Source organism: Thamnophis elegans, chromosome 1, assembly GCF_009769535.1.
Source record: "Thamnophis elegans isolate rThaEle1 chromosome 1, rThaEle1.pri, whole genome shotgun sequence".
Classification (NCBI taxonomy): Eukaryota; Metazoa; Chordata; class Lepidosauria; order Squamata; family Colubridae; genus Thamnophis; species Thamnophis elegans.
Genome location: NC_045541.1, coordinates 151,227,447 through 151,299,535, shown reverse-complemented (window position 1 = coordinate 151,299,535; position 72,089 = coordinate 151,227,447). Strand labels below are relative to the sequence as shown.

The 72,089-nt window shown below is 39.6% G+C and overlaps 2 protein-coding genes across 9 annotated transcripts; one reads left to right on the top strand and one right to left on the bottom strand.

Moving 5' to 3' along the window:
• Window positions 1–13,865: 13,865 nt before the first annotated feature.
• On the top strand, window positions 13,866–56,283 carry LOC116520772 (SERTA domain-containing protein 2-like). 8 transcript variants are annotated; one of them, XM_032235142.1, is made up of 3 exons: window positions 13,866–14,052; window positions 34,202–34,340; window positions 36,036–38,496. In XM_032235142.1, exon 3 carries the CDS (start codon window positions 36,040–36,042, stop codon window positions 36,892–36,894), a length of 855 nt encoding a protein of 284 aa, XP_032091033.1. In that variant the 5' UTR covers window positions 13,866–14,052; window positions 34,202–34,340; window positions 36,036–36,039; the 3' UTR covers window positions 36,895–38,496. The 8 variants fall into 8 exon arrangements, 7 of the variants coding, with proteins under 7 accessions (XP_032091033.1, XP_032091013.1, XP_032091005.1 ...); XM_032235122.1 differs by having other exon boundaries at window positions 13,866–14,172; XM_032235114.1 differs by having other exon boundaries at window positions 13,866–14,225.
• Window positions 41,829–62,154, bottom strand: CLBA1 (clathrin binding box of aftiphilin containing 1). Its single transcript, XM_032235095.1, is given in 13 exon segments — window positions 41,829–44,215; window positions 44,217–44,330; window positions 44,999–45,109; window positions 48,804–48,933; window positions 53,808–53,956; window positions 56,076–56,107; window positions 56,110–56,167; window positions 56,170–56,331; window positions 56,333–56,371; window positions 56,373–56,409; window positions 56,411–56,505; window positions 56,507–56,767; window positions 62,074–62,154. Coding segments are annotated over 12 exon segments (1,029 nt in total). The 5' UTR covers window positions 56,555–56,767; window positions 62,074–62,154; the 3' UTR covers window positions 41,829–44,161.
• Between the last annotated feature and the right edge of the window lie 9,935 nt (window positions 62,155–72,089).

The window sequence follows — 72,089 nt, the reverse complement described above, 5'->3', positions numbered from 1 at the left end:
AGCGTCTAGAATCTTCCTCCAGCACAGCATGATTCCCCTCCCAATACCATGCCCCCCCTTCCCGTTTCAATGGCAGCTGAAGCAGCAGCAAGCGGAGGCTGACAACCTCAGCAGTGTCACAGGCTGATAGCTTCCATGCCATGCTGCATTGAGGCAGTAATTGCTGCAAAAGGGGCCCAAACCAAGTACTGAGTACATATGCATGCTTATACTTTTCAGAGGACCTTGATTTAAGAGACTAAATTTGAAGAAACTAATTAATCTGAGCACGGATACGTAAGTGGGTGCATTGAGTTGAAGCGGCGAATAAAGACGGACAGGGAAAGATTTAAGAGAGCTGAACGGCAGATCGGATAGAGAAGGACTGAGTTTTGAATATTTAATTTGGGAGGATTAACAGTGGGCGAGGACGGTGAAGAGAAAGAAAGACGGTTGGATTTGCCCTCCTCGTGGGGAAAAATGGGGAAGAAGATCTTCGAGTCACGAGGGTTTGAACTATCTTTAAAACTCTGGTGAGGCGGGGTGCCGAGACATACTGATAGAGACAACAGAGGGGCGATATCTTGAAAGCGAAAACTGAGCTACTTTAAATCTTTCTCATAACTGTAGACAAGAAAACTCCGTCATGTACAGTATATCCTTCTACTCTCAACACTTCTTATCTTTATTTTACATTCTCCTTGACCAAATTCTAAAATGTCTTTGGAAGTCTACTATTTATCTTTAATTTTCTGATTTCACAAACATCATTTGGCTATTGTAAAATGCTTCGTGATCTGAAAATACCAAGGTATTTTTTGAAAACCTAGTTTTATATTTGTTCCATATTCTCAATATGGCAGGTTTGACCATTTTTAAAATCTACATTTACCTTGGTTTTATCATACCATAGATATCCATGCCTCCTAAATTTAAGGTCATACATTTCTAACTCCAAAAGCATTCTGTTCTCAGCACATTTATTCTTTATTCCAGATCAAATAAATTGCTAAGTATAATTTTAGTGCAAAATATAATTTCAAATTACATAAACCCAATCCTCTTTCTTATGTACATTTGCAAATATATATACAAAGGTATTATGTCACCTTTTTGAAGATTATTCTTTTTAAAGACCAAATATAAGTGATGCATGTAAGTGGAGTCTGGAAAACCTTTAAAAAAATAAGTCACTGTTTAGGAACATATATATGAGAAAGAAGAATTGTTAGTGTTGCAAATGGGATAAATATGGGGCGGTTCAAGTTCCAGAAACAATACAAAAGAAATGAACATGGCACAAAAGTCATTGAATAAGATAGAATTCACAGGCTTCATAAAAGCCATAAGCCATATTCTACAAATCACTGTAGCTGACTTCCCACAATCCTTTAATCCAACCTCATACAAAACACTTTACATATGGCGTACAGATTTAAACTTTTAGCAGAAATAAACAGTAAAGTTTTACTGGTCTGCATTTTTTGCTGAATAGACTGAGGCAAGGAGATAAGGCTGTAAAGTTTTTCAGCACAATATCCTTGAGATGCTATTTTATTGTGTCTAGAAATGAATGCAATGGGAAACTATTTTTTTTATCATTGCAAGGACAAGTCATCAGGAACTGAGTTCATCTCAAAGGAGATTTTCACAGCAGAATTTATAATTTCTTCTTAAAACATATCAATATACAAAAGCATACTAATTTCTGCTTTTCTCCCCGAAAAAGTTAGCAATCCTGACTTATGATGCAAAAGCTCAGCAAACTGCCCTTAAAATATTATATACTTCTGTCATATAAGCATACAGATTACAAGGCAAATATTGCATAGTGTTGAGGTTCCTACATCCATTGCAACTTTTTTATTTTGGCTCAGGATGTCCTGAGTAAATGATTGATTAACTGACTGATATGTTTTTTACACAAAATATGGCTATTTGGTTTATTGTGATGTGAATATAAGCATTCATGGGATAGGGAAGAGTTGTCAGAAAAAGACAAGACAGCAGGTTCAGTAGCACTATAAAAAACTCTGGCTCTTGTTAACAATGTTGTTGCATTCATGTTCAAATAGACAGGCTTCAGCTGTGCTACTATACTGTGATTGCTATCTTGTCTTTTTTATCTTCAGTGCCTATGATGATGTGTACAAGTCATAGAGACCCATGCTATATGCAAATATCAAATAGGGTTGTGCAATTTCAAAAAGGATTTAGAAGTGCTTTGGACTTTGCACTAATATGACCATAGAGTCACTACTTACCAATTAGATCAACCATGTGTTTTTCAGTTTCCATGCAAGCTATAAAGAAGATATCTGCTTTGCTGAGTGTCATCAAAGTAAATTGTTAAGCATCCTCATTTGCTTTTAGCCTTATTCACAAACCTGAAAATAGGGTGGAGCTGCTTTAATGAATACAGGAAGGTGCTATGCTCATACTTTGAAGTACTTCTTCCAAATCATTTCTGCACTGCCCTGATATATCACTGTCCACAAAGCCGAACTTGAATAACAGGTAGTCCTCGTTTAGCTATTGCCTTGTACAGGGATCTTTTGCAGATACAAATGTAATGATAAATAACTTTGTGTCCAATTTCCCCATATATGACTTTCACAGGTCTGTAAAGGAAAGCTGAAGGAAGGTCATACACAGTTGCATTTTCACTTAGTGACAGCTTTGCTTAATGACCAAGTTTGCCATGGTTGCTAAACAAGGATTATCTATATTTTTAGCACTTTCCCCCAACAGTTATAAAAATCAGCCAGGTGGGGGGAAAAACCTAGATCTTCAATATTTCATAACTGCATTCATAAAATGAAAGAGGTTGAAAGGATGTTCAGAGGTCACTTACTATAATTCGGTGTTTTCTGTAGGTTAAATATACCCTGAACCTTTAACTGTTCCTCCCAGAACTTGGTTTCCAAACCCTTTACTATCTTGGCAACCGAGTTGGAACTTGCTCCAATTTCTCACTGTTCCTTTGGAACTGTGGTACCCAGAACTGAACAGAGAACACTAAATGGGGTTTGCCCAGTGGCATTCCATTTGATGTTTCCTTCCAGTGTGGTCATAAAACTATAACATAAAAACAGAATCAATGCCTTGTTTTATTGTACCTGCACCTATGTAGTTCAGCAGTCTGTTCTCATCATGGCCAACCAACTGCATAAAGCAATCTGCCAGTCTACCAGCAATCATGCTGCAATATAGGCTAATAAGGGTAGATCATTTATCTCTCTTTGAGCCATCTAACAGTATACTCTAGTCCATATTTTATCATTGTATGAAGGAGATATCATGAAGCACTTTGATGAAAGCTTTATTGAAGTATAGGTATACTATCATAGGAGAAAATTAGGTGTTGATTAGGACAAGCCAAGCGCCCCCCCTCCTTAGTTACCTTTCCAAACAATAGACCATGTCATCTTAACATTTAGAAGGCCAAGCAATGTTGATTAGCTGAGAAAAGATACTAGAAGCAAAGTTTCTGAGAAGCAAGGCCACTATAAGATAAACCCATAAAATTATCTCTTTAGAAACAACTGCACTACTAAAATACTGTTTCTTGTCTAAATACACCGTTATTTTTCTAATTCCAAGGTTACCACATAGAAGCCACTCTATTCCTGATTTTGCCAACCATATGCATTGTTCACATATAGTATGCTTAAACCTGTGTTATTGTAAATCATATGTATTCTAATTTGCATAATTATATGATTTTTGCATTCCCCCTTTTAAAGTTGCTTTTTCTGCCTCTAGTACCACAATAACAATTTGTACTTTGACCAAAATTTGTACTGGTCTCCTTTATAAACAATTCTTGACTGAAATTGTTGAGAGAAAATTCTCCTACAAATTGGTGTTGCAAGTTTTGGCAATATGTCTGTGGCAAATTATTAGACATGTGGTCATTGAGGTATGGATTGTTGGTGGGCAATCAGCAGAGATGAAGCACAGCCTGAATTATTGATCGTTCCCTAAATGTTTCTAGCTATGTGAAAGTCTTGATCATTGGAAACACTGAGTCAAGATTTATATTGAGTACAGGTAGAATAAGCAGGATCAGACTTTTCAACAGGAATCAACCTAAATGCAAGAGGAATTATCATATTTTTCAGAATATAGACGCACTCCCCCCACCACAAAAAAAGTGGGTGCAAATGTCTGTGTCTATCCGGCAGGGGGGTGTTGGTGCAGCACCGATCAGTTGTTCTAGAACGGGTGGTGGTGGCGGCAAACGGGCCACAGCAAATGGGTCAGATGAATACCGGATGGATGCTGAGAGGCAGAGGCAGATTTTTTTCTTGTTTACCTCCCCAAAAGCTACGTATGTCTTATAGTTTGGAGCATCTTAAAATCCCAAAAATACAGTACCTGATTCTTGATTACCTGCTTCCAACATTTCAGGTCCTAGAGTATAGTAGTGTTAGCGTTCCAAATACCATGCAGAATTAAATCAGAGTCGAAGGCAAAACTATGCTTAAAGTTCCAATTTAATAAGACAGGCATGTTGGCACATAGCTGTGGGGATTCCAACTCTGGAAGTTACATCAGAATCCCACCCAGTTAAAAGTTCATGATCTTGTCCCCACACCCACAGTCCATCACATGGTCCAATCTTCTTCTTCCACGCTGGCGTCCATGCCCAGCTTCTTCCGGTCAGGTGTACTGGTGTGGAGACAAAGGATGACCTTGGCTTCTAGCAAAGAATGAAAAACAATATATTTCAAAATCCTACTCCTTCTAATCCCCCCTCCCATTGACTATACTTAAAGAAACAGCATAATGAAATAAGAGAAAGTGTGGCAGGCCCAAATTCTAAAAGGAATATAAATGCAGGCCTGACAGGCGGCCTCTCCTCAGAAGAAAACGTTTCCTGAAAAGAAGTTAACATAAAAAAAATTAACTACCTACTTCCACCCCTAGGGACCCTTTGGCTTATCGGAAACTTCTCGTGGAATTGTTCTACTAACTTTTCCACTTTTAAGTTCCAGCTTTTCACTCAAGTGGCTTCAGACAAAGGGTAACCCTTCCATTGCACTAAATACTGCAAGCGACCCCTATTCAACCTAGAGTCTACAATCTTTTCCACCTCATATTGTGATTCCCCTCCTATCACTATAGATGGTGTTTCCCCTTCTATCTCTAAAGGAGGAAAGCTTGGGTGGATGCTAGACCCATTTACTGGTTTCAACAAGCTACAATGAAATTCTGGGCAAAATTTCCCTAGACTTGCGGGTAGACTGAGTTGAACTGTAAATGGGTTAACTATCTTCACTATTGGGAATGGACCTATAAATTTGGACCAAATTCCTTGCTAGGCATTCCTAATCTTAAGTATTTGGTAGACACAAAAACTTTGTCCCCCACAAGGAAGGGGTTCTGGAGCAAGCGATGTTTCTCAGCTTGCTTCTGGTAGGCTTCTGCTGCATCTGCTAGAGCCTTCTTCGTATTCTCCCAACTTTCTTTAGCATGTCCATCCATTCATTCAAAGACATGGAGGAGGTTCTCTAGGCAGCTCAGGCATGGGAACAAATTCCATGCCTCTGGTAATCTGGAAAGGAGTAAATCCAGTGCTGCTGTGAACCGCCACTTCGGCAAAGGGTAGCAAGTCTGACCAGTTGTCTTGCTGATAGTCCACAAAACACCGGATGTATTGTTCCACTACCGCATTGGCTCTCTCTGCTGCGAAGTTCATGCTGGATGGACCTCTGAGCTCAATTCTTGTGTGGACCCAATGGATCTCAGGACCTGGCTCCAGAACGTGGCTGTGAACTGGACTCCGCGGAAATGATCCTCTTGGGCAATCCATGCAGGCGATGTGTTTCACAAACATTTTCACTAATTTCTTTGCAGATGGCAACTCTGAGCAAGTGATGAAGTGCGCCTGCTTAGAAACCAAGTCCATAACTGTCCAGATTACTCTGTTTCCACTGCTGTCTGGGAGTTGCACGATGAAGTCCATTGCGACCTCTTTCCATGGTCTGTTAGGGCTGGCCACTCGTTGTAGCAGTCCTGACTGTTTTGTTGGGAGCGCCAATTTCATAGCTGTCATCAGCTTATCCTGGCTTCCATTACTATCATGCTGTGGTTTTCTTGACAAAACATCCCCCAACAAGTTTTTGGGTTCTTGTTGGACAGCGTTTTTTTTTTGTCTCTGCTGCAGGTTCTGGGCTCTTGGATTCAATCATCCCTGGCTGGCCCTTTTCCTCCATCGGTGGTATTGGCTCATCCACAATCATCAATTTCCTACCACCATCTTCCCACTTTATCGTAGGTTTCCACTTGCCAAGCACTGCGAGCCCCAAGATTATTTTCTCCGGCATCTCTGGAGCAACAATGAATCTGAGAAGCTCGCAGTAGCGGCCCACTTGTAACTTCACCAGTTCAGTTAGTAGCGTGGGTTGCCCTCTCCAATTAGCGTTCCATCTACCTGCTCAACCCAAATGGGACAGGCTAGAGGTCTTATGCCTAGTTGCTCGACAATCGACGTGCTGATTAAGCATCGAGCACAACTGGTGCTCACAACTGCTTCAACTTCCCTCTTCAACCCCATCTTAGGCACTTGGGGGTTGACTTGGAAGGCGAAGGGGCGGAAGGGTGCATTCACCATTGGGTCATCTTCAGCAATTTCCTCCTCCGAGGCCTCCCCCTTGGTAGGACTCTTCATCACTCTTCTAGCAGTTGTTGGGCCAGATGACTCTTTTGTGGTGGCATCTGGGGCCTTCTGTTTTCCGCTGTGGTGGTTGGTGCGCACGTTTGTGGCAATGGGGCTGGAGCCAAGCACTCTGATGCTTTGTGGCCAAGTTGACAGCAAAGATGGCATTTTAATTGCCCCCACGAGGAAAGGAACCTAGTTACATCTCTAAACTTAGGAACCGCCTCATCACAATTTTCCACCATCCATTCTGTAGCTTGCCCCTTGGTAATCCCTTCTTCCATTGTTGAGAACCTTTCTCTGTAGGAAGGTTGGGCAAGAACCTTTTGGGGTGTTGCAGGGGAGACTGGAACCGGTGGGGAGGTCAATTTCTCAGTTGGCCACTGCCCAGTTGTCTGCCATGGTGCCATTTGCTGAGGAACGGCAGGTACCAACTGGAAACCCTTCCATCCATGACCTGGGATTAAGACCCATCCCGGGGGTGCCTGATTCACAGGTTGCAGTGCACCCAATGATGGCTGGTTAGGGGGGTTTATTTGCCAAGGGCCTCTCTGCTGGCTTGGAGGATTTCTGGCCCAAGGGCCACTCTGCTGGTTTGGAGGATCTCTGGCCCAAGGGCCCCTCTGCTGGCTTGGGGACTTTCCCATGTTGATGGTCCTGGAGGTGCCTACTGGCATTTTAACCATCCATACTCTGGGAAGAAAATCCAATTTAGTGGTGCTTCATCCACTAGCTGTAGCCCAATTTCTGGTGGCTGGTAAGTGGAGGATGTTTGCCAAATCCCTTCTTGCTGGCTGGGTTGAAAATCCCATCTTGCTAGGATTCTGTCTTCAACTCAGTTGCAGGACATTGGCTCATTTCAAATAACCCCGTTTGGAAGGAGTCAAAATCTCCACTCCAGGGTTTTTTTTCAAGCCTTGGCTGGGGGGAAGGGAGTGGGAGCATGCACTCACGTTTAGTTGTCTGAAATGGTCCGGGATCTCCATTCATCAGATCTTCTGGCCATTCTTCCTCCGTGTTGAGAATAAGCTCCTCCATTCCACTTCTTTGCATCCCCCACAGGCTGGGTTTCTTGCCAGCGGCAATAATTTTTTAAAAGCAAAAACTGCTTCACCTTTGAAGATTTGTAGAGAGACATCTCATCTCAGCTTCTTATCTCAAAAGGCTTTCTCCTAATTGTTCGCTGATGTTTTACGCTGACCGGTGTGGTTCAGCGTTGGAGAAACAGCAAACTTCACCAGCCCCCCCGCGTGAGGAAGGGGTGCTGGTGATTTATTTTGAAGAGTTGGAATGATGTTAGCATTCCAAATACCATGCAGAATTAAATCAGAGTCGAAGGCAAAACTATGCCTAAAGTTCCAATTTAATAGACAGGGATGTTGGCACATAGCTGTGGGGATTCCAACTCTGGAAGTTACATCAGAATCCCACCCAGTTAAACGTTCATGATCTTGTCCCCACACCCACAGTCCATCACATGGTCCAATCTTCTTCTTCCACGCTGGCGTCCATGCCCAGTTTCTTCCGGTCAGGTGTACTGGTGTGGAGACAAAGGATGACCTTGGCTTCTAGCAAAGAATGAAGAACAATACATTCCAAAATCCTACTCCTTCTAATCCTCCCTCTCATTGGCTATACTTAAAAGAAACAGCATAATGAAATAAGAGAAAGTGTGGCAGGCCAAAATTCTAAAAGGAATATAAATGCAGGCCTGACAAATAGGTCATATCCCAGCTACAGATCTTGCCAGTGAAATTCCATTTGAACTTATACAATATATTTATGTTGGCCATTAAATATCTACAAAAATGACAACCTATACAAAATCTGCCAAGGAGTTCTGGTTCCCTCAACAACACTTCTGATCTCAGAATTTTGCAACATCTGTTTCCATTTGGAAGTGTATCCAACTGCATACATTTACACTTTACTCTTTGGAAGGGGAAGGGGATTTATAATCAACAACAGCTTATAACACTGCTCCTTTTCCCCTGGGGGACATTCAATCTCCACTTACTACTCAAATCTAGTTCATCCCAAAAGACCTCAAATGTCTACAAGATGGAGCGTGCGTTCAGGAATACTACTATTAGTTATATGCAATATGTGGAGCAGGCTCCCATGGGATGTGGCAACCTCCAGACTGATGCTCAAGGTTCCACATTTGATTTCTATCATGTAGGAAGAATCTCATGCAAAAAATGGGGGTCAATATTTGTTTGTCTAGTATGCTCCTTGTATCCATCAAGACAATTAGTATCTGTATCCCTCCTGACTTCTGCACAAAGAAGTTATCTTCTCAGTCACTAGACTGAGTGTTGCAGAACACCAAAAAGGAATGTTACATTGATCATCAGGAAAGAATACGTAAGTAGCTTCAACCTTATTAGAAATTTTCAGAGGTCCATAGCCAGATCTTACTCCATGCAGTACAGCTCTTGTTCATGAAAACTATACTTGGGACTACATACAATACACTACGTTTAGCCTCTATCTAGGTTAAAAATAAATTTCATCTCCTTTTCTGGAAGGTGGTACTGGAAGTTGTGTAAAACCTCATATAGTACATGGAGGTACAAGGTAAACTCTTTATCCGTTTCTGAGAGTTTAAGGGAAAGTAGAGCTTATATATCATTCTGATGGGCTTTATTATTTATTGATAACCATCTGTACTTTTGCAGTAAAGCATCTTACCCATCACAGTGTGGATGCCACTGTAGCAAAGAACCTGGTAACTGTTTTTTTTTTGGGGGGGGGGGTTGCTAAATGGGATTTGCTCCTCTCATAAGATTCTAGCATGGATACTCATTTCAGCAGTCAGATGACAATAATATTTACAAAACTATGATTGTAAAGTTACAGATCCACATCCCAAATCCACAAAGTTCTGTCTGTATAGAGGTGGAACCAAGATATTAAAATTCAATTGGCAAAAAAACTGCAATGCTGGTTTCTCATGGCCAGATGTTCCACATATGGAAATTTTCATGGGCAAAACTATTCCTAACTGAAAACATTATCTTTCTCCTTTTGAAACTGTGAATGGTTGACCAATGCTAGGACAAACCAGCTCCAATTGGCTTGTTCAAAAGAAAACCTTGCTAGTCTGGATGAAGATCTAGTAAAACACTTTCTTACTAAATGATTTCTATCTCCACCATGGTGAAACTAGCATCCTCATCTCCTAACTTAGCAGTTTTCTCCTGCATGAAAACTAGGGAAATAATTGTTTGTCATCACAGGGGACAAGACCACACTGTAAAATGTTCGGATAATTCACCTTGCTTTGAAATGCAAGGATTAAACTACCTAGAGTCACACACATCCCATTGCTGGAAAGTAACGTCTTTGGAAAATCTGCTTTTTAACAAGAAGTTTACTACCATTCCTCCAAAAGAGAAGTAAAGAAAGACCAGTTGAAAATATGATCAGGTTAACAATGATCATCATTATTGGACAATATGAACTTTGAGCAGTGTATTCTGAAAGCCTCTGCTCCAGCATTATACTGTTTCTGCCCCGAAATTCTTTCGCATCTACTTGTATTAAACGACTGTTGTCTTTATATTGTTCTTGATCGTTTGCAATCAGCAGGAGATATATTTGGGAGTAAAATCTGATGATTATCATCCTTGCTTACCAACAACCTTGTACAGCAACATTTGAAGTTATGATGGTGCTAAACAAATAGATGTGTGACCAATCCTTGCATTTAAGACCACTACAGCGGTTCCACCACAATACCGCGAAGCCCTTATCCGCAGAGACATAAGCGCGAGTGCTAATCCGCGCCGTCCGAATTGCTAAAGCAAATGCGACCTTACCGCGTTGACATAAGGGCGGAGGGCAAATCCGCGCCTTCCGAAGCACCCTAAACCTAACCCTAAACCTAACCCTAAACTAACCCTAAAGCAAACCCCTAAACCTAATCCTAACCCTTACCTTAATTTAAATCGGCTTTCTGCCGCCGCGCTGTTTTAAAGCGCCCTTCTGTCGCCGCGCTGTTATCGCGGCGGTGATGATGCACAGTGATGATGTCGCGGCTTTAGCGACGCGGTTTTATCACTGCTATTTTGACGAGCGCGGTTTTGTCGTGCCACGCACTACAGCATCCTGTCACCTGATCACTATTTGTATGCTTCATAACCAACTTGTAATGAGCAGTTAATACAGAAGGCAGAAATAAAACCATACATGATCACGATTTTGCACTTAGCAAACACTGTTTAGCAAACCCTAACCTAGCTCTTAACATCCCTAACCCTTAACTCTAAGTTGTAAGTCTATTATAGTCATTGATTTTGTGAGCAAGAGTTGTTGGTCCTAATTGTTGCTAATCAAGGACTAACTGTATACATTATGAAACAATGGAAATGTTAAATGGAAGCCATCTATTATCAGTAATTGAAAAGCTTTGGTATCACAGAATTTTCAGGGTATGAATCTCTAATGTTAATCTGCATTTCTTAACCCTTTTTTTCTTTCCCTGATTTCTTTGTGTATTTATTTAACAAAACCAAATGGGGTGGTAAAACAACATGTGGGAACATTCTTAATATCTGAATATTTCTTGATATCTGAACATTCCGTTTGAGTGAAGGGACTATGGGTCCAATAAAACTTTTTATTTTGGAAGAAACAGAGATTTCCCTCAAGTAGCACACAAGATTTCTCTCTTTTCTTTACTCAACTAAAGGAAACCTAGAAAGAGCTGAAGATGAAATCGGTTTATATAGGGTTATGCAAATAAAAATATACATATGATTAACCAACATGATTTAAACATATATGTGAATGGTTCATGTGATGGGTGCATATATGGGGCAGTTTTTAATGTAGTAACAGTGTAGAACTAGAAAAACGGTGATGTATTGACAAGAATATTTTAGTAAATAGTTCTTTTCTAAAGAATTGTTTTCGGGGCCTTATCTTATATTGGCATTGTTTCCCAAAGCCTTTGCTTGCCTCCTAGTATCTTTTCTGAGCTTTATCAACATTGCTTGGCCTTCTAAGTTCTTTTATCAGTGAGCTGACATGGCCTATTGTTTGGGAAGGTAATTTAGGGAGAGTAATGTTTTGCTTATCCTAACCAACAGCCATGTTTTCTCCTACATTATGCATAATGATTCTTATGCATAATGTAGCATGACAAAAGAAAATGAACAAGGGGCATACAGTTTAGTATATTATAAGAATAAGGAAAATGGGCTAGTTGATTCTCAAATTTTCTCCAAAAGATTTATTTAGGCCTAAGAGACCTTAATTTTTCTGTATCTAGAATAATTTCCATAATTACCCCTTTCAAAAACAAATAGCAGAGAATTCAATTCCTCTTCCTTCCCTGGTAAGATCTTATTTATCTACCAGATCACTAGGAAATCCAACCAACCCTATAGTAATTAACCAAGATCTGTAAGATGCTTAGGACAGACCATCTTAATTGGTCCTTCCACCAATGGAGGTCTTAGGTTGCAACCATGTCAAAGTACTCAAAATAATAATTTCACATTTCAGATCACACAGCATCTGCACAGGTAACATTTACCTACGTGTGTGTCAGGCTTGCAAGTACCTGAAACAAACTCAATGTTACGCAATGCAAAAACTTCTAAGTGTTTTCAGATCCATCTCCGCAACTAGTCCCCAGGCACTGAAGTTCAATCCTCCAATAGTAAAAGTTGGGGAGTCAACAAAACCCATCAAGAACCAAGGTCCATGACCTCAGGAATGGATCTTGCAGGCAGTAGGTGAACAGCATATGAGAAAAAAATCCTCAATTTGTCTCCACACGCTAACTTCATTTATAGGAACTCACAGTCCATCACTTGGAAGTGTACAACCCATTTATAGGCTTTTTTTTAAAGATTACCTCTCCTCAGCTCTCTGACATAGTGGCTGCTGTTTGACCTGAATCTTAGGATAGCAAATCTCTGTGGGCCACACTTTTGTCCAATTTCAACTACATTTCAGTAATATATAAAATAGGTTTATCTGCAAATAAACATTGTCATGTAAAATATAGCAACTGTGATGGAATTGTTTCATAGGAAGAACTTGCTTCCACAAAGCCAACAATTATTTTATACAATCCAAATCCAATTCTACACCACCACCACCCAAAGCATTTTATAATTATGGAATTAAACATAAAATACAGTGAACCGCCACACGTAGTGAGTCCTCCTGGATAAATAAGTTCCATTTAACTTGGGGACGTGTGCCTTTACCGGCGCCATTACTGGTACTACTAACTTTTCCTCAGCGCCTCTGTTGAAATGGGATCCTTGAAGCGTCAGCCTGAGGTGTTTTTAACTCTGTTCAAGATGAATTCTTGTGGAACGCCAAAGCTTCAGGGAAACCGTGACACCACCACCACCACTCCCCATTAAGCTAGAACCAGAGGAGATATGGGCTATTTTGAGGGTTCAGGCCTGGGCAAAGATCGCAGACCCGCTACGTTTTTTGATTTCCTCATGGGATTAAAATTGGGCTCAATGACTTGAGTTACTCCCGGATTGCTACCTTAGCTTTGAGGCAGCGTCCCCACTGCTCCTTCCTGGTGAACTCGCGTAAAAAAGGCCGCTTCGCAAAAGGGAGTTTAACGTGGCACGAGAGGAACTCTGGATAAATGGGCATGATTTGCCTTATACGGCTGTACGGTATTCCTAAACGTGCTTATTAGGGAGGAGCTCCCACCGAAATGAGTAAAAGGCCTGTCTCTAAATAAACGCGTCCGCATCCGGCTGCCCGAAAGGCCTCACTTGCCCTTTTTCCACCATCAAAAAAACGGCTCCCCTCCTCCCCGAGGGAGGCAAAGACCTTCTGGGAGAAGCCGCGGCTGAGCAAAGTGGGTGGGGGTGGAGGAAAAAAAGGAGGGAGGAAGAAGTAGCGGGTGAATATTTCATTGGACGGCCGCCCAAGTCTAACTCCGCCCTCTTTTAACTCAGAGCTGCTCTCCGAGACGAAGCCGACCCCGCGAACAGAAAGCCAGTAAAAATCGGTTGCTGGGCAAGGTGGGGCGTGGCTGGCCAATAGCGAGGAGCGCTCGAGAAGGACGAGGAAGAGTGGGCGTGCAGGCGCCCCTCCTTCCTCTGAGTCCAGGGCTATTCCTGCACGGGGGAGGAGCAACGGCTCTTGTTGTCGCCGAGATCTGGCGGGGAGGGGGTGGGGCTCATTTGCTGCTGCCACCGCCCTCTCCTCCTCCTCTTCCCCCCCCCCCGCGCTCGTCTCCTCCTTCCTCATCTCAGCACGCAAGCATTCGGCCATCCCAGCCCCTCTAAGGGATCCCGGCTGGCTGGGTTGGGAGCCAGCGCTGCGCCGCGCCGCCCAGCCGAGGGAGAGGGGATCCCGTGTGTCCCTCGACTCTCTCTGGAGCCCTAACAGCAGCCTGGCTGGCTGGCTGAACTCAGGTCTGGATCGCGGGGTCGATGGACACGGGGACAAGGTGTCCGGAAAGGTGCTCCGGGAAGCCAAGTGCGGGCTGATCGCGGCAGCGCAGGGCGAGGAAAGAGCTAAATTGAGAGGTGGAGGTCAGGAGTTACAACTAAAAAGAGACCTGCATTTTGGGTATCTCGGGGAGTTGGTAAGGAAATAGAGGCTGGCGAATGTGGCGGGGGAAACTTATGATTGGGGATGTCTCGGCCAGAAAAACTAAAAAATTAGGGGCCTGGGAGGGGCACCTTACAAACGATGGTGTGAATCGTCTGGGAGAAGCTTGCTTGGGTAAAGAAAATAACTACGTTGAGCAAGTCGTCGTCATACACAGGCACTGTGAGGTGAAGTAATCCCCCCCCAAAAAAAACACATATTTTTCAGATGTTTGGAATGATAATTGCCATCTTTTTGGTTGCGATAATAGGGGTTGCAGATCACATTTGGAGGGCTCAGATTTGGGGAAGGAACTACAGTTATATAAGAAAGACTGGGAGAGAATGATGGATAAGAGGAAGATGATGGTGTGTATCAGGCTGAATTTCACAAAAGCTGCCAATAAGAGGAAATTAGGGGGCTTTGGGGGTGGTGGTCAAAGAGTCTGCTGCTAAAAGAGGAGAAAAAAACCCAAGTAAAATTAGTGGGAGGAATTGAGGAGCCCACTGAACGAATGGGGAGGAAGAAACTGCTGGTGCTCTGGGTGGTATTTGAAACAATTTTGTGGCAGGCTTGTGGGGCTGAATGAAGGCTTTAGGAAAAGTGGGTGGGGCGTGAATGGAGTAGGTTTATTTGACTGAAAGCAGTAGAGAATCAACTGAGGTTTGTTTCTGAAGAGGAGTGCTCTGGTTTAGCTAGTTAGGGTCATATATAAAAGATATATAGAAAATATGTTACTTTTGAGGCCATTTTTTTCAACCAATGAGTATTAGGAATACAGTATGAAGGAAGGGGTGTGTATGGAAGTGGAATCCAGCAATCAGGGAGGGGTACTTTACAAATGTTCTGTTACAATATTTGAAGAGGTGAATCTTGACAAAGAGATTGGGTTTAGATAGCATATTTTCAGGAAACACTCTTTTCTTGGTGGGATATTGTAATATAATGAATAAAAACTTTGGGATTGTAGAATAGGTTTAGAGTATTGTTTTTGGAAACATTTATATAAGGTAGCTGAATAAGATCCCATGTAAATTGAAGATTGATTAAAACGGAAAAAGTTAATGCCAGGAAATAAATTTAGGGCTGTTTAAAAGGTACAGGGTCTCCAAGTGAGCTTTTAACCAGAGAATTATAACTGTGGTATTCTCTGATGGTCTCCATCCAAGTATTAACCTGACCACACCCAACATAACTTCCAAACTTATGCAAGGTTGGCCAACTAAGAATAAAGTTGTATTCAGGTGATTTGAAACATCCTACTGGTTTCTTTGGGGTGAATGATAAAATACTAATGTTCTTATTATTCTTGTTTTTTTTTATTTTGGAGGTGGCTGCTTTAAATTCTGCTTTTGACAGAAAATTGAATTTTAAAGAAATATGCAAAATATGCAAAAAGTTTCTATCTATTTGAGCATTTAGAATAAATATTTTGTTGCTCTGAAGAAGTGATCACACAAATGGGGATTCTGGGATGCTTTTGGGGTTATGGATGTTCACAGTTCATGAGATCTGTATCTTAAAATGAAGGCTATAATGACTATGTAAAAACAACTGATTAAAAATCTAGTTAATACTGCATATTTGAAGAGAAAATAATTGCATTTAAAAGTAGAAGTGCAGTACTGTGAGATACTGTAAGATACATTAAATTTGTGTGGGGCTTATTAAAAGAAATTGTGGGAGGATTAGGCACAGAATAGAAACTGAATGGCTAGAAAGCAGACGTGGAAATTATTTGAGTCTTAGAACATCGGTGGCATATGAATGAAAAAACATTGAAGTGCTCCTCAAGAATGGTCAGATCGGAGATAGAAAATATCAATAGGAAAAAGTTATTGGGTTAAGGTTAGGATAAAGAGATTCATCTTTTGCTGGAAACTATCTTGTGATTAACTTTAAAGTGGGCCTATCTATGGTATGGACTGAAATAAAACTGTAACTATATAATTGGATGAAAGATTTGGGAAGAAGCTTGCTATCAACAGAAATTTTAAGGAGATATTTTTTCATTTAAGAAATGAAGTAGTTTGAATAGGTTTGCAAATTTGTTGGTACACAGGTGTAGTTTTATCCTTAGGAGAAGAATTGTAATGAGGTTGTCTGTTTTGTTTTAAATAGTTCTCAGTCTGGAGTGAGAGGTTATTTTTCATCATCCAGAAAATAAGAGTCCTGTAAACTAAATCTTGATATTGTGGGAGGTGCATGCAACAGCTTCCAGGAACTTCTAGTTTCATTTTGAATACACTACCGCTTGTGTCTTAACTCTTAATAGAAAATGAAACGCAGAAAGAGGACAATTTCTCACTGCTTTGGTTCCTTATTTCAACAGTTAGAAACACTTCATTAATGCTAAGTTTAAAATAATGTATTAAGGGCTACACTACTTTAAATTTGTTACATTTCTTTAAATTATTGAGTTTTCTACAATAAGCAATACTATCTGAAATTAATCATTTATATTCTTTGTCTATTTGCTGGTAGTCAACATTACAGGCAATTTCTAAAAGCAGACACATATTTCTCTCCTGTAGTATTTGTTTTACTCGTAGGTGTTATACTTGATAAAAAAATAGATTCCAAATTAAAGACTAAAAAAAGTAAAAGCAGAGAATAATAAAATTTGAAAATATGGCCTATGTAACTCATAGCATCTTATGCAGTACAGTACAGAATTTTGCCTTGTCTGAGTCTTCCTATATTTGTGGAGTGGAGAATACTTCAGTGCTACATTTTTATTTTGGCCTCACTATGGTTTGGTAGAAGGGTATGCATGATGCCTAAGTGTGAGATTTTATACACTTAAAACAGTGGTGGGTTTCAAAAATTTTAGAACCTATTCTGTAGGTTTGACCTGTTTTGTGGGAGTGGCTCGGCGGTCATGTGACCAAGTGGGCGTGACCAACTTGGAAAATGTGGTGAAACTCAATGATGCTCTTGCTTAGCAATCAAAATTTGGGCTCAATTGTGGTCATAAGTTTTCTTTCTTTTTTTTCTTTCATCTCTCTCTCTCCCACTTTCTTTTTCTTTCTTTTCTTTCTCTTATTCTTAATGTCCCTAGGCTTTGAGCAAGCAAAGCAAGTAGTAATTAATAGAATGAGGGACATGGAGTTCCAAGAAGAACTAAATACCGTATATACTCGAGTATAAGCCGACCCGAATATAAGCCGAGGCACCTAATTTTACCCCAAAAAGCTGGAAAAGTTATTGACTCGAGTATAAGCCTAGGGTGGGAAATGCAGCAGCTACCGGTAAATTTCAAAAATAAAAATAGATACCAATAATGTTTTTGAATATTTATTTCCTCCCCTGGAGTGGGGAGGGAATGTGGCTTTCATAGTATCCTTCCCTTGGAGTGGGGAGGAATTGGGGATTTTGCAGTATCCTACCCCTGTAGTGGGGAGGGAATGTGGCTTTCATAGTATCCTATCCCTGGAGTGGGGAGGATTTGGGGGATTTCATAGTATCCTTCCCCTGGAGTGGGGAGGAAATGTGGATTTCATAGTATCCTTCCCCTGGAGTGGGGAGGATTTGGGGGATTTCATAGTATCCTTCCCCTGGAGTGGGGAGGATTTGGGGGATTTCATAGTATCCTACCCCTGGAGTGGGGAGGATTTGGGGGATTTCATAGTATCCTACCCCTGGAGTGGGGAGGATTTGGGGGATTTCATAGTATCCTACCCCTGGAGTGGGGAGGATTTGGGGGATTTCATAGTATCCTACCCCTGGAGTGGGGAGGATTGGGGGATTTCATAGTATCCTACCCCTGGAGTGGGGAGGATTTGGGGGATTTCATAGTATCCTTCCCCTGGAGTGGGGAGGATTTGGGGGATTTCATAGTATCCTACCCCTGGAGTGGGGAGGATTTGGGGGATTTCATAGTATCCTTCCCGTGGAGTGGGGAGGATTTGGGGGATTTCATAGTATCCTTCCCCTGGAGTGGGGAGGATTTGGGGGATTTCATAGTATCCTTCCCCTGGAGTGGGGAGGATTTGGGGGATTTCATAGTATCCTACCCCTGGAGTGGGGAGGATTTGGGGGATTTCATAGTATCCTTCCCCTGGAGTGGGGAGGAAATGTGGATTTCATAGTATCCTTCCCCTGGAGTGGGGAGGATTTGGGGGATTTCATAGTATCCTACCCCTGGAGTGGGGAGGATTTGGGGGATTTCATAGTATCCTACCCCTGGAGTGGGGAGGATTTGGGGGATTTCATAGTATCCTACCCCTGGAGTGGGGAGGATTTGGGGGATTTCATAGTATCCTACCCCTGGAGTGGGGAGGATTTGGGGGATTTCATAGTATCCTACCCCTGGAGTGGGGAGGATTTGGGGGATTTCATAGTATCCTACCCCTGGAGTGGGGAGGATTTGGGGGATTTCATAGTATCCTTCCCCTGGAGTGGGGAGGATTTGGGGGATTTCATAGTATACTAAGTCAGAAATAACATTGCTGCGTAGCCAGGAGTGTGTCTCAGTCACTTAAACCTCATACATAAATCATTGTACGAGGCGCTCGACGGCGCCTCTTACCTGCCGCGGGTCCCACCAGGACCGGCCAGAGGCACAGCAAGCTCCGGAACCAGAGCGGGAGCCTCCGCCGCATGGCTCAGCTCCGCCAGGGACGCATCCGGCAAGGGGAAAGCGGGGTCCCCTCTCGCGCAGCGGGTGGAGGGCGCGGGGCGGCGGCAGGGCTGGGCTGCCTCCGGGTCATGCCTCCCGGAGCCCTGGGGCGGCCGCGGGAGTCCGTGGGCGGCGGGGCTCGCTCGGCTTCCAGCAGGGAGGAGAAGGGGGGCTTCCCGGAGCTGCGCGCTCGGCAAGCTCGCCGCTCAACTCAGCGCCAGCGCGCCTTCATCTCCGAGCGCCCAGCGGAAGGGCCAAGCCGCTCGCCTCGGAGCCGCTGGAGCTGGGACGCCGCCTCCGCCGCGGAATTTGCTCCAACTCAGCCGCTCCGGCCCATTGTCAGCCGGCTGGTCCCTGCCTTCCCTCCCCTCCTCTCTCTAGCTTAAAGAGACACCGACTTGCCTCGGCTGGAGGCCGGGCACGGGGAGGAGTTGGCGCCAGCCCGGGGAGGGGGCTGCGAGCGGGCGGGCGGGGGGACGGGAGGTAAAAGGCTGGATGGGTTTGGTTGCCAAACCGAGGCGGCTCGCTCGGGGCTCTTCCCTCTCTCCCCACGGGTGGGCAGCGGCCGGAGTTCCCACAAATGCCGCTCCCCGCATTTTTCTGGACGGGGTCTCGCAGGAAGGAATCCCCTCCTCCTCCAACAGGCAACAGCACTGCCGGATCCAGTTGTAGACTCGAGTATAAGCCGAGCCGGCTTTTTTCAGCCCAAAAAGTGGGCTGAAAAACTCGGCTTATACTCGAGTATATACGGTAGGTTGCCTCTCCACAGTAGGGACAGAATTAAACAGGGTGTGTGGGAATCGGCAAGGTATCTAAATGACCTGATCTCCCCAAAACAAAGAATAGCTTTCTTCAGAGCCAGATTTAACATTCTTCCTCCAGCACTCCTCCAGGGCAGGTATAAGAGAACACCTATAGCAGAATGCGTTTGTATATGTGATAAAGGAAAGTGGAAGATAATTCACATGTTGTATCACACTGCGAGCTATACAGAGCTTGTAGGTCTGCACATATTCTCCCCTTATTAGAGAGATTGCCAGGGAGGGCAGACCATTTTTATTTAGGCTTTCTCCTCCAGGACACTAACCCAGTTACCACGTATGCAGTGGCAAAGTTCTGTGCTGCTGCAATGTCCATAAGAAAAAAATTGGCTACAGAAGTATAGTACCATCTTGTACCAATTATCTGGACATACCTTTAACAATCTTTGGACCATTATGTTATTATCCACTTTTAATGTCAATACTTTTTAATTATATTTTAATGTTAGTATTTTTTAACATAGTGTAAAAACTAATGTATATTGCTGGTCTTTGACTGTAATAAAGATTACTTACTTACTTTTCTTTCTTTCTTTCTCTCTCTCTTTCTCTTTCTGTCACTTTTTGTCTCTGTGTGTGTCTGTCTGTCTGTCATTCTCTCTGTGTGTCTCTCTGTCTCTCTCTCTCTGTATCTGTCTCTCTCTCCTCCCTCTCCCATCTGTCACTCTGTGTGTGTCTGTCTGTCTCTCACTCTGTGTGTGTGTGCCTGTCTGTCTGTCTGTCTCTGTCTCCCTCTCCCTCCCTCCCTATCTCACTGTGTATCTCTGTCTCTGGCAGAGAAAGAAAGGAGGCTTGGGATAAAGCACCCCTGCCACCAAGGGCAAAGGGGAGCACCTTCACCCTCGACTATTGCATGCCTTCTTTCTCCACCCACCCAAACTAGCAAAGAAGGCGGGCCACTAAACTGCCCGCTCGGCCGGATTCAAACTAGCCCGCATCCTCTCTTTCAGCATGGGCTCTCTGGAGGGGGATGGAAGGTCTCTCCCAAGACCTGCTTCCCTTATCTCGCGGCACAGTTCTGGGACACGTTTGGGCAACGGAGGGGCTTTCTCGCACACCATTGGAGAAAGAAATAAGGTGTGTGAGAAAACCCCATCCCCACTGTCCGAACTTTTGAATGAAGGAGGCTGCAGGCTCCTTTGCCCTCGGCTATGCGATCTCCTTTCATTCTCTGCTGCCCGAACGAGTGAATGAGGCAGACGGAGAATGAAAGGAAATCACGTCAGGCAGGGGGAGCGAGCCAAGCGTTCCAGTACTATGCCACCAGAGGAACAGGTTCTAAACGGCACGGTAGATTTGTGGAACCTCTTCTACCGAACCAGCAGGAACCCAATCCTGATTTAAAAGCATATCAAGTTAATCTGAGACTTTCAACTATGCTATTAGGGCTATTTTCAGTTGCAACCCTCCTTATGTGTGATGAATAGCAGTGGTGGTAGTTATCTAGTAGGGAACATTGATATATAATTATTTGCTATGCTGTATATAACCCAAGGTTAAAAAATCAGGTGTGATGCAGTTTTACTACTTGGTTGCTGCTGTCATTAAGCAAATCCAGGTTCCTCCATTTATTTGCTTGTTGGTAGCTCCCTAGGAATGTGATAAATGGTGATCACATGAGCCTGAGTCACTGCTCAGGCTCATGTGAGCCTGAGCAGTAGTCACTATAAATACATGCTGGTTGCCAACCACCCACATTTTAATCATATGACTGCAGTGACACTGTGATGGTTGTAAGTGTGAGGACTGGTCAAATGTCACATATTTCAGCACTATTAAACCTTCAAATGGTGTTAAATGTTCCATCATAGCTCAAGGGCTACCTATAATTACATGAATGGATATATTCTTTATTTGGGCTTATTCTTCCTCTTTAAAAGTGAATGAGATCCTAAAATCTAAGAGAACTAAATTGTAGGAATGAGAACAGATTCAGCAGATGTTACAAGCAGAATCCTAAAGGTGTTTACTTAAGTGTAATTCCCATTGTTTTCAGTGAGACTTTATTCCTAATGAGTATATTTAGGATTGCAGTTTAAAAATCTGTTTACAAATCTATATTAATTTTTATTAAAACTTTTAAGCATAAAAATAAATCTAATAAATTATTATAAAGTAAGAGTGGAAGAAATAAAGTACAAGAAAAGTAAAAATAGAAAAGAAAGAAAATGCAACAGGTGGCGTCCTATATTGTTCACATCAGTTATAAATACAAATATATTTTGATCTCTCTAAACTTACATTATATCACTTTTTCCATAATCTATGCTGTCTAATCTTCAACACTGTATATCACAAGTTCACTTTTTATGAAAAAAAATCACCAATAAATATAGATGTGTTTTCTATAATCAAAGAAGTCAATGTATCCTGCAGCAAAATCTGTCATTCCTCCTTAGTGGGTAATATCAAATCTTTCCATCTCTATCCATACAGTAATCTCAGTACTGTAAATGTATATTGAAATAATCTTCCATTGAGTTTTCTAACTGTTTACCAGTGTACAAATCTTCTTGCAATTGCTCCCATTCAGTGTAATTTACATTAAAATCTTTACAGATAAAACATATTTGTAAACTGACAAATCAATATTGGTTATCTAGTTGAAATTAACTGTCAGTCTACTTTTAACAGAAAAAGTTGCATTGGTGAAGGTACTTCTTGTAAAATCAAATATAAATTAATGTGTTAAAATAAAGTACTCCTGGAATTTATGAATGTTTTCATGCTATTTGTCCACTAATATACAGTAACTCAATCATTTATATTAATGACAGTGTATCTTAAACTGAAATTATATAAAAATCTCTTTTGTTAATAATAAAATGTATCATAATATAATTGTAGGGCCAAAAATTCATAGATACTACCCATCTTGCTGTCTGGAGCAATTCTAGATTTACCTGACAAATAGTTAGCCATTTGGTCCATAGTGCATGAATGTATATATGATTTAGTTTTGAATTATATTTTTTTACTTTGAATTTGGATCACTGTGCACACCAAATAACTGGATCAAGTTATCATTAATAATGTAATTCTAACTTGTAGTTTTAACTTTGTGCTGTCATACATTTCCCCAAAAATAAGATCCAGACTTATTTTCAGGGAAACACAATATCAGGGTGATCAGCTTGGCTGAGTGCCCCACCCCCAGATGTGCACAAAAGGTGGTGAGCACGTGGGGGGCGGTGGTGTCTGGCAGCAGCTGCAGCCCGCCAGCCCCTGGTTGGCGTACTCTGGGGTTGCCCAGCCCATGCAGCGCAGGTGAGTTGATTACTTGTCCAAGCAGCAGACAGAGGCAGACACGTGGGTGGGGGCACATGATCCGGACTCATCACATGGGCCGTGGGAAAGCTGAGAGTCAGTGGGTCAGAGCAGGTGGGGAGCCAAGGGAGGATTATGACCTGTACTGTGCGGGCTGCAGCTGCTGCCAGACACTGTTTTAGGATTGGGTTTATATTAAAAGCACACTGAAAAAAATCAGGCTATTTTCTGGTTAGGCCTTATTTTCGGGAAAACACTGGCTATATACAGTCATGGAAAAATTAGTAGGCCAAAGAAATGTAGGCATTAAACAAAATATTCTTGTATTTGTCCTTGCTTCCACCACTTTAAACACTGCCTTTTGTTTTTCTGTTGTATACACATTTGAAATAAGTCAGTGTTGTTACATTGATTCATAATTTTTTTTGCACATGCAGCACTTTTGACATTCTTTCATGTGGCCACTAAAGAGCAGCTGAACTCTTCATTTGAAACAATGAAGTGCTGACTGGAGCTTCTTCTTAACCAATCTTACTTTAAGTGTACAGACAAAAACACTGAAAAATGTATTCAGGTGTTTGCTGAATGCAAGATTCCTTGAAAATGAGTTAATACTAGATTATCCTGTCCTTTATTCTTTCTGGTCCCAGATTACATGAGGAGCTATATTTTCTTATTAACGACTTTGGAGATGGGTAATGGAGTAGATAGCACCTCACCTCCTTCTTCTGCATACTTTGCTACCTCCCTCTTCATCCTGGTTAGTTTTAATTGAATTTTAAACTTATGATCCTTTATTGTTTTATAGTGCATTTTAACAGAATGTCTATAAGCCACTAGAGTCACTTCTGGCAAGATGGGAAGCGTACAAGTGTAATAAAATTAACAACTTGCATATTCATATTAATAAAAAAATTCTATAAAGATGGAAAGCTCTATTCACATTCAAACAATGGGGAAATACTGTTTTCATTCAGATCTCCCAATGAACCTGTGGAAGGGACATCTTTTTATGTACTTTCAAGCCTTGGTGTGTTCAGATGAATGTCTTAAGTGTACTGTAATTTTGTTTACATGTAGCCCTCGCTTAGGCTACTTAATTGGAACCCGTAATTTGGTTGCTAGGGCCTGAATTTGCTAAATGGAAAATCATATGATTGTGATGGGCTTTTGAATGCATGATCTTATTTCCCCTTCGGTCATTAAATGAAGTGCTCTTCTCTATTAACTCTGCTTGTTGCAAGCCAAGTTGCAAAGTGTTGCAGTGGTGATCATGTGACCATGGGGCATTGGACATTGTGACAATTGAAAATGCAAAGATTGGTCACAAAGTTATTTGTTTTAGCACCACTGTAATTTTGAACGGATGCCGCACAAAGCAGTCAGCCAGCAAGAACTTCCTAGTTCTTTTTATGTATATGTGTATTGATACTTATTTCCTTATTGCAAAAAATGAGTTAGCATTTTATTGTTTTACTGTCTAATTCCATTGGAAAAGAAGGCTTTGAATCCTTCTGTCAATGCTCTTTGTCTCTGTCAGTTTTCAGACATACTGGCATACATGTAGTTCTTCAGTGAGCTCTCATGTAGACGTTAGTCAGATTCAAACTTTCTTGGTTCCTACAGTCTATATAATGTGTGCTTTCAAACTGTTCTTGAGCCATGACTAACTACACTCCTCTTGTTCATTTCTGTTTTCATTTAGAAATTAAAATGCTATTTATGTGACTCATAGTTTTGAGCATAATGCTCATTTTTAAGTAAACATGTAATTGATATTTAATCAAATTTAATATCAGTGCAAATATACTTAATTTTCAGATTAAATGACCAATACTAATAATATAAAACATAGGCAAATTCCTCTAGTTGTGAGATTACTTTGACTGTACCAGCTATTTCATTTATTTTACAGCTCAAATTATATTGTAATTGTATTCTATCTATGTCTTCTGCCTTTACATCAACAATAAACATAAAATATAACATCTTTCTTTCAAAAACACATTAATTTCCCATTTATTATGTTTTAAATTAAAGTGGTTGGCTCAGATAAATCAAATACATAATTCAGGTTATGGAAGTCAGAACATCACTAATGGGAATTCTTAATTTCTGCACTTGATTTTTTTCACAGTACTCCCTGGAATATGTTCTAATTGATGGATTTTACAAAAAAGAGAAAATAGCAAGAATTAGTAAAATGTATTACTAGTTCATAAAATGTTGCCATTATGTATTCCAAATAATGCTATTAATAATGCTTGTAATAATTGTATAACAGTTATGAAATATAATAATATATAAACATGCTTCAATAAACTAGTAATTATTTTGTCCCAGGAAGACAATTGTTTAAAAAAATTAAAATTGTTTTGAGTGACTGATCAAGTCAGTTTAAAAACTTACCTTTTCACTGTCATTTTATTCATCTAGGATTGATTGAAAACCATGGCTTATCCTGAGTTGCATAATATTTGCCTATGGGATGAAGGGTGAACTTTTCTCACTCAGGTTTGCTCATTGGGTACAATAGCCTGTGTATCATGATAGTAGAGTAGCAGAAATGTTTTACTGATCAAAAGTATATTTGAATATTTGGCAAACTTTGTATGAACCTGTCCTTGGGTTGTCATGGCATCTTGGGGATTCTCTATTCTGCAGGAGCTAGTATTGGAACTAAGCTTCTTGGTTAGGAGTAGCTCAGGATTTGCTCCAAATTTCATGGCCACTTCCATGATACAGGCCTGTTCTGACTACTACATAGCCTAACTGATACTTGCAGTTTGAATCCTATCTTGCCAGTGTTTTTTGAAGAGTTCAAATTGGCACCCTCACCTTTTCAGCTGCTGGAAACCTTCTATTAAAGTTATTGTGTCAGTGGAGAAAACCGAACCCAAAAAAGTTTCCTTTCCTAACATGGGAGGCAATTAATGGTAGGAATAACTATAAAACATGCACAAATGTTTACCAATATGTTGCACCGGAGCATATTGATTTTTAATCTATTTATCCATTTGTTTTTAATGTTCTTACCAATGTATTCTTCTTCATCAGTAGATTATTTGCATTTTTTTATCCACGTTCTTCTCGTTTGAGGCAAGTAAGCTTATATTGGCTACGGTGGGAATTGGCCTTTTAGTTAAGGTATATCAGTAATGCTTTCTTGCTGATAGACCTGTACTCTACTGCATAAAGCAGATGGTGATGAGAGATTATCTGTTTCCAAATTCCATTTTTCCCCCCCATTTAAAATATTAGTCATCTTGTTTTTGGTCTTAATTCTGGTTGTCTTTTCCCCAGTCACTATTTTGAAGAGGGGTCTCTAGCCCCTGAGCCATAGCTCATTCAGAATTGGGCCACAGAAGTGGCAGGTGAATGTGCACTCCACTTACACAGGCAGCAAATGAGCGTGCGTGCACATCTCCATTTGTGCGAGTGACAGGTGTGTGTGCCTGCTGCTCCTGCAAATGTAGTGCACACGTGTGCTTGCCCACCCCTAGTGTGTAACCATTCCCCCTCCCTCCTCCCCCACCCCATCCACAAAGCCAGAAATATTGGGGATCGCTGATTTAGAATGTGATCTGGTTTTCCAAATGCCGATCACCAATTATAATGAATAAAACTGAAAGTCCACAAGGATGGACCTTTCTTATAGTTATCCTGTGCTAACAGTTGTACATTTTTTTTTACATTTTGCTTCAGAATCAACAGGTTTTTTTTTCCTTTAACAGCTGACTGAATTGTAGCTTGCCATAATATGAACATACAGTACATAAAAAATTAGGGCAGTTCAAAATTTATTTTTCAACCAAAGGACAGATTTTTAGTTAATTTGTTTCAAGTGGTTAAACTCCTGAATGGATCATTTCATAAATAACATAATTAAGAATCTTAAGCATCCTAATCAACCAATTGCAGGTTGAAGCAAGACCAGTAATGGATTATATGATGATGCACTAATGTGACATGTCACAATAAGGATTGTGTTTGTTAAAGGAATGGTGAAAAAACAGCTTATTTGAGTGCTTCTATTCCCATTTTTTGTTTCTTACCAAACTATGGTCTTGCACCATAGTTGTTTGATTTGCTGCTGAATTTTGGCATCGTGTTTTATAGAGCCAGGAAAAAAAGATTTTAGAAGCTACAAATGGACCTTTACAACATAAATTTTCCCATCACTTTTTAAATTAAAGGATGAATGAAACACATCAGAAGAGCTTATATAATTGTATGTAAACATTTAGCCTCTCCTATTATAGTTTGGGATTCATATAAACATAAAGTGCTACAGTAGATGCAAGATACAATGTTTAGTTTAAAGTACAATTAAAGCATTGAATGATGTTTAATTTCCACATCAATTAATCAAAGCTATTATAAGTCTGTCTTGTGATGTTATTGTAAAACTATGTTTAATGCCATTTGAGATTCTCTTAAAAGTTTCTGATGACTCATTCATTCATTCAAATTAGAGGCCACCCAGCTCTGGACATGTTATGACAATGTAAGCAAAGGACACTATAAAAAAATGAGAACAAATTTAATGCATGTCTCACAAAAAGATTTCATTCAGCAACTTTAAACAAGAGCTCAACATTACTGTACCACAAGTACAGTACAGATGGGGGAATGGCCAGGTTTTCAATGTCATCAAGGTGGAAACCCTTGGGGGGGGGGATGCAATTCCAGAGGGGAGGTGTTATAACAGAGAAGGCATGCTTCCTAAGTCCCAATAGATGGCATTGTTTGAGTGAAGGGATCTGAAAGGCAAGATACATAGTACTTCAGATAGTCAGGCCGTGTGCTATATGAAGGGCTTTATAGGTAGTAATCAGTACCTCGAATTGTACCTCATTTACTGGTTTCCTACAGATTATAAACAGAAGGGGCAAAAGCATCAGACCCTGAAGCACCCCAATGTGAAAGGCTTCCATGTTTGGTCTCTCCTCCCCTGTCAACACCAACTGGAATCATCCCCAGAGAAAGGAGAAACTCCCTCCCTCCTTCCCTGAATCTCCACATTTAGTTGTAGGATGCCATAATCAATGCTATCAAAAGCAACAGAAAGATCACAGAGAGCCAGGGGGAATATTTCAGTGCACTGGCGCATACACACACACATACACACCCTACCATTCCCTACCAGCAGGCATGATCAATGCTATCTCTATACTGATCAAAACTTGACTGCAAGGGATCCAGATGATCCACTTTTCCAGAGTCCTCTGGATCTGTTGTTCTCCTCACCAACTTTCATTAAAAGGGTTAAGCCTGGACAGAAATCTAACTACATGTCACCGCTCAGAGAGAGCCCAGTACAACACAAGACAGATATGGATAAAGTTTAAATTCATCCTAGGTAAACTCACAATTCTGTGCCTTAGTACAGTTTTCAGACTTAGCATTTCTTAATGCTAAGTCCCATCTTAATTTTCTGAGCTCTGATTAGGAGAGAGTGGTAACCTGTAAGACTGTATCCCTTTAAACAATTTAAACTACTATATCTTTAAGTAGTGATTATGTAAGAGTTTGGGTATATGGTAAATTAAACATTAGACCTGCTGCCTGATTGGTTTTTGCAGATCAAATTAAAATGGGGCCTGGGATGCCAAATTTAGAGAAATACGATTATTTTAGCAGTCATATTGGTTTGGGTGAATTATGTAAATGTAAACCCAACAAATATATGTCTTCCTGAAACCTAACCTTGTGGAATTTATTGATTTAATTGTGCCTTAGTCTTATCTCGTAGCAACTACATGGGCAAATTTATGCAGTTCTTCTGACATTTTTGGAAATAATTTTTCCTTCTTTCTAGGATTTAGAGCAAATAATTGACCTCAAATCACTCAGTTGCTTCCCTGCCTAAAGCAAGACTAGAAATCCACAGTGCTTTTAGCAATTGCACTACACAGATTCTCATCTTTGTTGGATGAGGTTTCCTTTAGCTCGAATCCTACTCAGGGAAGTGGTGTTCTTCCTTTATCACTGGACTGCCATCTTTGGGCCTTGAAACCTGTATGTTATTTTACTTCACAGTCTGTCAGAGACTTTTGGTTACTTAAATGATATATATGAAAAAATAGCACTTACCTTTTTTCCGGTATAAATAGGAACAGTACAGAGTGAGTAATTGGGCAGTTTTGAAAACTGCCCCAAAGCTGAAAGTTTATTTAGAAAAAATTGGGAGTGGTGATATTCAGAAATAATCTGAAACTGCAGCTAATTGTAAGGCACAAAGAACCAGGTCCAAAAGTGAAGAGTTCAAATTTACTGATTTATTGCTTAAACTCTGCACAGGAATCTTCTCAGCTGATGGTTTGCCCCTTGGTAAAGCTAAGACTAAACTGATTCTTGTTGGACTCCTTCCCTTGGCTCTGTCCATCTCCTACATCACTCCTTCCTCAAAACAGCCTTCCCTTTCTTCCATAGGATCTTCAAAACAGCCCTCCCCTTCTTCCATGGCATCTTCCTCATCTGACTTCTCACAGGAACTTGGGAGGGGAGGAAGTGAAGCCATTTCAAAGGAGGCTTCCTTCCCTTTGTCTAAAAAATATTTGAAGCGGGTGATTCTGGCTATAAAACATCTAGATAACTGGCAGGTTTCTCGTTTCCATTTGGAAGTGAAGGTTGGACTGTCCAGTGTCACACGGGGGGTATGCAGCCGAGGTGGCACAGTGGTTAGGGTGCAGTACTGCAGGCCACTTCAGCTGACTGTTATCTGCAGTTCAGCGGTTCTAATCTCACCGGCTCAAGATTGACTCAGCCTTCCATCCTTCTGAGGTGGGTGAAATGAGGACCCAGACTGTGGGGGCGATATGCTGACTCTGTAAACCGCTTAGAGAGGGCTGAAAGCCCTATGAAGCGGTATATAAGTCTAACTGCTATTGCTAACTGCTATGCACTCAGTCTGGTTAATCCTTCAATTACAGATTCTTTGGGTAGGGCAGGGCAGAGAGCTAGGTGTTTGGAAGTTCATGGCTTTTCGGGAAAGTATTGGTGGAATTGCTGCACCAAGCCAGGGACATGGACATACCTGGCACATTCTAACCCACATTTGGACTCTAGGTACCCCTTCCTCTGCATCAAATACTGTGTGCTTTTGCCCCTTTGCCTAGGGTCCAGAATTTCTTCTATTTCATATTCCTCCCGCGCCTTCCATAATTACTGGCAGTGGCATTGGGTGCTATGAGCATAAGATTCTAGGGGGTTTTTGTTTGACAAGCAGAGAATGGTGGAAAACTGGGTGGACTTTCACGGAGGGTTGCAATTGCAAATGAAAGGCCACAGGATTGATCTGCCAGAGGACCGTAAATGCCCTCTGAACTTGGTATCCAGCTTCTTAGAGGGCCTAGGTCTAGGAGAAACAAAGAATTTGGTAAAGAGCCACACTTTGTCTCTTACTGCAATTGGCAGCCCTTTATATCAATGGGCATTTGCTGCCTTCTTGTAAGACTCTTTGTTCCAGCTGCTGTTTCAATGGGGCTTAGGTAGCCAGCTGTTCCTGCAAAATAATTAACTGCCCTTGGTATGGTGTCCTCCTCCCTCAAAGCCGCTGATAAAACCCTTGGGTATCTGCCATAGTAATCAATGTGAGCAGAGCATTATTGTAGGAAAATTCTGCTAGGGGAAGCTATGAGGGCCAATCACCTTCAATGCAGGTATGGTAACATCTTAAGTATTGCTGGAGTATCTGTTTAGTTTTCTCAGCCTTCATGGCAGAGTGATTGAGGACAAGCTAACCTGGAGATTCAAAAATTGTAATTCTGCCTTCCAGAACCCAGAATAAATTGACTGTATAAGTATGGACACCATTTGATCCAAAGAGTATTGAGCTGTTTCTTTGATAGTGGGCAAAGATCTTCAAGGCATGAAATGAGCATTTTGGTAAAACGTTCCACTACAACTAGTATAGCTATATAGCCATGGAACAGAGGTGGGTCATATAATAAAATCCATAGAATCGTATGCTAAGGATGAGGTGGGGTTGGGAGAGGTTGTAGGAGGCCTTCTGGCTTCTGATGATGGTAACTGTAATTATAATCTTATGCATCTGGTTCAGAGGAAGGCTATTAGAGTTCCTTTCCTGTCCTTCATTGAGAAGTTTTGGCAGGATTGCTACTCCAACTCATTCCCATTTTCTTCAGTCCAGCCCAATGGAATATTGAAAATCAATTATTTGAATGGGCTCAAGACTGCCAACAAGGGACTTCCTGGGGGCGTGGCCTGTTGCCGAGGAGGGCTCCACCGAGCTCCTCAGAGATCTGGTCTGTATATCTAAATAAGATCATAGATAGCACCCCTTTTTGGCTAAGAAAGGGGCAGGGAGTAGCTCTGTAGGCTAGGGTCTATTCGTAAGCCACAGCCTTTTTCTTTTTTTGGCTGTGGATAGAGATTAGATCCAGCCGGAGCGGAGCTTTTATCTCCAGCCAGTTCTTCTCAGCTGCCTTTTTTTTTGGCAGCCCCAGACAGGCTAGCCCCCCCCCCCCAGGACAAAACAAAGTTTTTTTCAAGCTAGAATTGATACGGGCGGGTCCCACCCCTGTGAGATTTATGTTTTTATTACTATCTTAAATACCAGCACCATTTGTCTTAGAGACTTCTTTGTCTAAATGGATTTCAAAATGGCGATTTCTCTCTGTGGATGATTGATAGTGGATATATTTAGCCGGTTTTACCTTCCTGCAGACCGCTCCTTAACAAAATAAACTCTTCTTCTTTGGAAACAGAGGGGAGCAAAGCGCTGCTTACTTGTTTATTTATTATGGCACCCAGGTCAAAGAAGCGCCTTGCTACAAATGTGTCTAAAGAATTTAAAGAATTTTTACTGGAACCACAGCCTTTGTCTCCTATGCCTTCTACTGGAGAACTTTTAACACAGGAATATTTCTTTAAAATGTTTAATGATTTTAAACAAGAAATTAAGGAATTTGTATTGGAACTATATGATGATTTAAAGTCTAAAGTTAATCAAATGAAGGCGAATACGTTTGCAGCCGTGTCTGCCCTGTCAGATTATTCTGCTGAAATAGAGAACAAATTGGAAAGTTTGGAGAAGGCTAATTTTAATTTGACTACCAATATTCAAATTTTACAACAAAAAATTAGAGACACTGAACAACAGCTTATGATGATAAATTTTAATAGGAAGGCATTTGCAATAAGAGTCAGAGGATTCCGTGAAAAGGAGCAAGAGAATCTGAAACAGACCTTTGCTGAAGCCTTCAGCCATGCGGTGGGAAGCCCGGGACTTAATTTTGATTGGCAGATTCGGAAAATCTATCGCCAGAACTCATTGATAGCGGAACAGCGACAGCTCCCGAGGGACATAATTATACATTTCTCTACAAAAGAATCTAGAAACGCGATTGTGCAAAAGTTTCATAACAACAGTCTCCGAGTTGATGACCAGGACCTGATTGTCTTCAAAGATATACCTTTCCAGATGTTGAAAGCAAGAAGGGACTACACCTTTTTAACTAAAGAGCTTAGGAGTCAACAGATTCGATACAGATGGGAGGCCCCTGCCGGCATCACGGTTACATTTGAGAATCAAAGATTTCGTCTTAATTCTGTTTCGGAGGCTCAAGATTTCTACTGTAGGACTTTGAAGGCGGGACTTCCTGACTCACTTGGAAGAGAGGAGAGACAAGCGGAAGAAGGCAAGCGGCAGGCCATGTGGCTGCAAGATGGAGGGGGTAGCCTTTCCTCCCTCGGAGAAGCAGAAAAACGGAGATCGAGAATTTAGACATTTCAAAATATTCGCCAAAGTTAAGGACTGAATGGGGGTTTGAGACCTCTCTCCGGTAGAAAAAGCGGACTAATTCTTATCAGAAGGGAAAGCTGGGTGAAACTACTTTGAGCTAGATTTTAAATTAACGTTAGCATAAATTTGATAGTGGTAAACATTAGACAAGCAAGGGATGAGGGTAAAATATATGTGGAATGATTTACGTTGTTTAAAGCTTATTAGAACAGAAAGCCGGTTGGGATTATCTTAAGATAGGTGTAAAAAGAATGCGGAATGATTTATGTTGTTTAAACTTTGTTAGAAGGGACTATTTTAAAACAGAAGGTTAACTGACTCTTGCTGAAAGTATTATTTGAATATGTGGAATGATCCATGCTATTTAACTTTTATTAGAAGGGAAAGTTGGTTGAAATTGCTTTGAGTTAGATTTTAAACAAATGTTAGCATAAATTTGATAGTGGTAAATATCAGACAAGTAAGGGATGAGGGTAAAATGCATGTGGAATGAACTACGTTATTTAAATCCTATTAGAAGAGAAAGTCGGTTGGAATTATCTTAAGATAGAAGTTGATTTCTGTGTAAAGTAATATTTGATCTACGCTGCTTAACTTTACTAAGAAGGGAAAGCTTGGCTAGATTATTTTGAATTACTGTTTGAAAAGGAGGTTAAGAAAGATCATTTACGCTGTTTAAATTTTACTAGAAGGGAATGCTTGATTACTCTTCTGCAAAGTAATTTGAATATGTGGCATGAACCACGTTGCTTAAATTTTATCGGAAGGGATCATAAGGTTTAGGAAGAGGAACGGGAGAGTCTACAGAAGGTTGGGGTAAATAGCAAAGAAGTAAGAGACGAGAATAAAATATAGATAGAATGATTTATACTATTTAAGCATAGATAAAGATGGGGGGCTGAGATCAACACAAAGAGTGGTTTTTTTTCTTTTTTTTTTCTTTTCTCTTTTCTTTTCTCTCTTCTTTTTTTCTGTTTTTCTTTCTTTTGACATATTACTTTTATTTTTTAATCCATATGTATACAAGATATTTTAGACAGAAGGTAGTGCCAGGTGTGGGCCCTGGGAAGTCGGGAGGATTAGGGATGGGGATTTGTGGGGGGGGGGGGTGTTAACATAGTCTTAATAAGAACAAGAATGTATTTATATACGGTGGTTCTTTTTTTTCTTTTATTTTTTTTTCCTTGGTTCATTTTACTTTTATCAGATCAAACAACACTCGAATAAAGGCATACACCAAGGAGGGAGGTAGAGGGAAAGAAGAGGGAGGAGTAAGGAAGGAGTAAGGGGAATGTAAGGAGGGTGTGTGGGGAGTAAGGGGAGAAGGAAGGCTTGAGGGGAAAGGGAAGTAGGAGGGGAGTGTTAGAGGGAGAAAGGAAAGTTGGAGGGGATAGATGGGGTGTATGGAGGATGGAAGGGTTAGGTGGGGTTGCGAATGATGAGTTGTGTTTCCTTTTTTTGTTCGTTTTATCTCCTTTTTTTTTTTCTTATAGTAAATACCCTGTATATAAGTGATTGCAAATCGAATGTGAAAAATGAATAAAATATATTTAAAAAAAAAAAAAAAAAGACTGCCAACAAGGCAATTCAAGTTGGTGTAGGGGAAGAAGCCAACGACAACAGAAAAATCAGGTATAGAAATGGGCTGAGTAAAAAAAATATCAAGGGGGGAAAAAAATCTCCATTACCGTATGTTCATCCATGTTGGAAAAACTGTTTGAGTGTGGACTGGAATGTTCTGTGCGCCTCCATTCTGAGGCCTTCTTTCTTCTCAGGCACATGATCCAGAATGGAGCTCCTATTAAAGGGCTATTAAGAGTTCCAGAAGCTGTATTTTCTTTGTAACTTCTACCTTGTTTCTTTTTAAAAAAAACTTCAACAGAAGTGTTTTTTTGTGCCAGGAGTTGCTTAAAGCTCTCTTCTGAATACTATGTAATTATAATCATGAGGAAAACCTTACTGTTTTGAAAAATATTTGTTGCTTCAACTCAAATGTCTATTAAAACCTTTAACCAAGCTGCAGATTTAAAATAAAATATATAAGAAGAGTTAGAGCAAGTAATAATTTTGTTCAAACCATTTTTTCAGTGTGCATCAGGACTCAAAAAGTCTATCTTCTGAGTTGGCTGGGGCTGGGGAAGGACCAAGACAATGAACATGATCAATACTAAAAGTATTCATTGAAGAGCCCAACTTCTCCATAGTGAGGGGAGGAGTATCCAGGATGGGTTTACCTTATCCTCTCGTTGATTGGACTGAGTCAGATAGGTTTTTGGGACACGCCCCTGGTCCACCAGGTACTGGCCAGTTATCGACTCAGTCCCTCAACTGGACGGTTTGCCATCCTGGATCTCCGATAAACTTGGAAAATTCAAAAAGCGAAAAATCAAATTGTCTCCCTACCGCAGCAGCCGCATGCGACTTGGACAGCTCCCTGAGCTGCGAAAGAACTGCCGAAAGCCCCCAGGGGTGGCACGTTGCCCAGGTCTCTGAGTGATACAAGCATCACTCAGAAAGGAAATCTGCCGGGCAAGCAAGAGACAAAGGGCACAAGCCTTACAAAGGCAAGTCCTGCCGCAGAGGTTCCAGTGGCACCGGAGTGCTCCGCCGCTCCCCACAAGGGTCGAGCGGCGACTCGCAGCTTTCTCATGCGCCACAGAGCGCTTGCGCCACTTCCACATGGTCCAATTGATCGGGGCCACCAGCAGAGCCTAAAAGGAAGTGATTATTGATGCTTTATTTTTTTGCTAAAGTGAAGGGAAGAAGAAGGAATTCTCAGTCTTTTTATATTAGCTTTGAAATCAGAACTTGTGAAAGAGGTTATTTATTATGATCCTGCATCCTAGATACTTTACGAAAATTAACCATAATTAAGCATTTTTATTAGCACAATATGCAGGAGTTTTTCTCCACTTGTCAGAGGAAGAACAAAGAGACAAATTTTTCAGGGACATAGGTTTGTAGGATTTCAATTGCTCTTGCCTACATGCTGCTAAATACAAGATCCTGGCCAGAATTCCTGGGTTTTTTTTTAATTGAAGCTTTCATAATGCTTTTTTCTGGTATTAATAATCTAAACTGCCTTAAATTCTATTCTGTCTTACCCAAATTACTTCCTTTATCCAATATTAATCAGTCTTAAGTTAAGAAGATGCAGCATACTTATATTATGTAACTATTCTGTATTATGTGTCAAGGGGAAGCCTTCTGAAAAAGTATATGAACCCACCCCTAAGTCATAATAAATGAAGGAATAGAAGATGAATGAATAAAAATAAATACTATACAGTCAGAAATGCTCATTGGTTCATTTTTTTCTTCTTCCAGGTTCATGTTGGGAAAAGGCTTGAAACGCAAGTTGAGTGATTATGAAGAGAATATGGCTGGTGTGTCAAGTGCCTTTGATTCCAGTCGAAACCTGCCATACCCACTCAAGCGTCAGTTGGTGCTCAATGTTTGCCTTGCCAAGTTACAGACATATAAGAAGCTGGTGGAACCAAATTTACATCGTTCGGTGCTTATAGCCAATACTGTTAGACAAATCCAAGAAGAGATGAGACAAGAAACTAGCCAACAGTTTGTTAACATGTGCAGTGGTTTAAGTACTATCCCTTCCAATTATTTAGGTTTGGATTTCTTTGGAATGCCTTCACACTTTTTGCCTGGTATTATTCAACCGGAATCATACAGTTATGAACCACGGTCTATGGAAAGTCCAATTGAAAACAGCTTGTTGATGGTTTCAGATAATGACATGTCATCAGCCATTTCCTCTATTCTAAAAGATTTGGACTTCATGGAAGATGTGAGTCCACCTTCTTACTTAGCCGGATCCGGAGATGATCAATTTAAGACTTCTGAAATATCAATTCTTAAGTTAGAAGAAGATAGACAAGACTTGAAAGGCGTAGAATGTGCATTTGGTTCCTTTGAAATTTCAAATTCAACTAGTTACTTGAAGGACTTAGCTATTGATGACATATTTGAAGATATTGACACTTCAATGTATGATTCAGACTTTGATTGCCCCTCACCAACTCCTCCAAGAACACTGTCTGTGGCAACAACAGAAGAAATGTTGAAGACATTCCCTTCTTGTAATTCTTCCTCAGCAAACAACATCCCAATATGCAGAAGTGATATCACCGATTTAGACCATATTATGGAAATTCTTGTAGGGTCCTGACACCTTTGCTAGCCCAAAGATACGTTTTCCTAAGCTGCCATACAATGCTGGTTTGAAGATAAGTCCCAGAGGAGAGCGAACTTCAAAGTGTGAAGCCAGAAAAGGCAGCTACAGACATTTTTTCTTTTTCATGGTTCTCAAAACCTCCCTAAAATTCCTATAAACCAAAAAAAAGTGACAGCCTGTTATATAAAATGGAGTATTTATTAAATCAATTGTGCAATCTTTTTAACTCTTTTAGGCTATACATGAGGACTATTTCTCATGTGTTTCTAACTTTTTAATGTGCAATTTTTAATCTGTATGAAGGATTTGCAGAACAGTGGTTTTCATAAGGGGAAACAACATCTGAAATCTAAAGATTTATTTTTAGTATTAAATTACATTCTTTATTGGCATTCACTGAAGTTGCATACCTGGATTTGCAGCCTCAGTACAGTATATTTTTAAAGTATTTAAGAAACTACAGATCTCTTCCCCTTTATTGAAGATTCTAGATACTTGGCAGCAAAATCTCTTGCGTTTTGTAAAACATTTAAAATTATTTATTTTTGTAAATTTTATAGTCTTTTTACATTTTATTACAATATTCTAGATCAGAGAGGAATTTCTGGTTGGATGTGGCTGGCACTACCTCTGTTAGCAGAAATGCTTTAATTCTTTGCTTTATCTAACACTGCAGATCTTTTAGTTTTCTTGGATGATATTCTGGTGGTAGAAGCAAACGCAGCAATTTGCTGATTGGTTAAATTTTATGTATTTAACTGTAATTTATATGTATATTGTCCCAATTTTAGAACTTTGTCAGTATTACATGCATCAATTTGGAGGTAATATGGCTTTTTACAATTTAGTATTTTCTGTATAGTTAGCGCTATTTTAATTTTCTGAAATGGAATTTTAGATTTTATGTGCAATATATCACTTAAGCAGGCCACTTTTGCACATCCTGAATTGTAAGGAAATACATAAAATCTAGACGATGGAAATTTATAATAGTGTGTTATCAGAGGTATACCATGCAATTCTGTCTGCTGGCAGCTTTGTGCGAGATTTGTAAGAGTTGAATATGGCTTGCCTAAGAACCGCTCTGATTTTGTACATTTCTGTTTCTTAAAATGGAACTTTAGTTGTCCAAAGTGCTTGCAATGGATTGTATCTTCTTAGTGGCAGTTTTTTTTATCTTGGTTTGGCCAAATAAAGTTCTAATTGAGTAGAAGTCCAGCAAATCATGCTGCCATTTGGGAGTTAGTAGTCTGCCTGTTAAGAATTACACTTAAAATTAAAGAAATTGTGTTTTTGACATTTGCACGTAATATGCTGAAGTGTTCAGTTCATTGTGTACAAAACCTGTCCTAGTCCTGCTTTGGTGCTACTTGGCAGGCTGTCTCAGTGCTGGCACCATTTGGGGACAGCTCGGTATTGCCAAAATGTTGACATTCCAACCACAAGCCTATACTGTTCCATGGTCATAGAAGTAGCACCTGCTCACTTCTTACTGGACACATGGCCACTCTATGTTCTAACACTGAATCCTTGAGGAGTCCAGTTAAGTTTGAAAATGATACAATAAACCACTTATTGATCAAGCAACACAACAGATGTAAATAAGTTTTAAAAATAGTGGGAGCTACAAACATTGCCATTCTATCTACTATCAGATAGACTTTTACATGCGTAGCTATCCACCTACTGAGGGACATGGTGGCTCAATGGCTAAGACATTGAGCTTGTTGATCAGAAAGGTCAGCAGTTCGGCAGTTTGAATCCCTAGCACTGCATAACGGAGTGAGCTCCCTTTACTTGTTCCAGTTTCTGCCAACCTAGCAGTTCAAAAGCACATAGAAATGCAAGTAGAAAAATAAGAACCACGTTTGGTAGGAAGGTAACAGAGTTTTATGTACCTTCAGCATTTAGTCATGCCGGCCATATGACCACGGAGACGTCTTCAGACAGCGCTGGCACTTTGGCTTTGAAACAGAGATGAGCACCTCCCCCTAGAGTCAGGAACGACTAGCATATACGTGTGAGGGAAATCTTTTCCTTTATCCACCTACTCCTCATTGCTTCCAATGCTAGCAAACCTGGAAAGTTTGCTAGTATTGGAAGCAAAACATCTACACTTCCTTGCATATTCATAGTATCTAACTTTTGTTTTTCTTTAACAAGGGAGCAGGGAAAAAAGCCTACCTTTGAGAACACTAATATTTGTAAGTAGGTTTTCTAGAAAGATAGGAGATACTTTTTAAAATTGAACTATAGAATGCACATTGGCTAATCTTCATCTGAATTGCAGTAGAAGCTTCTTATAGAATGGCCATTTTCTGATGGTAAGTTCTTGGCATGGAGATTACCTACCATAGTAGGTTGGACATCTTAAAATAATCTATTGGGGCTTAACCCTCCATTGAGCATCTCATTATTGCATAACAGTAGCTGCACCAGTATCAGCTTTCATTTCCACCCCACATTTTTTGTGGTGTTGGAACCAATCCATTACTCAACTTGAAGTGCAATGAGATTCAGGTCACCTGATGTAGTTGTTGCATTATGTAGCATTACCTTTAGGGAATAAAGGGAAGCTTCTCTGAAGCTGAAAGCCCAGTACCATTGTTAAGTGGAGTAGAGTCAAACATTCAGATTACGATACTAATAACCGGCTGCAGAAATGCCAGGAAGTGTTTCTGATTAGTCTTAGATTGAAGGACTATTTGGGCCTCAAAGACTGCCGTTTAGAGTAAAAACTAGACTATTGACAAAGCAACTACTGTAATGTTAGAATATGGTTGATGCATTCATAATAGCAGTGATCATCAGGATGTAACTGCAGCTATTGCTCATTATCCTGTATCAATAGCTTGACTACCTCCTCTCTGTGGCAGCCCCTCAAATATTAGTACTCAAATAAATTAGTACCAATTCTTTATCTTGCACCCAACTTGAGTCATGGTGGGGCTGGATTCTACAACTAATGCCAAGTCAATCCAGTTTTATTTGCTTAATGCATACTTTAGCAGTTGAAATGTATTTATATACATAGGAGATTTGCAGTTACAATTAAATCATAGCAGGCCCTTTTGCAAAATGTTTTCTATTATGTAAAATGGATTAGATAAAAAGAATGTATACTGTTTGTACATGATGGATAGAAAATTAATCTAAAAATGGTAAGAGCCCTCTGCATTGTGATAAAGCAGACTAGTGTCTACACTATTTCTTTTTAAATCTCTTAATAAATATTCAGATCTAATTTGTTGTCATCTACTGTTCTTAAACTTAAAAGAAACAACGATCAAGTATCTAAACTGCACAAGCAATGTACCAGTGGCAGAAACATGTAGATTGGCTGCCAACTGTTGATTAGGCATCTCAAAAGGAGATCTGGCTTGAAATAAGGATTAGGTCTTACATACAAGCTTTCCTGGAAGCTTGTAGGTAAGAGAACAAAATCATTCTTCTCTAATCATGATTTCACACCCTTCTCATCTTCAGAATACACCCCAGAGTGGTTTCCAAACTTACCTGAAAACATTGGCAGAAATAATTCTTGAGCATCAAACATCTATGCCCTCAGCATTATGTTTTTCACTTTTTCAGGACATAAAGGCCTCTGGTCTACTTATAGCTTCAGAAAAAGAAAGAGGCCCCATCTAATTTGAAAGGTGTGTTTCCGTCACTAAAGCAGCCAAAGTTGAATGTTACATGACTCCATTGCTTAACAATGGCAATCCTGGCAGCCATTGTTACCCAGGACCATGCAGCTTGTTATGTAGGAAAAGCTGGGAATTGCAGGCAAGGAGTATAAAGAGGTTCCATGGGCAGGGATAGTAGAGCTTCACAGTGCCTGTGGATTTCCCCATTGACTTTGCTTGTGGAAGCCAGCAGGGAAGGTCACAAATTATGATCATGTGATTGCAGCTTCCCACAACATAGGAGTTGAGCCCCCAGGATTTGATCACATAACTGCAGGGATGCTGTGAAGACCACAACTTTGCATACTGGCCATAAGTCCCCTTCTTTTAGCACGTCATAATTTCAATTCACCACCTAAAAGCTTGCATTAGAGCAAGAAAAAAAACTTTAACTGAGTAGGATGTTATTTTAAGCAACAGACTAGTAGCAAGAACATGTGCAGTGGCTGTCAGCCATTGACTGACCATCTTAGAACAAATGACTTCCTTTAACATGTCAAAACGTGTTCATAGTAGAACTTTTACTTTTAAATCTGAGCTACCACAAGAAAGCCACTTGGGGAGATTGTGTTATTCATTAAAAGGTTCGTATGGCTGCCCATCTTAGTGCACAAATCTTGGTCCTTCACAATAATAAAATTGCAAACTAAAAAAAAACTCGCATTCAGCATTTCCTAGCACAGGGGTCCTCAAACCTTTTAAATAGAGCCAATTCATGGTCCCTATCAGACTGCTGGGAGGCCAGACCGGCTGGATGGGCATGGTCAATTTAGCAGTCCATTAAACAATACACATAAATTAAACTTTAATTTGTTATGCTCCTGGGGGTGGAAAGCAGGTTGGTGAAGGGATGTGGGTGTCTTGGTGGGTAGGAAGGGACTTATGTTTGTACGTGTGTGTGTATCTTTCTCTCGTCCGGGAGACCAAAAACAGGCCCATTTTTGGCCTCCTCGGCCTCCAGTACTACTCTGCTGCCCAAAAAAGGGCCCGTTTTTGGCCTCCCGAGGCCTCCAGAAGGCGGGGGGATGCGGCCCGCACGGGCCAGATTAATGGCTTCGGCAGGCTGTAGTTTGAGGACCCTTGTCCTAGCACTTATATATCACTCCCCAGTGCTTTGCAGCACTCTGAACCATTTACAAATGCCAGCACATTGCCCCCAACAATCTGGGTCCTCATTTGATCTGGGGGGGGGGGGGAGTTAGTCTACAATACTGCATTCTATCCACTGGCTCCCAATACTGTGGTTTCCCCAATAGCCATCCATAAGCTGCCAGCATTGGACCATAATGCCTGGGTAAAGAGCCAGGTCTTGATGGCCTTCCAGAAGGCTACGGATGGGAGCCTGCCTGGCACAAGGAGCACCTATGGAAAACACTTCCTAGATCCCTCAACTGTACATGGCAGCATTTCAGAGAAGCCTACTCTATCTAGTAGTATGGGCATACAGGGCTTTAATGGGAGCCAGGGCAGCTCATGCAATGGTGTAACATGAGCAAACCTAAGGGCACCTACACTACTTGTGTTCTGCATTCTGGGCCTAATGTAGATTCCTGGTGACCTTCACGGGCAGTCCCATACATAGTTCATTGCAGCACTCCCAAGAAGTGCTCAGTCTCCTTGAACAGTGAAATTGCCAACTCACATGCATATATAATCAAGAGGATTTCTGCACTTGCATCAGAGACAACTCATAAGAATGGCTCAGATTGTGACGGTTTCAGGGTTACACGCAGAGAAGTCAATAGAGATTTGTTGGTTTTGTCAACTTTAGATTTATTAATGTTGCAAGTCCTCAGACAGTGGTGTAAACATGTCTGCATAACTCTGATGCAGCTGTTTAGTAGCGAAATGGCTATTCAACCAGGGTTGAAGAATCCTTCCAACGTTGCAATCATTTCCAATGTGACCGATAGTAAGGGATACTCAAGAGTTGTAGCTCAGGAATGTCTAGAGCAGCACAGGTTCTCACCCTTGTCTTACACAAAGACAGCTGCAAATTTAACTGAACTATTGTTCTAAAAATGAATGGAAGTTCACAAAAGAGTGCTCAATAAGTTTTACTCCATTAACTGAGAAGAACCTGTACAGACTGTAAACATAGTAGAGGACAGATTAGGCTGCCACCAGATAGCATTTGTCCTGGCTAGTCAGAAGCCACGCGAGTCTTTGCTAGTAGTAAGCCAATAGGTATGAACTAAAACATTTTATAAAATTTATCAGAAACTCTGAAACATAAATTGCAAACAATTTAAAACAAAAGAAAGAAATTACTCTAAAACAAGGGGAAGTTATATTGATTATTCATGATAACAGAAACTAGGCATGTGACTTTGCATACATTAATGGTCATACTGAAAAACCTATTTTTGTAAGCATTTCTCCATTTTTGTAACCATTTTTTGAAATGACCTGGATATTAAAGTAAGGGAGATGCTGAAGTATGTAACTGCAGCAGCAAGATGTACAAGTAACAACCCAGTTTGAATACAAGGGATGCCAGACTTCTCTGTACCAAAATCAACAGACTAATATGGAATGGTTCCCTGAAGTTTAATAAAAAGAACCTGAACTACTGTTTTAATAAGTGCTAGTTTTAAAACCCAGGTTTTCAATATGAAACATAGGAAATATACTTGTATAAAAAGGAGGAATGCAGGTACCCAGGTTTGCTTGAGAAAAAATAGCAAAAAGTAAACTTTGCAGTGCTAACAGAAGCAATTCATTTCAATGTGCACACATGCTCATAAATGGATTTCAGCCATTGAGTTTGCCTGCTACTCAACTATGCTAAAACAAGAATGACAAAATAGGTATTTGCTTTCAATGCTATACAATAGGAGAGTTGAGCAATGCAAACCAAAGAAAGATTTCTTTCTTCGCAAGTATGTCACAAGAAGTACCTCTCTTGTACAGGTTTAAGTGTATTATTCCTATTTTACGGTGTACAGTACAGCTAGTCAATCTCATAACAGTATAAAAATTATGATGGAAGGTCACATAAACAGGTTCAGGAACCACCGCGCGCCTTTCTACAGCAAGAGGAGAGATCAAGATATAAGGATAGATATAAAATTCTTGGAAAAAAAGAGAAATCAAACCCAAACTTAAGAGAGTAAACAATGGGTGGTTACACAAATTAGTACATCTCCCTGTCAGAATAGTTGGTAAGTCTTACTAGTGGGAGTTGCAACGTATGAAAAAAAATAAAAAAAATTACTAAAAGGCAGGAACATATGCTATGTATTCTAGGTTATCATTATCTGTCCAAAAGAGTTTAGAGGAAGAGTAATTGGGCACACAAATAGTACAACACGTTTCTAATACAGGGCGCAATTAAAAGAGTTTTAAAAATGTCAGCAAAAGAGCAAGAGTGACCACAGTACATTTGCCATCTCGGAAAGCATACTTCTAGTTTGTTCGTTTAATGATTTATCCATTAGTGACATCATGACCAAACTATACCCATATCTATAAAATAAAATACATGGATGAAGCGCACTCCCCCCTCCCCCCCCCCCCAAGACATTTCCTTTTAAAATTTGTTTTAAAAAATGATACAATGGCAAACATTTCCATTAGCAAACATTACTGCTAAACATTTTCATCCTTAGACTTTGTGCGGTTAAAAACCCTCTTTTTTTGTGAAACTGTTATATATTGCATGTTTGCACTGGATGGAGTCTTCTTCAGGAACAAGTTGTAAGTAAACAGGTGATTCTGTCTTGGCTCAGGAGATCCAGATAGCTGTGCAAAACAAAAGAAAGCAACTGAGTACTATTGAACTATTACACATCAGCATATATACATATACATATACACATACACATACATACATACATGACATAGATCATCTGCTAATAATAGTTTGATAACAAAGGCAGAGATATCCCATCCCAAGTTTTTTTTCCCCTGAGAATACAAACATACCTATTTTATATTCACACACCAAATTTCATTGAATAATTGAAGGGTCTTTAAAACTGGACTTTTGATTATCTGAAACATACTAATTGCCAAATACAATAGAACAGGTGTGTGTGTGTGTGTGTGCGCGCACACACACACACACACACACACACACACTTTTCTTTCAAGTCAAGCGTCCACAATTATCCTTATTCTGTTCTCTCAACTTAGTGGTTTATTTGCAGATGTTTCATTACCAAACATTATCAGTGCAAGTGAATGGAGTTTGCTTCCTATTTATATACAATAACCTGCCCTACAAATGTTGTTGGGAATGTGGTTTTCTCTTTGGTAGTTCCTAGATTATGGTATTCCTTGATTAGGGATCTTTCTGCTTGACTGTTTGCCTAGTGTTAATCCATATTTGTATGCCAATACATTTTTAAAAACAGAAGCAACATGTGAACAAATGAGATTTAATAAGCTCATTTCATTCCTATTCTTACCTTAGTTTGAATTAGTGCTTTACAAGTGCTAAGGTTGAATTTGTCAACACTGGAATCTTCATTTTCTCTGTTAGTTTTTTCCAAAATACTGCCCTTAAATTCTGGAACAGCCTGATAAACAAGAATCATCATGTAAAGAACTTTATTTAAAACTGTGGCTTTAAAACCAATTTCATTGTATTTAAGTACAATGACAATAAAGATTATATTTATACTTATTGTATCATGCATTGTGTGAATCATCTTGATATTACATTGATCCTATATTGGGCCCTATAAACTAGAACCTTCAAGTTGAAGCACTGCCATTGTGAATTTCACAATCTTGTAAAGCACAGGCAGGAAGTAGCTGCACAATTGCAACATTGGGAAATACAGAAAATTTCATTAGATGACAAAAAGGGGAAACCAGAGACATGATTGCATTAGTGGCAATTTGGAGTAAAACCTCCTCTGGATCTTGGAGCCTGACATCCAATCATTTTTAGAAATAAAATTATTTCCCAAGTAATCTTCATAGAAAGGTATTGTTTTGCTCTTCCTTATGTTTTTAGGAAAATAGCAAAATATGCAATTTTCACGTTTTCTCCAAGCACATTCCTCAAGAGAATATTACATTACAACATAAGGGCTGAATTCATATATAATGTTACATGCCCAAAACACAACTGCTATGTTCATATAAAATACCCAAACAAGCCTTACTTATATGGTTTATTTCAAAGTATATATATGCCACTTCAGTGGACATCCAGTTTGGTAGTGGCTAAATGCTGAACTAGAAACCAGAAGACAGCATATTCCCTTCCTTTAGGCATAAAAGCCAACTGAATGACTCTGGATCAGTTTCTCCGCCCAACCATGTCACAAAATTGTTAAGGGAAAATAGAGAGGCGTGAATATTATCGTATTTTTCGGAGTAGAAGACGCACAAAAAAGGGGGTGTTTTTTGCCTCCCAGCAGCGCTCTACAAGCCTCCATAAGGCTATGCATGCAATTCTTTTTACAAAAAATGGGCCCGTTTTTTGCTCGTTTCCCCCCCTCCCAGGAGCACTCTGCAAGACCCCCCCCCCCAAGGCTATTCATGCCTTTTTGGGGGGGAAAACGGGCCTGTTTTCATTAAAAGCGGGCTGTTTTGGGGAGGTTTGCAGAGTGCAAAAACTTTTCCCCCCCTTCTGGAAAGCTCTTTAACTGATTGATGAGAATTACATTGATGAAGGGCTGTGCCAGCAGAAACAAAGTCTTAGGTGCTGCAAATTGTCCGCGATTTCCTTCTCTAGCACATGGATAAATACACCTGGAAACATCTACCTACCTACCTTCTCTCACTCTCCCTCCCTACCTATCTACTGTATTTCTCTCCCTCGCTCTCTATTTCTCTCTCTCTATCCCTCTACCTACCTACTGTATTTATCTATCTCTCTATCTCTCTATTTCTTTCCCCCCCTCTTTATCTACCTACCTAGTTACCTAACTTCTCTCTCTCTCTCTCCTTACCTACCTACTGTATTTCTCTCTCTTTCTCTCCCTCTCTATCCCTCTATCTACCTACCTACTTTTTTTTAATTTGCCTCTTCAAAACCTTGGTGCATCTTATACTCCAGTGCATCTTATACTCTGAAAAATATGGTATGTACATACTGTACACTGCCTTGAAGTGACCAAAAACAAAAGTGGGATAAAAATCTAATAATAAATAAAAATTCGTAGCATATATACATCTCTAGCAGGTATAAACAACAGCAATATTCAATCATAATGAATGCCACTGTTCCAAGAGAAACTATACCAGAGAATGTTTGCTGTACAGTAGCATTCATGATGGGTAAATATTCCTGTTTTTTTAAACTGCTAACCACACTACAAGTAGATGATATCCACGTCATTCCCTAGTAGCGTGTTACGACAACCAAATGTTAATATCCTTCCTAAATTCCAAAAGTACTGCTCTAAAACCTAAGAAGAGTACTATTTTATGGGAGAGAGGCAGCAGTGGAAATTGTTTTGGGGGCTCTGATAAGAGAACTCTCTAGGAGTACATACTGAGCCCTCTGATTTTATTGAATAGGCAGATAACATTGGGCACAGGTGGTCCCAAAGACACCCACTCCTAAACCATGTAAATCTTTATAGTGTCATGACTAGCTCAGACTCTGATGAGGAAACTGACAGCAAGCAGCCAGAATTACCAGATGAACTGCCTCTTGGGTAATTGCAGGGAGAGAGGACTGTGCTGCCTAGTAACCAGGAGTCTCAGCTGCTGGTCTTGGAAAATGAGAAATCTGAGCTGCTACACCGTCCCCAGAGCAAGATCTCACTGTGTGGAGAGCAGAGCGAAGGCGATCTGTGAGGTTTCTTGTAAGAAAGGAATCACACTCTTTCAAATGAGCAACATTGGGGTTGCTTCTCTTTAAGAAGAGCAGCAAGCTCAAGTCCTCAGCTTATTAACCTAGTCTCTGTGTGCCTTGCTTTCATCTTGAAATCTTGCGACTGTGACTCTGCCCCAGACTGGCTGACAACTCTGCTATGACATTTTGACCCTTGGACCACTTTTGTCTCTGCTATCCCCTGCTCGAGACAAGCTTGCTGGACTTTGGGGCATGTGATGTCTTGGCTGTGTGTGTTTGCATACTCATTTCCTTTGATGCTCATTTGAGAACTTGCTAGTAAAATTTCCAAATCTTACTAATTTCCAAATCTTACTGTGGCCCAAGACAGGAGACATAATACAGAAATAACCATCAACATCCTAAATGTAATTGAAATCCCACCAGATTTCTGAAAATAGTGGTGTTACATAGACAAAGCGTTATTACCAGCTTTAAACATCTTTTGAATAACAAACTAACAGAGTTGGAAGGGACCTTGGAGGTCTTCTAGTCCAACACTCTGCTATATCATTTCACACAAATGGTTGACCAATCTCTTCAGTGATAGAGCATCCACAACTTCTGAAGGCAAACTGTTCCACTGGCTGATAGTTCTAAACTATTAGGAAATTTCTCCTTAATTCTAGGTTGCTTCTCTCCTTGATTAGTTTCCATTAGTTCTTGTCCTGTCCTCAGGTGCTTTGGAAAATACCATGTTTTCCCGAAAATAAGACAGGTCTTATTTTCTTTTGACCCCTGAAATAAGCGCTTGGCCTTATTTTCGGGGAGGTCTTATTATTTTTGAGGTGCAGGAGGCGGCGAACCTAGTCACCTCATGGCTGCTGCTGTGTTGCAATATTTTCAGACAGGCTTATTTTCTGGGGGGAGGCTTATTTTAGTGCATGCGCTCAACAGCCTGATTGGGCTTATTATCCGAGGAGATCTTATTTTGGGGGAAACAGAGTCGCTTGAAATGACTCCATTATTTTCATTTCATTTGAGTCCAAATTATGCAGTACTTTTTATACATAATTTTAGGAGAAGGAGCAGTGTATATAGACTCAGAATGTCTACAAGCAGAGGCCTGAAACCTCTGATCTTTCACTTGATAAGTTAGCTCTGCCACCACACAGTTCAATAAATAACACCAGGTGTCTAGACTTCTAATTTTTTGAGAGAAACACAAAGTTCCTACCCCAACCATCAACTTTTGAACTGACTATCAACAAATTCCAGTATTCATTTTGTAAAAAAGCAAAGAAGTCTGATATAAACTTTAATGTTTTAGTTCTGTAAATCTATGGAAACATACATACAGGATATTTTCTAACAAATGAAATGTGAAAATTCCGTTGAACTGTAGCCTTACAGCCTAGTATTTATTAAGATTGGACACAAATACTATGACTGTTCTAGAAAGTATTACAGAACACTACCTTTTGATTCGCATTGATTCCAAGCACAGCTAAAAGATTTTCTTGACAATGAAATTCATTTCGATGGCATCTTAAATCAGAAGGGCTATTGCACTGAATAAGAGTTTTCCATAAATTTGCTGAGTCAAGGCTTTAAAGGAAACACAATTCAGATTAATACAAGGTAAATATCCACCATATTTTTTGTTTGCATTCCAGATCAGCTCTATAAAGATAGCAAACATATTGCCCATGCTTAGTTATATATTGAGTATATTCTGCTCTTACTAAGCAGAAGACACAGATCGTGATTAACTAAATCAAAAGACCATCAATTTTTTGACAACCAACTTAACATTTCATTCTATGTTGCTTAAAAAATAATCACACATAAAGCCCCTTTCAACAAATCCAATTTTATAAAGGGATATAAGATTCTAAAATTCTTAGTAATCTTGGGAAAACTAAGACAAAATAATATAAAACCAATACAAATTAATCAAATATATGGATCTATTATTTGGGGTTTCTTGCTTTGAAACAAGTAAGTAATATTAAGAAGACCCTTGTGTGTCTGCTTCTTTGCCTACATATGAATTTATTTTAGTTTACGGTATCTTATAAATTATTCCTGATGACATACAATCCCAATAAGTCAATATATTCATTCCTGGCAAAGATAATTAACATCCTGTTTCTTTCCTTTTTTAATTCTTAAGTTTTAAACTATACTATAATGTCCATTTGCCTCTCCAAAAAGGGGGAAATTTAAAAAAATCTCCTTTGTAAATTTTAACAATCATCAAATCCATGTCAAAATTTGATTTTTTTCTCCAATTTCCACAAACATTTCACAAAAGGCTTCTAACTATAGATGAACCAGTGATTGTTCTCTCAAGAGGGCCATTAAACTAGCTATTGTTGTCAGTTCTGTCATCTCTATTAGCCATTCCTATATTGTACATATCATAGGATCATTCCAATGCTGGGGATGTAAAAGTCGTCCTGTTTTTATCATATATAACAAAAAACGATGTGACACTCCCCACCCCATTTTTATCCATAAAGCTAATAAAAAAGTTTCATGTCTGAATTGTAGATTAGCAATAGCAGTTAGACTTATAGCAATAGCAGTTAGACTTATATACCGCTTCATAGGGCTTTCAGCCCTCTCTAAGCGGTTTACAGAGTCAGCATATTGCCCCCAACAACAATCCGGGTCCTCATTTACCCACCTCGGAAGGATGGAAGGCTGAGTCAACCCTGAGCCAGTGAGATTTGAACAGCCGAACTGCAGAACTGCAGTCAGCTGAAGTAGCCTGCAGTGCTGCATTTAACCACTGCGCCACCTCGGCTCAGATTAATTTTCAATATTTTTGAATTATATTAATAATGTCAATCCAATATTTCTTAGCTCTTTTGCACGTTCATCAAAGGTGGTAAAAGGTTCCTATTAGAGTTTTATACTTCCAGCAACTGTTTGGATATCTTTTATAGCTTTTAGCTAATTAATCTGGGGAATCTGTTTCTCGAAGCCTTTCTTCTTTTAAACCAATTGGTATTTGTGAGGATCATTACGGTACCCATATTTTGCCTAAAGAGAATAGGTATAAAATGCCACCATAACAAACAATTTTCTTGATATGTTTAAAATAACTATTGATTTAGATAGCTATCTCCAGTCTATTTTATCAGTTAAAAACTCTAAAATGATGGATGAATGATTATATGTCGAATAGTTTATTTCAAATACTTGCCTTATCCATCACTGTGCAACTTAGAAAAATAAAAAAAGTTCTGCTTCTGCTTTCAAGAAATGAACTGAAATGGAACATTACAAGGCTACAACTGCAAAATGCTAATCTAAAACCTTTGAAGGAATGGCGAGTAAAAGTTCTAGATTTGGCAGGAAAGTGCAAGTACTTTGAAGATGTGTATAGCTACAACTAGAATTTTAATAACTGATTTTAAATCATTTCCAAAAAATATCAATGCCCAATAGCACTTAGACTTATATGCCGCTTCACAGTGCTTTACAGCCCTCTCTAAGCGGTTTACAGAGTCAGCATCTTGCCCTCAACAATCTGGGTCCTCATTTTATCCACCTCAGAAAGATAGGAGGCTGAGTCAACCTTAAGCCTGGTGAGATTCGAACTGGCAAATTGTAGGCAGCGGCAGTCAGCAGAAGTAGCCTGCAATATGGCATTCTAACCACTGCGCCACCACAGCCCAAGAAGTATACCTACCATATTTTTCAGAGTTTAAGATGCACCGGAGTATAAAACGCCGTGACCCGTCAAAACCGCATTCCACAAAAGCGCGGTCGACGAAATCGCGTATGTGACGTCATCAACAACGCGACGAAAAGATCGAAAAATTGAAATAAAAATTAAATTACAGCAAGCCGATTCACATAAAGGTAAGTGTTAGGTTAAGGGTTAGGGTTAGGGTTAGGTTGAGGGTTAGGGTTAGGTTTAGAGTGTTAGCGTACGTTTAGCGTTAGGTTAAGGGTTAGCGTTAGGTTTTTCGTTAGGTTAAGGGTTACGTTAGGGTTAGGTTTAGGGTTAGGTTAAGGGTTAGGGTTAGGGTTAGGTTTGGGGGGGTTAGGGTAAGGTTTTCGCTTTATTTTTACATTTTTCTATCTTTTCCGTCGCGCTGTGATGACATCACATACGCGCTTTCAGCGACCGCGATTTTGTCGTCCGCGGTTTTGTGTGGAACCATAAAACGCACCAAGGTTTTGAAGGGGCAAATTAAAAAAAAAAAAGATTTTGCACTCTGCAACCTCGCAAAAACGGCCTATTTTTCGCGAAAACATGCCCATTTCCCCCCCAAAAAAGCATGAATAGCCTTTAGGGGGCTTGCAGAGTGCTCCTGGAGGGTGGGGGGCCAAAAGTGAGCAAACAATGGACTGTCTTTTGTGAAACGGGCCCACTTTTCATTTAAAAAGGGCATGGATAGCCTTTAGGAAGCTTACAGAGTGCTCCTGGCAGCTGGGCCATTTTTTGCTCATTTCTGCCCTCCTCAGCCCCATAAACTCTCTAAAGCTTCCTAGAGGCTATGCACAGCCATTTTGGTGAAGGGGCGGGGTTTTGGGAGGCAAAAAATGTTGTATTCAGTGTATTAGACGCACCCAGAATTTCAGCCTCTTTTTTGAGAGAAAAAGGTGAGTCTTATACTCTGAAAAATACGGTACTTGGTGAATCGGGGCACAGTTTAACTACTATTTTGGAAATAAATATATTCCCTTCTACAAACAGGTGACACAATTCAGATGATACTAAAGTAAATTAGGATTTTTCCAGCAAAGTTGCCCTTATGAAGAATCAGAGAAATGTACTGATCAGAGGAATCTGCTAGCTAGGAATCAATCATCAGTGCAAAGAGGCTACCACTGACACCTGCAACAGATGCAAACCTAACACGCAATCAAGAGAAAATATGCTTAATCTAACAAAAATTAAAAGTAGCCATGATATGCTAATTGCTAGCAAAAAAGTTTGAAATCTGTATTAAGGCAATATATTTAGCAAGCCAATTAAAAGTCCCAAAATCGCACAAAACCTTTCAAGCTCCTCAGCATATTTAATCAAACAAAACAGTAAATAAAAAACATGAGTACAGTTATAATGTTATATCTTATGCTAATAGTAAAAATTTATATTTAAAAGGATATAATAAAGGAGAGGCTTGCACATAGTCAACTGAACCCTCACAAATGCAGCTATAGCTTCAGGTACCCTCTCTCAATCTCTCTTGATTGCTAGGCAAATCTATCTCAATTGCGGGTGAATCCAATAAGTAACAAAAGAACCAGGTGTGATTGATTTTCCCTGTTTAAAATATAACTTAGATTATTTATTTAAGATTCTCTGCATTATAAGTAAAATGAACAAATTACAGGAAATGGAGGTAAAAGAAAACTAAATGGTTTTTAAAACTAGGAATAATTTTAGAATGTATACTGGATAAAAAAAGACAAATAAAGGAGACATTGTTTTATAATTTGTATAACTGAAATGTTATTTTGAAAAAGTATACCTCCAACTACAGTGGTACCTCAATATTCATTGTTCATTGGTTCCAGGAGGTTTGGTGAGTACCAAACACATTTTTTCCCATAAAGAACAACATAGTGAGTCACAAGGCTGCCGACACCAACAAGTTCTAGCTTGTGCATCAATGTACCAACGAACGATGAGTACCAGGACCAAATTTCACATCAAAATGTGTTGAGTACCAAATTCAATGAGTTTCAGGTTGAGTACTGCAGTACAACTGTACTGTCTTCCAAAGGTGCTTTTTCAAGAGGCAACTGGACTTTCTGGATTTTTTTAAAGACGTTTGCTTCTCATCTAAGAAGCTTCTTCACCTTTGTGTCATTCTAATAAAAATATTGCCATTTGATCAAGACACTATTGACCATCATTCATTGGCAAGAAAATGAGTATTTGTAGAGAACATTTCTCATCCCTTATTGTAAGATACAATGCTCTACTCCTATTGAGGGTCACCAGGAAACTAGAAAGTTGCAGGACAACACACTTCAAACTTATATATCAGCTAAGGAGGTGTGAGTTTGAGGCAGTCATTCCCTCAGCTCAATCCACCTCACAGGGTTGTTGTTATGGGGAAAATGGTAAGAGATAGGTTGTTTGGCTATTGTGTGCTGCCTTGAGTATTTGTAAAGAAATAATAAGACAGGATACAAATCCTGTTGTTTTCCAGCAAGAATACAAGTGAAGAAAATTGGCTCAACCAGTGAGATATTCAGATAACTCTCTACTTATTCTGGCTTGTGTGATTTTCTATTTAGTTTTTAAGACTCATTATCCAGCACGTTTGAGAAAGAAATGTCTGAAAATTGGGTTAAAATAACAGTAAAAAAACAAAACACCTTTCCAGGTTTTTAAATGAAATTAAATGTGGTAATTTAAATTCTTGTCCTAATACTATATTGGCATCTTTAGAGGCTGATCTTCTTCCATAAATGCATGCATTTATCAATGACAAAACAAATCTTACCAAGTTTGTTTCTCTGTACATTCGGGAATATCTGCATCCTGTCTTTCTGGGTGAAGCACTTGCTTCAATGTACTTATTTTATCCAAGCTTTCTGCTGTTGGGATTTCAGGAAAACTCTGTTTAAAAGTCTCTTCAGATCTGATGACAACCTAAAGAAAGTATATAGTGCAAGAATGCAGCAGCATGTTGACTGATACAGAGGCGAAACAAAGTTTAATTAAGTTTAAAACCTAGAGGTTATTCCTGCTTCTCCATAGGAAACTTTCTTCTACAATCTTCAACAGTGAGACTCATTTCAAAAATTTTAAAGTTATGTGGATTCCCAAATAACTATTCAGGAGAGAGAAAAACATCCAAAAAATCTAATGTACCATGGGGGCCAACAATCCAGCATTAACTTAAGTTTCTCATTCTTCAGCAAAATGTATAGGATGCTATAGAATAATTTAGTCACATTCTCATCTAATGACCGCTGTTTTACAAAATAACCCTCTATACCAGGTTTGATGTATTTTTTCAGCAAAAATTCTGTATGTAAGCAATTATTTTTCTCATAGAACCACAACATTGTCTGTAAATCAGGCTCAACTTGACATACTTATATTCTTGGTATTTTACTAAGGTATAAGTACAATAATCCTGCTAGGATTTTGGCATCATTTTTTCCTTTTAAACCTTCTCCACTTTTCCTTCATTTGCCACCAAACTGTAGTTTTTATATTTCTATGTTTTATTCCACTAGGCTTTGTTTTACTATTGTTTTAATAAGAAAAGACTTCTCATTTTCCCTTATTTATACTCAAGAACATCTTGATTTTAGAAAAAAGACAACCATACTTCCAAATGCCAAATTCAGAATAAGTATGTGTAGTGTAATAATGGAGCTAAAAACCCAATTTTGGCATAATACATCAAGTAAAGCCTGGAAAAGGTTTTAGAGTTATGGAGGAAAGCGTCATAAAGACTTTGATTCAGTATGTACTGTGTTTTTCAGAGTATAAGCGCACCTTTTTCCCTCAAAAAGGGCTGAAAATCTGGGTGTGTCTTATACAACTGAATACAGCATTTTGTCTCCGAAACTCCACTCCCTCCACCAAATGGCCCTGTATAGCCTTTAGGAGGCTTTCAGAATGCTCCTGGGGGCTGAGGAGGACAGAACTGAGCAAAAAACGAAGCATTTTTGCTCAATTTTGCCCCCCCTGCAGCCCCCAGAGCACTCTATAAGCCTCCTAAAGGCTATTCATGCCCGTTTTTGCTAGAAATGGCCGTTTTAGGGAGGTCTGCAGAGTGCAAAAACTTTTTTTAAAAAAATTTGCCTCTTCAAAACCTTGGTGCGTCTTATACTCCAGTGAGTCTTATACTCTGAAAAATACAGTAGCTGAGAAGTTAACAAATTCCACACCAGGGATCCTTCAGCAAGGGATGGTAGCCTCGCAAGTACAGTAGGTGCTATTCTTGCAATTTTGTAGGAGGCTCCAGTTTAAGGAGATCCTTTTTTTTCCTTAAAAACGAAGCTTCAAGGGACTGTGAGAAGAACACCTACTTGCAGACGAGGCTGCCTCTGTAGGAAAGCAGAGCTTCACATCAGATCGACTGGGTGCCTCTCTCAAAAGCTGCAAAAACAGAAAGCTAAGCTGGGTGCTATCGGTACCAAGCGGTACCAGCAGCCTCTGCAACCAGCCTGAGGCTTCCTTGGGTGGCTGAAGGACCGAGTTAGAAACAAGCCAAGGCCTGCAGGGATCCAAGGGGTGGGACGTGGAGTACAAGGTACCTCCAGGAGGTGAGGGAGGTCTTGGAAGACCCCGAGGCAGATAACTTGCCTAGTCCTAGGCCTCCCCAACCCTGAGGCCATATGCTCTGCAGAGGCCTTGGGGAGAGCAGAAGATCATTACATAAAGGGGTTAAAGGTGTTCACATCGGTGACTCACTTAACAATCTTCATGACTAGCAACCGCAATACGCATTCTACATTACAGCCCTAATTCAAGGACTACCTGTATACATATGAGTTTATGTATATTTTCCAGATTAAGGAAGAACAATGATTTATCACACCTAGCTCAGAGTTGTGCTATGCTAGCTATGCAGAAAAGTAACATAAAAACAGGTACGCTGAACTGCATCATAACCTAATATGCTGCCTTAGTGCCAAATGACAAAACTTATGTCTGTATTATAAAAATAAAGATCAGTATTATACAGTGTTGAAACATTAGAAGAAAAGAAAGGCAGCTTGATCAGAAATTGATTGGTCTTATCAATATTTACCTTCTGTGTAGCTTTAGCAACTGTTTCTTTTCGTATCCAACTGCTTTGGAAAGAACTTGTCTGAATGAGGTAGTGGAAGGAGTGTCACTGCATACTCCATACCGTTTGTATGTGACACCTTTTCATTTATCTTTTCCAAAGGTTCTGGAATGTTACTTAAGTTCGCCAGTTTGACCTCACTGAAACCTTCAAAATCACCCCAGGTATTGGCTGGATTCCCTGTGTTGATATCCTGAGGCATCTCCAGCGATCCTTCAATCAATTGTTCCATCATCACTCTTGCTGTGAGTTTTTTTCCTGAACCAGTTCCATTTCTACGGATGCATCCAGATTCCATTTTGGTTAAATAATGGCTTCCGGTTCTACAGCTGTACTCACATGGTGAAGCGGCATGCTTCTCTGTAGAGAGAGCTTTTAAACATGACTGGTTTTTCACCTTCTACACTACTACTCATTTGCAGTAAATTCTGCCCTTGCATTTTAGCTGCTGTAGCGGAGGAGGAGTCAACTTATAACATCAACAAAAATGTTATTGGGATACAATAAGCCATTAACATTAAAAGGTACAGTGACAGCACTTCATTTTATCTTGAATAGTTGCAATAATGTTGCTAAGCAAACCAGCATGCCTTTGGTACCTCCTAAGCCATCAACAAGCCCGTTTCAGTCTTGCATCAAATCCAGATTTCAGTCTGCAAAAGAAGGGTTATAAATGAAGACCCTCTGATAATAAGCGAGTAAGGTTCACAAAATATAAGCTGTCAGCAAGAGAAATGTTCATTCTTTTTTCAAATAAATTCCAATGTCTTAAAAGCTTTTTAAAAAAGCCTTAACCTACAGGAGACTAGGTCTATGCAACTTGCTTTGCAAGTAGTCCTTGATTACCACCACAACTGGGACCAGGATTTCCATAAGTGATAAAGTCCATTAAGTGGAGTTATATCCAATTTTACACTATTTTTTTGGTCATGATTGTTAAGTGAATCATGTTGTTTGCATGGTTGAGGTCCTCCGGGAAGTTCATAAACGGCAATAACATGAATAAGGGATGCTGCTACCATCATAAATCATAAATACGTGACAGTTGCCAGTGCCTAAATTCTGATCACATAATGGTGGGAATGCTTGCAAGGATCATAATGTGAGGACCAATTTCAAGTCACCTTTTTCAGCACTGTTCTAACCTCAAACAGTAATTATACAAATGGCCATAAGTCTAGGACTACATATGTCCAAGATAGTTTTTGTATAGATGTTTTCAGAAGGCTTCAAGCAAATAAATGCTTGCATAAAACGTGCTTACTCCTGTCTTTAAACATCAGTTTAAATACCAGAGTGTTTTTCCTTGCAGAGGAAAATATGCTAAAATTAACAATTAAATGGTTTATAATAATTTAATAGATTATATTTAGGTAACACTAAATTTTTTGATATATCTTTTGCAATTTATGTATTCATCATGTAGGTTTTTAAAAAGACAAGAAGGAAAACCTTTATCTGCTGAATAATTCAAATAATTCTTTGCACATTACTGCACTTTAGTGCAAAATAATCTACAGTTTGATGATAAGAAATTCATACATAAAAACGAGCTCCAGTGCATATGCAAAGAACCAAATCTGCTTCAAATGCTTGCTTGACCTCTTGCCTAAACAGTCCCTAAATCACTTTTAAAAATATCTCACGTGTTTATACAAGGCAATTTTAAATATTTTGACATTCTTTGTGCATAGCAATAATTTATCCATTTGAAAAATGTCCCAAAGATATGATAAAAAGAAGCTGTCTCAAACAGAACAGAGTGTTTAATTTAAATTGTAAGTCAGATTAAAATGTAATCATAATATGCAATTGGTGTAGTGGTTACGGCACCATGCTGGAAACAAAAAAAAAAATTGAGTTCTAGTCACGCCTTCAGTCCAAATCCAGCTGGGTGACCTTGGGTGAGTCACAAGCAGGTGGTTTGAAAAAACCTTGTCAAGACAAACTAATCCAGGAAATCACCAAAAGTTAACAATAACTCAAAGGTACATGCACACAGAGAGGGTGGGGAGGAAATGATTGAAAGGAATTGAATTATACATTATATTACATAATATGTAATTATGTGTATATAATATGTATTTAGGAAATCACCTTACTTTCACTGCAATTTACACTTTCAGTACTTTTATTTCACACTAAATCGGTTAAAGATTACCACATACGGTTCATTCTGGGAAGACTTCATTTCTAAATCTCAGTTTGAAACATTGTGTGCAGAGTATTCCTATTATAAAATCCAGTAAATCCTTCTATGATATAACTACTATCTTTCTTTCAGGAAGTAAAAAATAAATGCCACACCCTCTTCTCAAAATCTTCTGTGTATCATTGAAACAGACTAGAGGAGTGTTTCTCAATTTTGGCAACTTCAGGATGTGTAGACTTCAATTTTCAGAAGTTGCCATGGTTGAGAAACAGTGAAAGAAACTCACAACAAATATTGAAGGTGCAAAGAGATCTATGGAGGGAAGCAGCACTCAATTTCTTATTTTTTGGTGATTAAAGTAGTTCCGCCATAGGAAGACTGCATTTTTCATATTTACATAGAATTAAGTCTGCTGAATGAGACTTGATTTCTGTAAACAACACTGCAGTCCTTGCTACCTAGGATAATTTTCTACTAAAGACAAAACTATATTTCATCACATACATTCTATAAGGAGGAATTTGGAATAGCAGTAGTACTTAGAGAACTAATATCACCAAACAAAGTATGTATGAGGGTGTGTTCCCACATATCTTTGTCTTAATTAGATCGGGGAAACAATGGTTCAAATATTTGCTTGGTTTTTCTGGAAGCTTGATGTTTATTTAATCCAGTTATTGTGCTTTATTCAATAAACTATGGTTAGGCTAATTACAATTTAGTACAATGGGAAAATATGTAATAAGTTAAGATTCTTTAGGAACAAGTCAGTTGTACTCATTCTGAAGCTTGTATTTAGAAGATACTGGGCTAATATATAATAAAACATATGATCTAGAAAATTAAAGAGATTAGTAACATACTTCTTAGTCTATATGATTTTGAAAGCTAGCATTGCTATGTTTCGTATTGTATTTTTACATGATGGAACGTACTCATTACTCTGAGCACAATAACTATTCAAATCTAGAAATCTGATTTACAGAAATAAAACTGAATAAAAGAAGAGAAGTGTTTCCAAACATCTCCAAAAAATGCACTGAAAAATTTCAACTACTTAAGGGTAAGTACCTTTTCTGAGCTGGAAAAAAAGGCTTAATCCAGTCAATTCACAGACCTGCCAATTATTCTAAAAATAATCTAATATGAAACAGTACTCTAGCTGTGTGTTGCACACATTAATCACATTCTATTAAGTATTTTCAACATTCTTCAGTGACTGGATCTGCAACAAACCATAATTCTTTCATATCCGAAGAACCGCAGGCTCTTTCCTTCGCAGTACATGAAAAAAATGGTATTAATTATACAAATAAAGACAGCTTTTCACTGCATTAAACCATATCTGATTTGTCTGGTTCTGATTTAAATGGCTCAGACACTGAATTCTTAGTATAGCAGTATACATAAATCAGATCAGTTTATTTCATTCAACAACCCTCTCAATATTTGGTTCTGGGATAATGAAACACTTTTTCAGCTCAACATATTTCAGTGGCTATGCTTTAAAATTTTTCAACCAAATTACTAGGTGTTTAATGATGGTATCATTCCTTATAGACACACAGAACACTGTAAAGTATAAATGAATCCAAAGATTATCAACAATGTCAAATAACAGTTTGGCAACTTGCAATGACAAATTGTTTTCAGTGGAAAAAAAGAAAGGTATCTGCTATCACTGTTAATAACAAGCTCTAAGGGGTGTCAAACAGGCGACCCATACGCCATGCCCACCCCAGCTCCCCAAAGGGAAAAAAATGTTGCAATACATGTGATGGCAACATGATGCTATGAGTTGACACTCATGCTCTAAGACAATGTTGGAGAAGTTTCTTTGCCTTGGAGCATACTAATTTATACCATCAAGCAGCAGATATCAGGTGGGAAATTAGCATATCTTCATTTTAAGAAATAAACGTATAGAAGATTATATATAATTTTTTTGGAATGTCCAATGAGCTAAAGGTTAATTTGAATTAACAAAAACCTCACACAATATTCATAAAATATTTGTGTATGAAGTTAAAAATTCACAGTAAAAAAAAAATCTAAAAATTGATGTTACCTCCCCAAAACATGAAAGTTTTCCTTCCAGCTTAGATATCAACCCCACTGTTTGTTACTCAGGAAGCAACATTCTTTATAAAGTAGCACCTACTTTACATTGGAGGTGTTAACAACTGTGAATTAAAGTAGAGCATGGTGGGTAATATGCAGAAATGTGTGCTAAAATAAACCAGTGTGATCTTACCAATGTGCGCTACCAGTCACATGGAGATGCTTTCTTATATAATTCATACTACTTTAAAAAGTCAGAGAACAATAAATGCAGTTTCTATCTTGGGTAAAAACAACATCTTGCCTAACAAAATGAGGGAAGCTGAAGGAGGGGGGAAAGACGATGAATAAATGGTTAGACAGAATCAGGAAACCACTGCAGTGTCCTTTCAGATGTGAACTGAATTCCATCCACTCTACCACCTTAACCAGTGGTGAACAATTACAATAACTGCAATCCAATACATATGGAGGCTACCTCTTTAATGGGTAGAGCTTTTTCTTTAGAGTTTTTTAAAGTCATCCAGCTATATGGGGACTTCTGGAGACCTTCACATCTTAAAGTTACTGAGACTGAGAAACACTGTTCTATACTCTCTTGGCTGTGGACACTATGTTTTAAACTAGGGACAAACAATGAAAACAAAACATGTTGAATTAACTAGAAAGTGTTAATTTCATAATTATGAATATGTATTGAAGAAGTTTTAATGGTCAATACTTGATCATTTAATGTAGGCTAGATTTAGTAATTCTTTTAGGATTTGCAAAGTAGAACAAACCATTGATTTTTAAAGACACCAAAAAGCATTCTGTTAATGAGTGCATTTTAGTTCTTGAGGGTATAGAATTGAAAAGCTAAAATACAGCAGCTATAAAAGGACCAAAGCGTCTCCACTCACCCAGATTATATGTCCACAAAAGCAGCAATTTTCTTTTCTAGTGTTATTGTTTACTGTAAAATTCAGTTGACTTCAGAATATGAATTAATTCTCAGAAGTTGCTATCACTTCTATCTGCAAGCTGCCATAGATTCTTCATCAAATAAAATTCTTTTTTAAAAGAATTATGTACATGCACCTTATCAGAAACTCAGTTAATGCACAGCACAATCCATACCAGAACACATTATGTTTAAAATATTGTTCATGCCACAACCATATGGACAAACTCCAGTAAAGAAAGGTGAAATTATAGGAAATCGTGCATATAATCAATCTAAAATGGGTTTTCTCTCAAATACTGTGCTAATTTGGAGGGGGGATGTACCAGAATATGCACTTGTTCCCTGTGTATCATCAAGATAGCACGATTATATCGTCTAAATGCTGAATATACAAGAATTCAGTAGCAGGGCCTGAACCCAAAAGTCCAGGATCGGAATGCTAAGGCACTCCCAATCTATTGGCTAAGGTATAAGCTATTCGTCCAAAACCAAGGCTGCTTTATGGATAAAACGAGGAATAACAAACCACGTCGATCTACGAGGGTTGGGGAAGAAAGTCTTAAAATGTCGCTTCGCTAAGTGTCCTCACTCCCGATGCCCAATCCCTTCTTCCCTGACAACAAGCCCTCCCATCTCTCCTATCCTCCCGTTTCCCTTGTCATCCCCAACAGCCGTTTCCCTCTCGAAAGGCGCTCGGGCTCTCGAGCTGAAGAGGCGGCCGGGTTCCAGAATACCAAAGCTGAAGGGAACGGCGACAAGAAACACGGCGGAAAACAGTCACGACTCTCTCCAGGCCTTACCTGCTCCAGCCCGCGTTACCTGCCTCCCCACCCGGCGGGGGCCCGGCGCCGACTAGAACGAAGGCGGAGCGGGGAGAACAGCAGGTGCCGGTTTGTGCAGAGGGAGAAGCCGGATTGGCTGATTGAGCCAAGGGGCGGAGCTAGGAAGGTACATGCGGTTCCTTGGACAACCCGGAGAAAAACAAGAAGGCTCGGCCTGCGACGCGCGTGAATAAAAAAAAAGGGAACGAGCGGAGGAGCAAAGATGTGAAAGCAAAGCCGGCTGAGTTGACTCCTTCGGGGGCGGCGATTTCTCCCTTTGTGGTCTACCAGCTGCCTTGCCATAGAGAGGAGAAGTAACGCGTACCTATTAAAAAAAATATTGCAAGACAGAATGGATTCTTTCTAGCTTCCACAGTTGTCTCATTCAAGAGCTAGTGTTTTAATTCTCTGGCGGAAGACACCGCTGGGGCTTTCTTTCGAGGGTCACCCACAAAACAGAGGGCTTTTTCTGAGTTGTTGTTATTCTTTATTTACTTTATTCACTAAACATGAAACTCCGTCAACTGAACATTCAAAAATTCATCACAAATACTATTGACTGGTGCTAATGGTTGCTATGGATTGCTGCCAGCGTCCTGGGTATCAACCAAGTATCTTCTTAAAATATAAGATGTTCCTAGAAGCACAGTTTTTTGCAGTTCTATGCAGGAAGCTGCAATTTCTTTATGTGTTTTGTAAAATTCTTGGATGATGATGATGGTATTAGTATTAGATTATAGTACAACCCTGAGTGAGGTTATCACCTTCTTTTTAGTTAATTTCTGTTTCTTTTTAGGGATTCCACCCCCCCCCCCCAACTAAAATCAGGACAATCAGAGCTGAGCTGCAAAATCTCAGAGTAAGGCTAAGTGGCAGCAGAGAGATTTAGATTCCCCCCCCCCATTATTTTCTTACACTTCATTCCTTTTCGGGGGGAGGGGTTACGATTGGATTGCTAGCTAGAGGAATCTGGAAGTTGTCACCTTTATTAACAGTATTCTTGACCTTGGCAATTGGAAGATTTGTGGACTTCAGCTCCCAGAATTCCCTAGCCAACATGCTGTTGAAAGTTGAAGTCCGCGCATCTTCGAGCTCCTAAGATCGAGAAAACACTGCTCTATTGTTTTTGGCCACAAAGAATGAGCTCATGTTCAGAAAATGTTCCAGGGGGGCGTGGCTTTCCCAGCTGATTCTTTAGCTCTATGGCAACCTTGGGGTTGCTTATGTCAACCGGCTTCAATAACAAAGAAATGTCCATAATCAAATTCTAAACTTTAAAGGAGCTGTTTAGGCAACCTAGAACATCTTTCCTTTTTTCAGGGATTCAGATTCAAGCACTATATCCCCAACATCAAATATCCCCTGTGCTTGAAAATATCTAGTGAAGGGAAGATTACAGTCTTCCTCCGGAACTGATTCTGCTGTCAAACTGCTCCCCCAGATGGTTTGGATTTTTCCCACCTAATTTTAGTCAGAATCTCACTTCTGTATCTTTAAGTCCATCATTCTGTATGCTCATAAACACATGCTATTAACTCTTTGGGGACCTTGTAACACCTTTTCTAGTGTCTATAAAGTAAAATTGAACTTCCCCAGCTCCTTTAATTCTCTGTATAGGATTTATTTATCTTTCTTTGACATAGTTCCAGTTTCTGATTTCTAAAAGTATAGCTTCCAGAACTGATACAGAACCCAATATAGAACCAAACCAACACAAAATTAAAACAGCTTCAAAATGAAATGAATACATTAGAGGCCAGGCATTTCTTCAGTTCATTATCTCACATCTAGAATTAAAAGCAAAGAATCTCCAGAGCTAGAAACCCCAAAATCTACAGCTACTCAGTGACCTGTTCTCCCCATCCTTTCAGCCCCCTCACTCGCAGCCCAACCCACCTCACGGGGTTGTTGTTGTGGGGAGGGGGGGTAGGAAGAAGTAGGAATATTAAGTATGTTTGCCGCCTCCAGTTATTTAAAAATAATAAAAACAGGATTTAAAAAGCACCTTCTCTCCTCAACAGTTTTCAATCATTGGGAAAGAAACTTAACAACATCTCTTGGTCAGCCTAGGATGGGGTAGTAGAGTAATGTTTCTTAAGGTATAGTCTGAGGATTCCTGGCGAGTCCCCCAAGACCATTTCAGAGAGCCACAAAATTATTTGCCAGATATTGCAGGTATTTGTAAAATGTAAAACATTTTCATTCTTTTTACAATCCATGACATTTTTCATGAAAAATATTTAAACTATTATATCTAATAGTTCTAATGTTATTCATAATTATTCAACAAATGCTTGCATGAAAACATACATTTTCATTTTTAATACAGTAAATATCAGTAAATACGATATACATGAACAAAAGCTCTTTGGGGTCCTCCATAATTATTAAAAGGGGAAGAGTTCCTAGCAGCAAAAGTTTAAGAAATATTGATTTAGAGCAGTGTTTCCCAACCTTGGCAACTTTAAGTCCTGTGGATTTCAACTCTCAGAATTCCCCAGCCAGCAAGAGCTGGCTGGGGAATTCTGAGAGTTGAAATCCACAGGACTTAAAGTTGCCAAGGTTGAGAAACACTAATTTAGAGGAGTATGAGGTAGCTTTGAAGAACATATGCAGCAATACATAAACATCAACTCAAACCCAAAAGATAGGAAGCAAGTTTAAAAAAACACGATTGGGCCACCTCGACTATCTTCAGTACAGGTAGTCCTCAACTTACAACAATTCATTGTGACCATTCGAAGTTACAATGACACTGAAAGTAGTAACTTATGACAATTTTTCATTTATGACCATTGTAGCATCCCCATGGTCACATTATTTACATTCGGGTGCTTGACAACTGACTCACATTTATTATGTGTCTTGGAGCCCTTTTTGTGACCTTCTGACAAGTAAAGTCAATGGGGAAGCCAGATTCACTTACCAGCCATGTTACTAATTTAAGAACAACAGTGATTCACTTAACAAATGTGGTGAAGAAAGTCATAAATGAGGCAAACTCACTTAATAGATTTCTCACTAAACAACATAAATGTTGAGGTCGATTGTCATAAGTTGAGGACTATCTGTATAAGAAGGCAGGAAAGAGAAACTTCCAGGCTTTCAAGATTTGGTTCTTATCCTCCAGTTACATTAATACGAATAGAGTCAATATTTTCTGTGAACCTGTTTGCTGACCTGATCTGCCTTGAAGGTCTGATATCTTGAAAGCCTGACAGAGTTACTTTTTCCTTTTCTCTTATACCAAGAAAGTCAAAGTAGGCCAATTTTGAACTGTTAACACACCTTTCCTTTCACATTCTGACTAGCCCTATGGCTTAAAGAGTTTCACTCATAAAAAGCATTCTCATTCTTCTTAAGCATGAACTGTGATCAAGTGGCCCAGGAGTTTTGAAGAAGGTTATTTTGTTTGGGTTAAGATGGGAATTGATTAAAGGTTAACTTGCATACAATACTCAATAATCAGTGGGGCTCCTTTTTATCTTTTTTTTAAAAGAACTGCTTAGAAAAACATCTTTTAACAAGTTATGAGCACAAAATGTTCCATTGGTTAAAAAAAAGCTTTATTGAAATGCAATATTCTTGTCTTCGCATTCACTGACATACTCATTTCTTCAATCACTCATCTGACTCTCACAACATCTGAGTAGAGATGTTCCACTGGAATCTTTTATTTTGGGTCTTTTTTATAATCTTACCAATTGTTGGGCCTTGCACAATGGTGATTGTGCATTGCTACTTTAAATATTTGCCTAGTCAACCAACATCCTCAGTCTTCCAGGATCTGTTTCTCTAATCCCAGAGTTTGTTTTCCTATTCTCAGGACTTTCATACAGCAATTCTTGCTAAGATGAGGAAGTGTGTCTTTCTTTTCCAGGTAATGGTGTCTGGAATTATTTTTCTTTTTTTTTTTTTTTTTTTTTTTTTTTATTTTTTTTTTTTTTTTTTTAGTCTCAAATAAAATTTTATTCATTTTCACATTCCATTTGCAATCATTTATATACAGGTTACTATAAAAAAAAAAAAAAAAAGGAATAAAACGAACAAGTAAAAGGAACACAACTCATCATTCACAACCCCACCTAACCCTTGCATCCTCCATACACCCCATCTACCCCCTCCAACTTCCTTTCTCCCTCTAAACCTCCCCTCCTACTTCCCTTTCCCCTCAAACCTTCCTTCTCCCCTTACTCCCCGGACACCCCTCCTTACTTCCCCTTACTCCTTACATTCCCCTTCTCCTCTCCTACTCCTCCCTCTTCCTTCCCTCTACCTCCCTCCTTGTGTATGCCTTTATTGAATGTTGTTTGCTCTGATAAAGTAAAATGAACCAAGGAAAAAAAAATATAATAATAATAAAAAAAAAAAACGGACCACCGTATATAAATACATTCTTGTTCTTAGTAAGACTATGTTAACACCACCCCCCCACCCCACCCCCCACAATCCCATCCCTAATCCTCCCGACTTCCCAGGCCACACCTGGCATTACCTTCTATCTAAACCTATCTTGTATCCATATGATTAAAAAATAAAAGTAATATATCAAAAAAAAAAAAAAGAAAAAAGAAAGCAGAGAAAGAAAAAAAAAAGGAAAAAAAGAAAAGAGAAAAGAAAAAGAAAAAAGAACCACTCTTGTGTTGATCTCAGCCCCCCATCTTTATCTATGCTTAAATAGTATAAATCATTCTATCTATATTTTATTCTCATCTCTTACTTTCTTTGCTATTTTACCCCACCTCTGTAGCTCTCCCGTTCCCTTCCTAAACCTCATGATCCCTTCCAATAAGATTTAAGCAGCGTGGTTCATGCCATATCAATATACTTTACAGACAGTAATCAAACTTTCCCTTCTAGTACAAATTTAAACAGCGTAAATGATCTTTCTTTACCCCTTTTTCAAACAGTAATTCAAATAATCTACCAGATTTCCCCTTCTAGTAAAGTTAAGCAGCGTAGATCAATATTACTTTTACACAGGAATCAATTTCTATCTTAAGATAATTCCAACCGACTTCCCTTCTAATGGAATTTAAATAACTTATTTCATTCCACGTGTAATTTTACCCTCACCCCCACTTGTCCGATTCCACTATCAAATTTATACTACCATTTGTTTTAAACTATAACTCAGAGCGATTTGTAGCATAATCATTCCACATATTCCAATAATACTTTCAGCAAGAATCAGTTACCTTCTATTTAAGGTAGTCGCTTCTAACAAGTTTAAACCTAAATCATCTTCCGCATTCTTTTTACAGTTATCTTAAAATATCCCAAGCGGCTTCCTGTTTCTAATAACTTTAAACAACGTAAATTTTGCCCTCTTCCCTTGCTTTTCTGCTATTTACCACACAATAACGTATCATTCCAATGCATTTTACCCTCATCTCTTGCTTGTCTATTTACCACTATCAAATTTATACAACGTTATTTGAAAAGTAACTCAGAACTATACACCACATTTCCCTTCAATAAAAGTTAAATAGCAGGATCATATTCAAATAATACTTTCAGCAAGCAGTCGTGAACCTTCTATTTTTCAAAATATCCCATCAACAAAGTTTAAACAACATAGATCATTCCCCCCATGCTTTTAACCACTAATCAATTTATGCTAACTTACTTTAGAATCTAGCTCAGAGTATTTCCCCCAGCTTTCCCTTCTGATAAAATTAGTCCCTTTTTCTACCGGAGAGGTCTCAAACCCCCATTCATCCTCACTTTAGGAGTCTTTTGAAGTTCTAATTCTCGATCTGCGTTCTTCTGCTTCTCCGCGGGAGGAGGGCTGCCCCCTCCATCTTGCAGCCGCATGGCCAGCCGTTTGCTTTCTCCTCCGCTTGTCTCTCCTCTCTTCCAAGCGCGTCAGGAAGTCCCGCCTTCAGAATCCTAGAATAGAAATCTTGAGCCTCCGAAACAGAGTTAAGACGAAATCTTTGATTCTCAAATGTAACCGTGATGCCGGCAGGGGCCTCCCATCTGTATCGAATCTGTTGACTCCTAAGCTCTTTAGTTAAAAAGTATATCCCTTCTGCTTCAACATGTGGAAAGGTATATCTTTGAAGACAATCACGTCTTGGTCATCAACTCGGAGACTGTTTATAAAACTTTTGCACAATCCGTTTCTAGAGTTCTTTTGTAGAGAAATGTATAATTATGTCCCTCGGGAGCTGTCGCTGTTCCGCTATCAATGAGTTCTGGCGATAGATTTTCCGAATCTGCCAATCAAAGTTAAGTCCCTTCCCCAGCGCATGGCTGAAGGCTTCAGCAAAGTCTGTTTCAAATTCTCTTGTTCCTTTCACGGAATCCTCTGACTCTTATTGAAAATGCCTTCCTATCAAAATTTAGCATCATAAGCTGTTCTTCGTTATTTCTAATTTTTTCTTGTAAAATTTGAATATTGGTAGTCAAATTAAAATTAGCCTTCTCCAGACTTTCCAATTTGTTCTCTATTTCAGCAGAGTAATCTGACAGGGCAGACACGGCTGCAAACGTATTCGCCTTCATTTGATTAACTTTAGATTTTAGATCATCATAAAGTTGCAATACAAATTCCTTAAGTTCTTGCTTAAAGGCATTAAAGATTTTAAAGAGATATTCCTGTGTTAAAACTTCTCCAGTAGAGGGCGTAGGAGACAAAGGCTGTGTTTCCAATAAAAATTCTTTACATTCTTTAGACACATTTGTAGCAAGACGCGCTTTGACTTGGGTGGCATAATAGATAAGCAAGTAAGCAGAGCTTCGCTCCCCTCTATTTCCAAAGAAGAAGAGTTTTTTGTTAAGGAGCGGTCTGCAGGAAGATAACACCGGCTGAGTACAATCATCCACGGAGAGAAATCGCCATTTTAAGGTCTGTTTAGACAAAGAAGTCTCTAAGACGAATGGTGCTGGTATTTACGATAGTAATGAAAGCATAAATCTCACAGGGGTGGGACCCGCCCGTATCAATTCTAGCTTGAGAAAACTTTATTTTGTCCTGGGGGGGGCTAGCCTGTCTGGGGCTGCCAAAAAAAAAAAAAAGGCAGCTGAGAAGAAATGGCTGGAGATAAACGCTCCGCTTCGGCTGGATCTAATCTCTTTCCACAGCCAAAAAGAAAAAAGGCTGTGGCTTACGATTAGACCCTAGCCTACGGAGCTATCCTCCCTGCCCCTTTCTTAGCCAAAAAGGGGTGCTATCTATGATCTTAATTAGATATACAGACCAGATCTCTGAGGAGCTCGGTGGAGCCCTCCTCGGCAACAGGCCACGCCCCCAGGAAGTCAGGAATTATTTTTCAATGACCCTGACTCTTCATTTAAATTTTATCACTGACTTTTTTTCTCACTCCTCCCTGCTTTTCTGGGATAAGCTGGTAATATCAATAGCACTTAGACTTATATACCACTGCATAGTGCAGGGGTGTTAAATCAAGGCCTGCAGGCCAGATCCGGACCAGAGGTGCTAAGATCTTGCCTATAGGGCCGCCCTGGAAACAGTGAAGGACTGCCCTGCGGTGCCTCTGCCAGCTCCACTTTCACTGACAGAGGGTGGCAGGAAGCCGTCACAGCCAAAAATGGAGCTTAGGAGCCCATTTTCGCTGTCAGAGTGCTCAGGCCACCACAGGTGCCACCAACAAGAGTGACATAGAGCTGGCCACAGCTACCCTGGCCATGCCTACCCTGAGGTCAAACACAACCCTCCTAAGGTCAATACAGCCCTCAATGAAATCAAATTTGACACCGCCATTGTGCTTTACACCATACTCTAGGAACGGTTTATATGTTTTCCAGTTTAGTAGTGAACTATTGTTTCTCAGTGTCACAATGCTGGGATTTTTTTTTCTGAAGTTGAATCTTTCTTTCCTCAGAATGAATTATACGGGACCCTGTGCTGCATTTGCTCTTTTTCTTTAATCCACATGTAAAGATTAGATCTTATTTGACCCTCATTCCTCATCTTTTTTCTTATGGTTTTATTATTTTTCTGCCAGCTCATGCTTTAATTTTATGAAAGAAAGTACACAGCATCTAAAGTATCATCAAGAAATATAGCTCAGCAAAATCTACATAAGGACACAGTGGTAGAGAAGAAAACCCTTCTTAAAGTGCTTTGAAGCGAAATAACTACAGGGCCAACAAATAATTAACATCTATGGAACCTATTAAGATGATTTGGGACAGGACAAGGCTCGGGACAAGGAATATTCATACTGACTGCTTTCTGCTTAGAAACGACACTCTCCTCGAGTTCATGTATGTACATGAAAAGTAGTCTATGGTTGGGGGGAGGCAAGTAGTGAAAGAGCCGGACAATGCTGCAAATTCCATACATGTTTGGCTCTGACTCCATTCACTTGCAGCAGTCCTAATAGAAGTTTTCCATTGGTCAAGAGCTCTTCAAAGAAAAAGACTTTCCATCCTACTTATAGAAGGCAAAACAGTTTTATCCTACCTTATCACTAATTCCATCACATGCAAGCATTTTCCATGACCTGGATTCATTCATTCATTCATTCTACTAGTCCTGCTCTTACTTCAGTCACAAGGTTAATCCGTATTTATTTAGTCATTAAGTAACACCATAACTGATTAGGTATAGGGAAACAGCCATCAACTAAGGACGGCACTATTCATAGAACATTCACAGAATATGTTAAAACACTCCCAACGCCTCACAACATGATTTAACTTTATCAAACTAGGCCAGTGAGGTGTATCTCCAAGTCAACAACAATATGCACAGATTTAATAGTTTGTGCTTTCTAAAGCTCTTTTGCTGCCAGAGGCCTGGGAGAGAAGCCTTAGTTGCCTTGTACTCTAGCATCAGCACGAGGGAGGGGAAGAGGAAAGAAACACAGCTTCAGGCAACAAAACAAAACAAAACACCAGCACTGTGACACTGTGCAATAGAAGAAACAATACTTCATTACTAAACTGGGAGAACATATGAAATACACACATGTATTCTGGCAGGTATGTGACTGAATTCACACAAGTGCTAGATTACTTAGCCAAGGTTTGTTTAAGTCATAATCGGCTGAATTGGCATCCTAAGCAATGTCATTGTCAGGTTCCGATGTTAAAGTGAGGGGAAAAACCCAAAACCACAGTTCTGAATTGAGTATTTTTTATCTCCCTCACAAACTCCGGCACGAACTGACATCCATTAACAGACAATTCAAAGTCAGGACTAACTGTCCAGTAACTGTCCCACCTTTTTAAACTGTTCCCTAGCTCTGCCCACCCTATTCTTCCCTAAGCCAAATCAGTAGCCATTTAGCATGGAAGCCAGCAGAGTTCCATCATCAGCCCCACTCAGTTCGCATGCCTGCAATTTTGGTTTCAGCCTTTTAGCCGCCCATCAGCTGTTCAGTGTTGATGTCAGCAGTGGTGACAGGTCTGTTGTGGGCTTTGCGGTTGGGTGGGTTTAGCGTCTTGGTGGCCGTGTCCCTATGTAAAAGGCAATCTCTGCTTCCCGGTTCCCCACCGAAATGGCAGCCCTGGGTTGCCAGGCACACCAGGGCTGACAGTCATCTTTTATGGGCAACTGTGCTTGTATTCACAAACATGCTACAGTTAAGTCAAATTGCATTCTAATTTGGGATGATGTGGGAATTAGGTCAATGTACACTTATCACTGAATGTAGCACCTGCAGGGAAAACTGCATCAAAGCTAAATATATTTGTTCAATGTTGAGTCAGAGTGATATATCAGTCAACTTTAGTTTGATAAACAAAACTAACCATAGGTTAGTAAACTGTTCTGACCCTCTCCTCCGTCCAGTAATGAAAGCCGAGACAAGCTTAATTAGAATGTCCTTTAATAACAAGACCAGAATCTCGGTGGCTGAAAGCCAAGCAAACAAACAGATAAGGACCTTGGCAGCAAGTCCGACAAACCTTGGCAGCAATTCAGACAAACCTTGGCAGCAAATCCAGCCTGCCAAGTTAGTTACGTTCTCTTTAGTCAATGCATTGACTTCTGCAAGAAGGGTGTGTCACAAGCAGTCTTT

Bases quoted from the DNA above. Each gene is read 5' to 3' on its own strand.
- LOC116520772 (XM_032235145.1), top strand. From the start codon at position 36,040: ATGTTGGGAAAAGGCTTGAAACGCAAGTTGAGTGATTATGAAGAGAAT.